Raw genomic sequence first — 72,089 nt, forward strand, 5'->3', positions numbered from 1 at the left:
ACAGACACTGTGGAGCAGGGCAGGTCTTGATGAGGAACCCACTGAGCAAGACGAATGCCAAGCAATCGACTTCACATAGTTAACAAACAGTTAAACTATGGGGCTCACTTCACAGCAAGTAGCAATCGTCACCTACCTAGATGACTTAAGGAGAGGACTAGGCAAACTCATAGAGGAGAGAGCTAGCAATGACTACAAGCCATGGTGGCTATGCGCTCTACTCCCACAGTTGGAGGCAGAAATTCTTCTAAATCCCAGTTCCTGGAAGCCACAGGAGAGGAGAGCGTTTTTTGTCCTGACCCCTTCTATTCCTCATGCAAAGTGTGGAACCTGGGAGGGGTGAACTGGCCCTCGAACCCTTTTGAGCCCTGCTTGTGGGTTTCCCCACAGGCATCTAGTTGGCCACTGTGGGAACAGGATGCTGGACTAGATGGGCCATTGACCTCACCCAGCAAGCTCTTCTTGTGCCCTTAACTTGTTCCCACACATTTTTAGAGTGAACAGAAGTGTTCAAGGGCCAGTTCAGCCCTCCCAGGTTCCACTCTTTCCATGAGGAATTGAAGGGGCCAGGCGTCTGTGTTTGGAGCCTAGCATCCCTTCTCCATTTTGGGTCCCTGGAATGAAAGGTGTAACCTCCATATGTATGTATCCAGAGAGCCTGATTCAGGGCTCTTGGACTTAAGGGTCCCAGATCCCCTGGGATTGGACGGAGTCTTATATCTGTTTTATATCCTAGGTTGTCCTTATGGATTGGATCAGCCCATCCCATTTGGAACCCAGGATGCAGCAAACAGCAGCAATCTGGGAACTGGTCCTGGTGAAAGCATTAGCCAGCTCTCGCTACAGCAACACTGTCCTGATCTCAGTTCCTTCTGCCCTTTGCTCCTCCAAATTCCCTGGGACTGCTATGGATATTTCCCAAAGCCATCAGAGTTCCCGTTCATGGGTCTCCTGGATTACATCTCTTTGGGCTCTGCGTAAGCAGTATTTTTAACCTTTGCTGCAAAAACAAGTTTATAATTCCTGGTGGAAAGATACACCAAACAGGAATGGCAAATTTAAATCCATCGCCGAGAAGTTGTTTTTCATCTTATGACAGAGCCTATCCTCATGCAGACTTTCCCCCTTGAGATAGTGAGATGGCACACCAATATAGAAAGGATCAGATATTGAATTGGAAAACTTTCTGCACCGTATAATTACAGCTGAGTCTCATCCCACTCACACACACTTCCCACCCGCCCCTCTTCCCAGGCAAGGCTAGTTCTTCCAGTTGTGAATAACATCTTGTTTTTCTCTTTGCATTTTAAACTCCTGTTTACCATTTTTGAGCCTATGGCTACAAAGACCACATTCAAGGGAGATTCAGCTTTATATTCTTTATGTTTTCTAGGTCTGCCTGATGATGCCAAGCCAGGCCACATCACGCACCTTTGGATTTCACCTTCTGTGCTTTTAATAAACGTCATCCTCCCCACTTCCCACATGCAATGCTCCAACAAGAAGAGAAAGCAGGAGATGCAGTCTCATGAACACCAGTCTTTCAAGGGTCATGCTGAAGCCAATGGGACAACCTAGTTCATTTATTACTGTCTCTGAGGAGTTTGGGGCAGCACACATGGTTCCTCAAGCCCTCTCTGCCATTTTTAGCCTGACAACAACCTTGTGTGCTAAGATTGGGCCATAGCTCAGTGGTAGAGCATTTGCTTAGCATGAAGAAGGTCTCAGGTTCAATACCAGGTATCTCTATATAAGGCTGGGAGAGACTCCTGGAAATCTGTAAGCCTGGAGTGCTGCTGCCAGTTAGTGCAGACAGTATTGAGCTAAATGGAGCAAAACTCTGACTCAGAGCTTCCTGTGGCAGCTGTCAGTTTAGGAAGATGATTTGATGGATTCCACTCTGCATGCAGACGTGGCTCAGTCTCAGTCTCTGACATCTCCAAGGGAAAGATCCCTGGCTGTAACCCCAGAGAGCCCCTCCCAGTCAGTGTAAGATAATAGTCTGATTTATAGCATCAGAGAGTTGGAAGGGATCACGACTCGGTACAGTGGTACCTCGGGTTACATATGCTTCAGGTTACAGACTCCACTAACCCAGAAATAGTACCTCGGGTTAAGAACTTTGCTTCAGGATAAGAACAGAAATCGCGTGGCGGCAGCAGGAGGCCCCATTAGCTAAAGTGGGGCTTCAGGTTAACCCGAGGTACCACTGTATAAGGTAGTATCATGTTTTTCACCCCACGTTCCTATGGCTTGAGTTGATTGGGCATTTTTATATCCCAGCCTTCCTACTCGCTAGGGTTCACAGGTCAGCTTGCCATATAAAACAATATGTTGATCATAAGAAACATTAAATGGATCCTCAGCATTCCAAGTATCATTCCATGCAAAAGGACTTGAGCAGGACTCTGTTGTAAGAAGAGGCATGCTGTATCCAACCCAAAGGAAACTGCCCCAGCACTCTGTAAGGAAAGTTTTAATAGCTACCATTGTTACCTAACACCACATCATCTTAATCAGGGCTACAGAACAGTGTGTGAGGCCTGTTGGAGGTGTCAATGCACAAGAACTGGGATAGGGCATATATTTTGGTTGTGTACTAAAATCAGAAAATTCAGGGAAGATCTAGTAATGGAAACTTAACTAACAACGAGCTGTATTTCACCACTGACCCTTTAACTCTACTGTCTGAATATGTCAAAGAAATTGCACTAACAAAAGACAGGGAATTAATTATTATTATTTGCCATCATGCCTCAAAGACTCGAGAGACCAAGCTTATTGGTAAGCAAGTTATATTTATTAAATATAACAAAATTATAGAGGATCTGCAAACCAACCAGATTAACCAAATCAAATTTTTAAATTGCAGTAAATTGTAATAAATGGAAGGGATTCAATCCCTCCCATCTCCTTGGCATGTTTACAGCCACATGTTGTAAAGAATTCTCCCTCTCTGCTGCGCACCTTGGGTGTGTGAACCCTACATGTGCCGTGGCCCCAACAGCCAGCATCACCTCAATCTTCCTGCCAAGCTTAAGGACACCCCAATGTAGAGCCCATGGAAGGTGACTAAAGAGTGCCCTCAACCAAATAACACCTCAGGTACTCTCACCCGCCCAGATTAATCTGCACCAGTTGGGCCAGATTAAGAAACCTCATCTCCAGTCACACAGTCCCCCACCCAACAGTGTGAAGCAGGCAAAAAAGAAAAAGAAAAAAAAAGAGGAGTCCCAAGGACCTATCATGGGCTTCCCTCCCAAATCCTTCGCAGCCCCCAAAAGGAGCAGCTAGCAAAGCCCACACTGTAGAGGGCAGGAGGGATGGAGCCGAAGTCAGAAATAGGCTGAGCATGGGGTGGATCCATCTTAACTAACTTGGTCTTGTACTCTTGGTTAATTGGACGAAATAGTTCACGAGCCTTCTCCCTATTCCAACTCTTCTCTTCTTTCAGGGGAGAAGGGTGTGGCAAATTCATCCCCCCTTCCATGTGAAATGGGGGAATGGCATTGCCAAAATGCCTAAGAGTGGGGATGGGCTACCTATCTGTAACTCATACATATGGTTAAAGTCAGAGCGGATAGAAAGCAAGTTATTGTCTTTATGAAGAAATGGAGCCCCTCAGTAATGTAGTGGAGCAATGACGTACAATGTGACCCCATTTGTGTTATTTGGAACTTTGCAATATTGATCTGTTATACTTGAATTTGGCACGAAAATTTGCTATGTTCAGTTCCGGTTTTACTTTTACCCTTTTACTTTCATTTTTGGCCTTTGTTGAAATATTTTGTTACGTTCCATTAAAAATAGTTTTGACCAAGCATTTGATGCTCAGTGGCGTATTGTTATGCAGAGAACATATCACATGCTGCTGTGTTTTTGAAACTGGTATCAATTTATTGTAACTTTAACTATTACTATGGCATTTGTATGTTGAGATTTAAAGATAGCCATCCTGGGAGATAGATACTTTTTTAAAATAGTTAAAATTACAACAAATCAATTTTGTGTGTGTGTGTGTGTGTATACGCACACGAAATAAAACATGGCTCAGTGTTTTGCTTCTCCACCTCTACAAAGTGCCGACTTGAAATCCAAATGTTCTCATTACTTAATGGGTTGAGTTTTATCTTGTTCTGAGCTCATCTGCATCCTGAGTGGAATATGTGGTAATCTTCGCTGTTGTTATCAAAGCATTAATTTGTGGCTGCACATCAACAATTGTTAGCACGTAAGGTGAGCAAACTGGAAGATCTAACTTGTTATCGTGGAAATAAATAAAAGAGTTGCACTACCTGAGAGAATTGCAACACCTGTTGTTCCAGACTTGGGGCTATCCAAAGCAAAGATTACAACATTCTTAATAGCTGCCAATTTGTTTCTGGGCACAGTTCAAAGGGGTTTTGAAAGGCATAAATGGCTTCAGTCCAGGATAGATGAAGAACAGTCTTCTCCTGAACCAGCCTGCCCACTTCCTAAATTCCACCAGAGATGCCCTTCTGTGTTCCCACCCAAGACTGAGGCATTTTTAGTTTGGATGAGAAGGAGGGGCCTTCTTGGCGTCTGTACCCAGATAGTGTGTATTAGCTTACCCTGTGAGCTCCATTTGCCCCACATCCAACCGGCTTTTCTACCTCTCCTGAAGATCTAATCATCCCAAGTAGGAAATCATCCCCTTCCTAGGAAAATAACATTTTTAGCAAGAGAAGATTTTCAACGGGGGAAGTAGTTAATCCCCACATGTCCTCCTGGGCTCCTTTGGAGGAAGGCTGGTATATAAATTTAATTGTTGTTAATAATAATAATAATTGTTGTTGACATCTGTCTGTGTAGGGAGACAATGGGGGAGTACATCTTCAAAGGTAGTCAACCATTGGAGAGTTACAGTGCCTGCTGTGGCTGTAGAGACTGATACGAGAGATACATGTTTTATTGCAAGTGGGGCAGATAAAGGCATCCAGTTTTGCTGCTACAGAGGCACCATGGCATTTCTTCTTCTTGTTGTTGTTACCCTAGCCCTTGATATCGGAGATGTGCATTTATAAGGCACACCATATTCCTGGGGTTGCAAACTGTTTTAACTGTTTTAAATTTTTAATTATTGTAGCCTGTCCTAAGATCTGCTGGTGAAGAGAGGGTAATAATAATAGCTTTTGGCATCCATTGTATCTTGAGAGATAATGGAGGAGTGTGCCTTTAGGGGTGAACTGATGGAGAGTTGCAGTGCCTGCTGTGGCTGTGTGCTGCTGCAGATGCACCATGGCATTTCTTCTCTCTGCGCTCCTCCCAGCGGCCATTCCTCCTCGGGTCACTGCTATGGGTACACAACCTGACTGCTTGTTTCCAGGCACTGAAGTCGTCTGCAAGGGGTTGACGTTGCCAACCTGCATGTCACGTTTGCAGACATCTTTGTAACACAGAGTCAGTCTGCATGAAGCCAGCACCTCATAGAGCTATTAAAAGTTTCTTGGGCAATATGATGATGATGATGGCGATATCCTGACCCTGCTTCCCCTGAAACTGTTAAAACATATTTAATGCATTTGCATTTGTAACATAATGTCTATTTTTAACCACATTCTTGGAACAGAGGGAGCACTAAGATGGGTAGATAATGGTAACGGTAAAGGTAAAGAACCCCTGGACGGTTAAGTCCAGTCAAAGGTGACCATGGGGTTGCAGTGCTCATCTCGCTTTCAGGTCGAGGGAGCCAACATTTGTCCACAGACAGCTTCTGGGTCATGTAGCCAGCAGGACTAAACCGCTTCTGGCACAACAGAACACCGTGACAGAAACCAGAGTGCACGGAAACGCTGTTTACCTTTCCACTGCAGCTGTACCTATTTATCTACTTGCACTGGTGTGCTTTCAAACTGCTAGGTTGGCAGAAGCTAGGACAGAGCAACAGGAGCTCACCTTGTCACAGGGATTTGAACTGCCGGCCTTCTGATCGGCAAGCCCAAGTGGTTTAGACCACAGCACCACCTGCGTCCCATCAGGTAGATAATAATCTGTGTTTGGAGAACCTTTCATCTGTGGGAAAGCCTGCATGGCACACAAGTAGGAAAAGGGCTCTTCCAATGTTGAGGGCAGTTTTGGCAGCGGAAGGAGGTGGACCAACCCTCTCTCTCTGTTCTCCTTCATATTTGAATATTTTGCAGACCCCAAGCTGAGATTGACAAGGAGGGGCATAATGCAGATACAGCCACTTTTGGGTCAGCACATGGCTAGAAATCCTGAGAACAATCATAACTGGCAAATTAATTCACAACATAAAGAAATTAGACATATTTTTTAAAAATACACCTATACTCTTTTCTTTTGCTTCTTTTTCTGCATAGTGCAAAACCAAACCAGTGTCTTCCCAGAGAGTTCATTAGTATGTGGAATGTATATAATAGGAAGCAAGTTCACTAGGGAAGCATTATCTTTTACTGGCGATCTGCAAACACTGTTGAAAAATGACCTTTTGCTATCAAAATATTAATGTCTTCATCTCAAGGAAGAATCTCAAATCTCAACCAGGGGAGAAAATTAGATGCCATTTTTCTTTGCACTCTGTGGGTATGGATGAAAGTTTTGTAATAGCTGCATAATTCTAGGTCTTACATGCACCTGGTGCCGTATTATATCAATTTGCATGTTATCTACAGTTATTATATTTCAGAAGGCATTTTTAGCATTCTTGCAACACGCTATCGAAATGGTACATGCTGAAGAGAGAGCATAACTCCCACTGGTTTTGAGTGAGTTAAATGTCTATCTTGGCGGAAAAAAAGCGCTTAGGTGACATTCCTCTGTGTGCACATTCTCACATGACATTGGGTTCCAGTAACACAGAGCAAAAGCATTTGTCTATCTGCATATTTATTAAATATATAGATCAACTTTCCATGCAAAAATGCCATGGGTAGCTAGCAATAATAAAATGAATAGAAATTAAACAATCATAACAACAACAAAAATGTTGCTATGTAAAATCAGAAAAGCTGAAAATGGATCAGTACACAATATCTGGAGGACACCAACATGGCTCTCCTTTCCATAGTGTAATAGTGTCCTTCAGCATCTTAGGTCATGCTTCCCACCAGACTTTGATAAACATCATTCGCCTATAGAAGAAACAGGTCAACAGATGATGCCATAGCTACAGCCTTTCACCTTGCAGCGAGTCATCTGGAGAGACCGGGGAATTATGTCAGAATGTTGTTTATAGATTATAGCTCGGCTTTTAATACCATCCTCCCGGACATCTTTATTAAAAAGCTGACAGATCTGGACCTTTCTTCTACCATCTGTGACCAGATTAAATACTTTTTGAGGGATCGGACACAGGCAGTGAGGATTGGGACTGTTACATCTACCTCCCTGAAGCTTAGCACTGGCACCCCACAGGGATGTGTGCTAAGTCCCTACCTGTACTCATTGTACACATATGACTGCATATCATCTGATCCATCCACAGTAATTATTCAGTTTGCATATGATACTACCATAATGGGCCTAATTGCAGGCGGAGATGAAACAGCGTACAGGGGGAGGTTCAAAAAGTATCTACATGGTGTAAGCGAATAACTTGCACCTAAATATTAGTAAGACAAAGGAGATGGTGTTGGACTTCTGGAGGAAGAAAGGGGAACCTGCCCCGTTGTGTATGGGGGGGGGGGCTGTGTGGAGAGAGTCTCCTCCTTTAAATTCCTGGGAGTTTACCTTAGTGAGGACCTCACTTGGAAAATCAACATAACTCAGGTGGTCAGAAAGGCCCAACAGAGATTCCATTTCCTCAGGGTCTTGTGAAAGAATAATGTTAAACAACAATTGATGAACTCCTTTTACTGGTCCACAATAGAAAGTGTCCTTTCATATTGTATTACTGTGTGGTGTGATGGCCGGACAGCCACGGACAGAAAGTCTCTACAGAGGGTGGTGAATACAGCACATGATATCGTGGGCTGTCCCTTGAGTCCGCTAGATGACAGTGCAAGGGATCGTTGCCTTAGGAGAGTGAGAAAAATTCTCAGGGATGACTCACACTCCGGCCATCAACTCTTTAATTTTCTACCCTCAGGCAGGAGATATAGAAGTATAATCAGCTGTACCAACAGGCTAAAAAATAGCTTCTATCCGTGGGCTGTTAGGCTGTTGAATGGAAAATAACATAGCAAAATTGACTAGTGATGTGGTGTGTTGTTCAATAAGAGATTGAGTGTTTGGGTGGGGGGGGGGAGAGGCTCGTTTAATTTCATTGTACAATGACAATAAAGGTATTATTATTATCCATAACATTAATCAATGGATACAGATTTTTGAACCAGTCCCAAATATATAGGGTTGCATCCAACATCATTCATACCCAGAATAGAGTCTATGGAATTGATTTCAATTATTTTACTCTGTATCAGTTGGATACAATTCTGGTTGGTATCCGTATGTCTTGGTAGACAATGGAAGAGTGCACCTTCAAGGCTGAAGTCAAAACAATGGAGAGCTACAGTTCCTGCTGTAGCTATAGAGACTGATATGGGAGAGACATGCTTTGTTGCAGCTGGGGTAGATGAAGACATCCAGTGCTCAACATGCAAACTTGGCAGACCTTCATCTTGGTATGGGTTGTTAGCAACACATACTCCCATATCAAGCAATAAAGTAAAGGTAAAGGACCCCTGGGCAGTTAAGTCCAGTCAAAGGCATCTCTGGGGTGTGGGGCTCATCTCGCTTCAGGCAAAGGCAGCTGGCTTTTGTCCACAGACAGCTTTCTTGGTCATGTGGCCAGCAGGACTAAACCACTTCTGGAGCAATGGAACACCATGTTGGAAGCCAGAGTGCGCAGAAATGTTGTTTACCTTCCTGCCACAGCGGTACCTATTTATCTACTTGCACTGGTATTTATCTACTTATCGCCTTGCCAGTATGCTTGTTTAGCTCAGTGTCGATGGAAAGGTTGCTGGTTTTGGTGGAACCCAGGCAGTGCTTTTTTTCTTAAAAGAAATATATGTTTAGGGTATTCTCACTTTCCTACTGATATTGAAATACTGCCCCTCAGTGAGGCCAAAGTTAGATTCACAGAATGTTTAGAGGAATACGTATCCCTGTGTCCCCCCAGGAAAAAAAAAAAGCACTGAACCCAGGTAGACAAAAATCATCTACCACCTCAAGCATGTGGTAACCAGTGCTGATGTGTGGAGCGCCGTTGATGTCTAGACCCAGGGGGTTGGTCTTCATCAGGCTGATTGTAAGGCCTAACTCTGTGAAACGGTTGATAAATCTCTATAGAACTTCCTTGGAGTGTGTTGTCAAGGCTGTGTCACCTGTGTCTATCAACTGATGTCTATGAGTGTACATATATAACAGAATTGCTTGACCAGGAACCAATGTGACCTTTGTGGAACTTTCTATACTATGACCTCCGTTAACCACATAATGTATCCATACTTATTTTGGATTTGTAGATGGGAGCAATGTCTAAGTGACAAAAAGATGCTAATGCCGTAATCCTAGCTTCTGAGTTCCTATGATTTGGTGTGTGTGTTTTTCAAACAGCAAAAGAAAATGCGTTTTAAATCTACAGCAGGGATTCAAAGATTTGGGAGTTAAAAGGAAGGCTAATTAGTTTCAAATCTTGCAATTAGCACCACCAGCGGAAACCCAACCATGTGGGAGCTGAGCAAACAACATTAATATTAACACTACAACAAAAATAACATTCTGCCATACTCAGATTTTAGGTCAATGTGACTTTCAATTGATAAATAATTAACTGATGTGGCAAAAGATTAGTGAGAAAGATATCAATTCCAAAAAGGTTTTACAAACCCCAAACAAATCCTACATTAAAAGAGTCAAACAACATCTCTTTGATGAGGACATGCTTAAATTTGTTGTAATTTCCACTATCCAGTCCTGTTTGTGGTGTAATGATTGTATCTGGCCAAAAAACCCCAACAACCCTCAAATCCTCCATATATTTTCTTTCCTTATGCTGAGCTTCAGCTATTGCCTTCATAATGCTGGCACATTAGATAAGGCCGCAGAGTAGCACCAGCGACCAGCTGCTTGGAAGTCATAAGCCACCAAACAGATGGAGGAACATTCTGGGTTGTATTCATGACATACATAGAATACAATATCTTTTGTGGAAATGACTCAGGGACATCCCAAAATATTCAGGCACTCTGAAATTTAGAGAAGCAAGAGTGCTTTTACTAGGTACATGCCAGCATCAGCCTGCATTAGAAATGCCCTTCTTCCCATCATGGTCAGAAAACAACAGGAGGAGAGGGTCATTGTCCCAGTGACCCACTTGTCACCTTCCTAGAGGCATCTGGTTGAATTTTTTTGACTTTGAAGTTATCCTGGGATGATAATGCCCTAAATTTGTTTCAATATAAAACTTGTTTCCACATGTTTAAGGGGTAATACAAAGGCCGACAACAGAACACATCAAAAATAACCTTGGGATATTTGGGCTGCTATCTAATAACCCTAAGATAAATATTTGTGAATCATGGCTGTAAATAAGTCCTACATCAACTCTTCAAAACATGCCAGTATCATCAGCTGGTCCAAGATATCCACTGCTGAGACTTGCTCATCTCATGATGCCTTCACTCTCGCCCAGGTGCGCTGCATATTCTCTGAGAGTCTGATGCTAGATCTGGAGGAGCAGGTAGCACAGATTAATCTTCTTTTCAATCTTTCCACCACTTTTGCTAACACCCAAACTTTCACAGGCACATCTGCGATCTCTTGCCTAAGTGTCCATGGAACTACGCCAGGTGGATTTTCAAAGCAGCGTGATGACTCAGGTACCCAGGATTACCATAACATGCCGAGCCAGATATATAAATCCTTTATTTTTTAATGCAAAGCCGGTGTGTGTTAAGAGGAGTGCAGAACTCTTGTTTTATTTGCATGAAGGACAAATTTGGGCATGAATGATCATTCACGTTGCGATCCTGTAAGCTTTGGCAACGACGACAACTAATACTATACTGCAGCCGCCACCTAAGATTTATCAAGTGTCACGAGTTATTGTATTTGAACTGGCCCTGTTACCTGGCACAGACTTGCTTGAAGCATCTACACAACATCCTCATTAGTCTACTGCATCCTAGTGTTTCCCAAGGCTGCTTCCAGACTGTCCCTATTTTGCAGGTGGGATTCAATTGCACCCTGTCAAATTCAGGTTGTGCAACTAAAGTGGTTTTGCTGCTGTTGTGCAATGCACCTGTTTCCAAACAGAAAAAAACCCAAAGCCCTGGGAATTGTACAGTAAGGGGAAATGCACTGGAAAGTGTGAGACAACAGTTGCTTGATGTGGCCTCATATAACCTCCCTGCCCGCACTACTTGGAATGAATGCTCGATAAACAGCTGACATTGTATAATCTCCGTGCAAACCTTGTGCAAGCAAATCGGGATAGATGCTCAATCACAGGTCATCTGGAAGCGGCCTGAGTAATTCTCCCATGATTTTGCAGGCTTTATCTGTAGCCATGTGTGTGTGAGAGAGAGAGAGAGAGGACAGCAATGGCAAAAATGGACCCACAGAGCTCTGTTACTGGCCCCTGTGCCTTCAAACTGTGATCATGCTCTCTGGAAGACACAGGATTTGCCCACTCTGGAAGAATGGCAGACGCAACTGATAGACTATATGGAACTGGCTGAAATGACTGGCAGAATTCGAGACCTGGGAGAAGAGACGGTGGAAGAGGATTGGAAAAAATTTAAAGACTATTTACAAAAATACTACAAATTGTATGAATGCTAGGAGAATGCATGATTGAAAGAAACATGGCAGCAGCAAAATTATTGTAAGATATATGAGAATATGTGACGTTTAAGGTAACATTGAAATTTGAAGTAAAATTTGGTTCAATATAAGCAGTTGAATTTATCACTAATATAATTCTAAAGTTGAAATTGAATATTTGAGATTTATAAAATAAGAATGGAAGTAAGGTAACAAATTGCTGCATATAACTACATGGTTGGGAACGCAGGGAAGGGGGATGTGAGGAAGTCCAAAGTTTATGAAAATATGATTCATGAATATTTTTTATTCTATTTGTATTTTCTTTTTCTATTCTTACTTTTTCTTATAATCTGATTCTGATGTTTCTTTGTTTCTTATCTGTTTGATGTTATTTTTGTTGTTTAAAAAATCTTAATAAATATTTACAAACTGTGATCATGCTCTCTCCCTATATGGCTCTTGGCTGGATGAAGAAGGCTTTGAATGCCGTACAACTGGAGGAATAATGCATTGTTCTGGGATTCATTCTGGGAGGTCAGCGCTTCTCATAAGTTCCTTGAACAACCAAACGAGCTTCCTTTTTTGCTTTTTCTACAAAGGGATATTTCATACGCTGTGCATTTTCTGCAAAGTACAAAATAGCACAAAACTCATGACCATTTATCATCACACATTACAATCTCACATGCACGGAGAACGCAACAACATAATAAAAGATGTACTTGTTCAAGCCAATGGCCCATCTTGTCCAAGATCTTCTTGTCATTCCACAAAGAGGATCTGAATGTAACAGCAGTTCCCAGCGACTGGCGTTCAGAGGCATACACTCTCCAACAGCAGAGGTAGAACATGTCCATTATGGCTAATAGCTCCTGAAAGCTTTATCCTCCATGAATTTGTCTAATCTTCTTTTAAAGCCATCCAAGTTGTTGGTGATCACTGCATCTTTTAGGAGAAAATTGCATAGTTCATGCATAATCATGCTGGCCACATGACCTGGAAGCTGTACGCCGGCTCCCTCGGCCAATAAAGCAAGATGAGCGCCGCAACCCCAGAGTCGGGCACGACTGGACCTAATGGGCAGGGGTCCCTTTACCTTTCCATAGTTCAATGGGTAACGGTGTGAAGAAGCACTTAATTTGTCCCAAATCTTCCCACACTCCATTGATTGGGTACCCCAGGATTCTAGTATTATGGGGGTGATGGGGGACTTCTACTCCCAGGTTTCATACTATTTCCCTCACAGAGGTAATTTCCATCTACATCCAAAGTCACCTTCATCTGCAATTATGCTTCTCTGGGACAGAAATTGTCCAAGATACTTGAACACCTAAGGCCAAACATTCAAAAGGGATCTCAAAGAAAGGGGAAAAGGGGTGGGAAGAACAAAATATGGGGTTGAATTTAGAAGCAGGTAGTTATTATTATTTATTAATTTTGTATTCTGCTCCTCACCTGTAGATCTCAGGGCGGTTCACCACATAAAAATACAATATAAGAAACACAAAATCCATAATGAAAATAAGAACAAAAACAAACCAATTACCTCCCATTCCACAACACATTTAAAAGGACAGTGGATGCCAATCAGCCCAAGGCCTGGTTGAAGAGGAATATTTTCTCCAGGCTCCTAAAAGTGTATAATGAAGGCAGCAGCCGAACCTCCCTGGGGAGAGCATTCTACAAACTTCTGGCCCCTCTCACCATTGGCATGTGGCCCCCAGAAAGTTACCCAGAAAGAAATTCATCCCTTGGGCTAAAGCAGATTCCCTCTGCTGCATTATACTTTTATGAAGAGTGTCAGACAGACAAACAAGGAAAGGAATTATCTGTACTCAGAAATAATGAATCAATGTGACCAGAATGGGAACTATTAGAATATACCAATATCAAATATATGCAAACATTTATTCAGAATGAACAGTGGAAAAATACGTATAAATCAAGCAAACCCAAGAAAACAGTGAGTTAAATTGAGGCTCTCCATTCAAGAGGTCAACATTTCAAAGAAGTTTTTTCCTTCTTCTCTTGAACGCTGCGTTAATGGGTACTCTTACAAGTCTTAATGAAGCCGCAGAGTGGCTTTAAGTGAAAGCAGTAGATGTGGAAAGTCTATTAGCCAAACACATTTGAACCTCATGATCTTCTTCAGTATTTTAAATGCAAGGAGTGGTAATCTGATTCCTCTAGAGTTCAATTCAAATTCAGACTTGTAACCATCCTCAAGGGTAATCTGAATTTTTTAAGGCAAGTATAAAGACCTTTGCAGTAGTTCTTGCCCCCATTGGACTAATTGTGAGTTGGATGTTGTTATTCTGACAACTGATTGTTTAATGCAAGCTTTTAGAGTATCCATCTGTTCCTAGCTAAATTTAAATATCTAGTCTCATATCCTCTCTACGACTACCACTACACCACTGCGCATAATCTTTAATATTGAGAATTTAACTGTAGCATTTCCTAAGGACAACAAGCTTGAATGAGCAAGTGATTTTTAACCTATATCTCAGTTGCTTAAATAGGATACGTACTTCCCCCAGTCAAAACCAATGGGACAAAAGTAGTGCAAAACTTCGAGAAGGCTCAAAATTATTATTTACCCAGAGATCAAATAGTTTACTTGCAAAATAATTTTATATGTTTGGGGGATTTCCCCCCTTTCTCATCCAGGTACAAAGTATCCAGTGCAAATAAATGTCTCGCTTAGAGTCACCAAGCTCTATTGGGCAATTGCTTTAATTAGCTAGTTTTTGGAAACTGCATATTAGCTACATGACAGATCAGAATGGCTGTGGTCTATTGAGTAATTATTTAATTAGGCTATGTTTTAAAAACTGTTTATCACTCATATAATAGACTGGAACTAGCTCCTTCTGGTCTTTTGTGTGAGTATTTAATGAGGCCAAATGTACTATCAATTGCACGCGCACACACAAACCCCAATAACAAAACCATTCTGCAACTTAGTGAAAAGAATTTATAGCCTCAGACTGCAGATGGTTTGGGTGTGTGTGTGTGTGTGTGTGTGTGTGTGTACACAAGGAACCCTCAAAGACTTTTCAGGCCATTGAGAGAATTTTGTCTATGGTGCTGTAGCCTGGGGAAAGGATAATTTCTGCAGTCGTTCTATTCACATGTTGGGAGACAATTGGAGAAGAAATGAAAATGCAAAACAGCTTAAAAATATGTCGCTGGTTCTTTTGTTCAGATTGTCTATTTAAGGGGAGGGCAAATGGCTGCCTTCCAGGAATGGTGTTTTCTTCACAAGTCTATGGGAAAGTGAAGGAAGGATCTGAGATGTTTTGGCAGCTCCCTGATGATTCAGGCTTAATTAAGCCCAGCGATGAAAAGATCAATGTTGAAATCGGCAGGTGTGGAATGTTTTCCCTCTCTCGTTAGATTCTCTCTGGAAGGTGATTCAGAAGACCACCCCCCTCCCCGCTACACAATATCCCTTTCCAGACACTATCAGGCATGTACAATTCATGTAGGGTAGCAGGTCCCTCCCCCCCCCCAAAAAAAAATCTGAATGTATTTTTACTGGCCACCCAGTATCCAGCTGTGCATGGGATTCCAGGAGTCTTGGCCCTCATCTTGGGTCTGTGCTCCTTTGGAGAACTGAACAGACAACAGAACTTTAAGAAATATGAATTTCCCCTGCATATTTAGATCTGAGTTAAATGGAGGGGTTCCAGATCTCACAGCATGGTTATCTAAAGTGGGGCTTGTTCCCAACAGCAGTGCAGCACAGGAGCCCAAGGCATCTATCCCAGCTTGTAAATATGTGTAAATAATCCATACATCCTACAGACACCACAGTCTCCTGTCTCCCTCATTCCAAAGGAAACACGAACCCTGGGTAAATGGCTGGAACTCCTGGAATCTTGCACCGATCGGAGATAGAGGTGGCATGCCACAATACTATGAAAAGCTGGTCACATCTTGTGGTAGGAGCATTGTGGGGTTTTTCTAGCATCTCACTAACCAAGAGTCCAATCGCCTATTAGGTTTTTGAATTCTGTGGACAGCAGATCTCTAGCAGAGAATACAGCACAAAGCAGCTGAGGAACCTTCACTAAATGAAAAATTGGAAGAAGAGAAGAAGAAGAGTTTGGATTTGATATCCCGCTTTATCAATACCCGAAGGAGTCGCAAAGCGGCTAACATTCTCCTTTCTCTTCCTCCCCCACAACAAACACTCTGTGAGGTGAGTAGGGCTGAGAGACTTCAAAGAAGTGTGACTGGCCCAAGGTCACCCAGCAGCTGCATGTGGAGGAGCGGAGACGCGAACCCGGTTCCCCAGATTACGAGTCTATCACTCTTAACCACTACACCACACTGGCTCTCTGCCTTAAAGGAAGCTGCCTTAAATCAGACCATTTGGATAAGTATTGTCCACACTGATTGGCAGCAGCTTTCTAGACAGGGGGCATTCCTAGCTCCACATTCAGATACCACACATTTCCAACCCTACAGGCAGATGCCAGATGCCAGAAGAATGGTATTTCTGAAGTACATTGGGCTTTAATAAGAATCAGGCACTCCCGAGAATTCATTTCCGCCCCCCCCCCTTCCTGGCCCTCTTGTCATGTATAGCATTTTCTCCTCCTTGGTACTTGTGAAACGTGTTCAGGCCTGCCAGGGTTGGTACCATATATATATATATGAGTCCGCAGCTTCAGCATCTGCCTTGTGTACATTTCTTTTTCTTTTTCGCTAGCTCTGTGAAAAGCTCCAGTGTGTCAGAAGTGTCATGCTTGTTATGTTTGGATTCCAGTCTCTGCACAAACGCAAGGTGCTTTTTGAAAACATTAACCTAAAAGCAACAACAACCACACACCCCAAAATAAAATAAAATGGTGGAAACAAATAGTTCTGTAATGAGTCACTTTGTCAAGGTTTAGGAGACTGCAAAAAGAAAAAAGCTTCTGGGAAAACACAAATTGATTAGTGCCAAGTTTTGAATCCATGTGCCAAGTGGGATGCAGTGACCATGCAGTTCAATGTCTCATGTTTTCTTGCAGTGAAAGTACAAACACCACCTGGGACGATCATTCTGAAGACAGCGTATGCTTGTGCAAAAATATGAAGTGAGGCGGGGAGGGGAATAGGACTGCTCGATTTTGAAACTTACAACATAGCTCTTTGCTTACAAAACATTATTTTACAAAATTCTCCACAGATTTGAATGAGGGTGGCCCAGCTGTGCCCCTATTTAGTCTAACTAACTGTTGTCTATGCTATAGTAACTGAGACATACCGGTATTATATGCAGAACTGCCTCAGAAGACGGTTTGGAAACTTCAGCTGGAGCAGAATTTGGTGGTGAGATTGCAGGCAGTTTGAGCATATTACACTGATCCTGGCCCAACTGCACTGGCTGCCAATTAACTTCCAGGCCCAATTCTATTATTATTATTATTATTATTATTATTATTATTATTATTATTATTGAATTATTACGGAAATAGAGAGATGAACAAAGCAAAATGGAAAAAAACACCGTTTACACCCATACCATACAGAAAGTAAATAAAATTATTACAAAACCAAATGAAAAACACAAATGACTTCCTGTCCACTCCTTAATTCAAATACACAAAACTTGTTGCCGATACAAACTGTTATCATGATTAAACTGCTTTTTATTTCATTTTAGGTCTCACATTATTCTTAAAACTACTACTGAAATTAATCAAATGCTGCAACAGAATTTAAACTGCTATAATTATTTTTAAAATACATTTTGAAAACTTCCCATTTTGATACAAATACCTGTTTTGGTTTGTTCTTTATTTTTTGGACAAACTATCTAATTCTGCATATTCAGTCAGTTTTTGAATCCATTCCTGCATAGATGGAAGTTTGTCAGATTTTCAATTTGCAGCAATTAACATTCTTGCTGCAACTGTAGCGTATAAAAATATATCTTTTGTTTCTTGAGGAAAGTCCAGATCTGTAATCCCCAGAACATAAGCTTCTAGGTTGTTTTTTTATTGAAAGAGATTTTTTAATAATTTTTGTAATTCTAAATGGATGTCATCCCAAAACACCTCAATTTTCTTACACTGCCACCACATGTGGTAAAAAGTGCCTGATTTTTCTCCACATCTCCAAGCATCGCCTGGGACACTTTTATACATCCTAGAAAGTTTCCAAGGTATTAAGTACCATCTATGTTGCATTTTTAAGAAGTTCTCTCTTAGGGTATAACAAGTTGTAAACTTCCAATTATTTTTCAACAAATTTTCCCATTGGGACATATTTATTATATACCCAAAGTCTTCCGACCACTTAATCATCAAGGAGGAGTCGGTACATTTTGGAAAGGGTTTCGCTTTTGGAATTTACTAACTCTGATTCAAATCTATAAATTTCTGTTGCAAAGCCCTTTTGTTTATTAGATTTAATTTTTTTCAAATAATTGATAATACTGGAACCAATCAGATACATGCTCTCTTAAATCCTCAAAACTTTTTACCTTTAATTGATTGTCTTCCTCTTTAAGAAGTACCATATTTTTCGCTCTATAAGACACACCAGACCATAAGACGCACCTAGTTTTTGGAGGAGGAAAACAAGAAAAAAAATATTCTGAATCTCAGAAGCCAGAACAGCAAGAGGGATCGCTGTGCAGTGAAAGCAGCAATCCCACTTGCTGTTCTGGCTTCTGGGATAGCTGCGCAGCCTGCATTCACTCCATAAGACGCACACACATTTCCCCTTACTTTTTAGGAGGGAAAAAGTGAGTCTTATAGAGCAAAAAATACAGTCCTTTATATGTAGGCCAGGCCCAATTCAAAGTACTCATTTTGATCTATAAAACCTTAAATGGTTCAGGACTGCAATACCTGAAAGACTGTCTCTCTCCATATGCACCTACCTAGATCTCCTCTGTGAGAGGTCCAAAGGGCAGCAACACAAGACTGGGCCATTTCTGTGGTGGCTCCCTGCTTGTGGAATGCCCTCCCCAGGGGGGCTTGCCTGGTGCCTTCATTGTAGATCTTTAGGCACCAGGTTAAAACATTCCTCTTCTCCTATGCCCTTGGCTGATTAAACCATCTATGGCCTTTTAAACTGTGTACAGGGGTTTATTGTTTGTTGTTATGATATGTATTTTTTGTGTTCTTATATTGTAAACCACCCTGGGATATTCAGATGAAAGGCAATATAGTAGTAGTAGTGGTAATATGTGTCCCACTGGTCTAGGAAGTATAAGAAAGAAAAATCCCTCTCAGTGCAGAGTTACAAGCTGCAGTGACATTAGTATTATTTTGTTTTGCATTTTAATATTTGTAGTCATAAGGAGTCATGACGAGACCACCCCCCAACCCCCCAACCCCAGAATATAGGTTTCATTATCAGTAAATAAATATTAATAATAACGTATTTCCCACTGTTTGTAGGGATAATTCCTTGGCTTTGTTTTTGCAATTTACACAGTTCTATATCTATCTATATATCTATATCTATGGGAGATTTTGTCAGTACACCAGGAGATGCAGTGGAAAGGAAAGGAAAGGAAAGGAAAGGAAAGGAAAGGAAAGGAAAGGAAAGGAAAGGAGAGGAGAGGAGAGGAGAGGAGAGTCCCATAGTGGAAGCAGAACTTCACTTGAGCAGTATTTGATACCAACCAATATATCTTTTTACAAATTGTTAGCTTTGATATCTATTGTGCATTTCTGTGCTCTGTCACGAACTACCTTGAGTGTAGCATGTACAAAAAAGCAACATAAAATAAAGTGATTGGGGCTTGCAAGTTGAGAATGTAGGGCAGCAAAAATAAATGGAGGAAGGAGGTGGTTTTGCTGGGTGTTTTTTTTAAAGATCTTGGTCTCCATCTTTGTTCAAACGGGTTCTCTTGAAGTCCCTTCTGATTGACTGCAACCTGTGTGTCTCCGCTTGTGTCCCTCCTGTAGACAGCAGGAGTCACCTCTGCGAACAGAAAGCAGGTGCGTTCCTTTTGAACTCAATCAATAATTATTTATTACGTCAAATATTTATTAGGCTCATTCCCCAGCAGCTTGCTTTCATGTGACAATTTTGCTTCTCAAAGACATGAAGGCTTGTCAGAAAGAAAAAAGAAAGAAACCCAGGGGGAGGACCCAGTTTTCTTTGCCATACTCTCTTAATAATCATGAATGGAGAAGGTATTGTGGCTATTTCATTTCAAGTTGGGAATGTGTGCGTGTGCCATTCTGTAAAGTGGAATATGAACATTCAGTCATGGAGATGGTGTTTGTTTTATTTTTTTCTGAGGGAGTGAAGTCAAGGAAGAAGAGGAAAGGCAGAAAAACATAATGTGAAAAGGAGAAGGGAATGAGACAATATAATTAGTGCAGGGGTAGCCAACATGGTGCCCCCTAGATGTTAGTGAACCACAATTCCCATCATCCTTCACTAGTAGCTGGGGCTGATGGGAGTTGGAGTCCCACAGCAGCTGAGGCTACTACATTGCCTTCTCTTGTCTTAGTGTTTGTGTGTAAAGATAAGCCAGCTAAGAATAAGCATATACAGTGGTACCTCGGAACTCGAACGTAATCCATTCTGGAAGGACATTCGACATCTGAAAAGTTCAGTTTCCAAGGCACAGCTTCCGATTGGTTCTTGCACTCATCAGAAGCCATGTCGGGCATTCATCTTCCAAAGAACGTTAAAAAACTAGAGCATTTACTTCTGGGTTTTCAACATTTGGGAGCCAAAACGTTCGGCAACTGGACGGTTTGAGAGCCGAAGTACCACTGTATATTCTAATTTAACGAATAAACGAACTATGAACATTTACTATTCTGTTTTAAAACAATTGCTCAAATTTTATACAGGGAACCATTAAACCAAAAGCTTCATAAATGCCACAAAAAACAAAACTCCTCACATGTCCAATGTTAAAGCAGAGACTTAGAAACTGAGCGGCCCAGAGTACATTCTTTCTGTTTTAGAAAAAGGCCTAGGTGAAGACTTTGTGCTGAAAAGAGGACAAGGATGGTGCCAGGCAATCTTCCCTGGGAAAGCTGTTGCATAACCAGAGGGCGAGGACCAATAAGGCACTCACTCTTTCTCTGTGGTCTTCCTCCACTCTCAAATTATAGACTGTAAATACTTCAAGATCAGAGACCACACATATTTGCTTCTGCTATATGGGATCCTTATAACAGAGGGTCCTGGTTGCGGACCCAAGAGCTCACCCGATAGGGTTAAAATGGCGGGGGGAGGAGCAGGAAGTCCTGGCCATTCCCCTGAGATCACACCAGGCAGTTTTAGCCAATAGCCAGTAGGTGGCGTGATCCCAGGGGCTTTAAAAACGGCAGCGTGACACAAGCACGGGCACTTGCTTCATACTGCTGAACACCCGTCCACCCTCCGGGTGTTCAGCAGTATGACGCAAGTCGCTTGGCCTTGCTTTGCTTTGGGTCACTTGTTTTGGAACAGGGGCTGGGTAGGAATTTTTTACATTTGGAAGATTGGCTTTAGCCATTTGGTTTCCGCCTACCCCTTAGCAAATCATCACAACTTGTAAGGTGGCGGTTAGGCATTGGCTCAGTTGGATTGTGGGGAGGGGAGGTGTGGCCATCACTTGCCCCTCCAGGAACTGGGTATTCCATTAAACGAATCTGGGGGCCCTGGATCTTGTCTGAAGTCCGCTTGAGGGGCTAGGGCCATGGACCACAGGAACCCCGGGGTGAGCTTAGGTTGGTCCTCATCAACCTTGCTTCCTCGTTTGGTTTACACCATTGGACAGTCACCCTGAGAAGTGGTCAGTTATAGTGGGGAGTCAATGCCTAAGCCAATTCCGCTCACATGATTGTATTTCAATAAAGTTGTGGCCAAAATTTGCCCAAAAACTTAAACTAATATAAGTGTCTGTCTGTATTTATTTTGGGGGTGGGTCTTGGGGCCTCAAGACGCAACCTATAAAGAAGGCTTAGGAGACCTGCTATAAAGCATTTGCATGTTAACGGTGCTCTATAAAATCATCATCTTCATAGTACTAACAATGTTTTAAATGCCCAAGGTTACATTTGTCAGAGATCAAACAGATGAAGGTTAGATAGTTTCTGTTGACACTTTTTGTTATTTTTGGATGGGAAGGCAAAGCTTAGGGTGCCCTTTGAGTTCTGTTTATAACATGCAGCAAATGTAAAAAAAAAAAGAAAAAAAGATTGTGTGCTGCTTTATATTTCAAGACTGAAAATTTACAAACGAGAACCCCCACCTGCTTGTCACCTGGAAAGGCCCGCCTTTTCAGCAACATCCTGACAGGAGGCACTTCATGAGTTCCTACTTTCCCACCACTGCCCTGTCAACGCACGTTGTACAGTATCTTGCAAAGCATGTTGCATGCAGGCCTTGTGCCAAGGCGGCCCTCAGCAACAATACACTCACCACTGGCATGATTCGATTACCAGGGACCTGCTACGTATCATTACTCAGATTCTGCCTACACGCCAGAGGCTGCTCAAATGGGATGGAGGCCATCTGGAAGTCTGGATAGCGTTTTGTGAGATGGGCTAAAAGAAACTCATAGCGTCCATCTGCTTTCTATATATACACACAGGCAGCAATGAGTTCTCTGATGGCACTGTCTTTGCATCAGGGTTCTCCCTCCCGCTGTGTACAACTAGGACATCTAAAGGCAGCTGGAGATTTCTGAAACAGGCCCGGCTCTCACCTGGGAAAGAACTGGAGTGCTAACATCAAGGTCAATGGAGCCATGCCTGTAGATTCTGGATCAGAGTCAGGTATCTATCAGTTTCCTTCTCAATGGCCAGGCCCATGCAGAATTTAGATATAAATATTGCAAGTGAGTGGGACTCACTCTCTTTCTTGCATAGGCTCTCGCTCATTTAAGAGTCCTTGAGTGGCAAACCCAAGGCCATAGTACAGAATGTGTCCTTCAATGGTGGGGCAGCTGTTTACTGTTCTATTAAATACACAGTACTTGATGTAGTGTTCACTGTTTAAATAGGACTTCTTTTCTCACTGCTGGCTCGCATGCCTACTTGTGTTTACTCTCAGATTAGGCAGCCTATAAAGAGAAAATGCCCTCTCCTAGCCACTTAGTTCAGCTAGCGGCTGAAGGGGAGAAGAGCCATTTTTTTGTGTTGTTTGGTAACTGAAGAGAAAACAAGGAGACTTGTACCACTTCACTATGTCTAGATTCCTTCATTTTGATCATACCTCTTCCATCTCCTCCAGCATTTCTCTGATGAATATAGGGATATCCTGTTTATTATTAATAATAATATTTCTACCCTGTCCATCTGACTGGGTTGCCCCAGCAACTCTGGGCAGCTTCCAACATATATATAAACATTTTTTAAAAAACTTCCCCATACCGGACTTCCTTCAGATGTCTTCAAAAGGCTGTATAGTTACTTATCTCCTTGGCTTGGGGGCTGCAGAACTCCACAAACTCCAACATTTATCTGATGAAAATAGGGACGTTCTAAGGAAAAGCAGGACATTCTGGGATCAATTCAGAAAGTGGGATGAATTCTGTAAATCCAGAACTGTCCAAGGAAAATAGGGACACTTGGAGGGTCTGCTCTTCTGCTTTTTTGAGCCCAACTCCAGGTTTGTCATTTTGGTGCCCCCATGTGCACCCCTCCTTCTTGGTGCACTTATCTGAGAGTAGCGGCAGGTAACAGAAGCCAAACAGCCCTGGGCTTTGCCATGCCATTTTTATTTCCCACAATGCCCTGCAAAAGAGGGCAGCTCCAGAGCATTGTGGGAAATTTAAAATGGTGGATCAGTGCCCAGCACTAATAGGAAGGCCCTAGGTAGGAATCTGTGGTGGGTCCTGCCAGACCTGCCTCAAACAGCCAGAATTATTATTTTTTCAGTAGAAAAGGGTTAACTAAAGACACTGCTGTTGTCGCCTTTCCCTTTTCTCCAGAAGAGTATGCACTTTTGTTAAAATAATTTCTAATCAATGCCTTCATTCCCCAGAAATTAATGGAAGAGTTTATTTGAAAGCTTTAGAACAGGTCTCCTTTTCCCTATTCTTATCTGCAGAACAGTGCTTGAGGTTGCGTTTCTTCTGCTTGTGGTTCTTTGGATCTAGCCTGTTGAACAATTAGATATATATTTGGCATATCCATAACTATTGCCAAAAAATTAACTCAAAAATCAAAGTATAAAAGAGAACAAACTTTCATTTTTAACTATGTTGCAAAAAAATATTTCATATATTGATGATAAAAATGTTCAAATACCCCATGTTAAACATACTACCATTTGATATTCTTAGTAATATAACAGCTTTAAGTGAAAATGTCATAAGTCCTTGGGGATACCCTGATATTTATAAGTAAAGCAAATTTATTTTAAAATGTTACTACCCACCAACACCAATAATAACAAGAATATTTTCCCCCTAGGAATGAAAATGAAATGACCTAGATTTATACTTTGCATGATTGTTTGGTGTGTGTGTGTTTCGTTTTCATTGCATTGTATTGTTTTTCTTTATTCTTATATGTTAGATCTTTCTCTTTATTTAAACAACAGTAAACAAATCTTTCCTATCTCTTCTATCTTTCCAAAACCACGTGCAGGAGATTTTGAGCCCTCACATTCAAGGGGACTGACCAATTTCATCAGCTAAAATTGGAACAAAGTGGGTTTTACTGGGAGTGACAAATTCTTAGGCGATAGCAGGGATAAATTTGGGGGGAAAGGCTGAGAAGAAGTTCAGTGCTTATGCCACAATTGGCCATAAATACTTATGTAGCATGCTCAATACATGCACAGATTCATGCCTGCCTTACACACAGACACCAGTGCACCAGGCTTTCACCCTGTGTGTTGAGAAATGTTCGTTTTACGTGCAGTGAGGGAAGCGCTTCAGAATTTGCAACGTGTTATTGCATACCAGAAGAAGTGCGCAAGTATAAGATTTAGATTAACCGTTGGACAGATAACCCAGTGCCATTTTGCTCAGCACATGCCATGGGCTCCTTATCTCTGAGAGGAATCCCCAGGAACCTTTCCACATAGATTTTGGATGACTCAGGGAGACAAATCACCCTTCCTCTATGAGGCATCCCAGACGAAAAGATTAGCGAAAACATGTCGGGGTGAAATGGGAAAGATTTGATGTGTTTACAGAAGGAGACATTTTTATTGTGGCCCAAGAGATGGCATGTTACATCCTGCCATAAGAATCTGTGCAAACCCGAAACCTTTTTGGGCAATTTATTTTATTTATGTAAATATTTATAAATTGGGCTTCAATAGAGAATATAACAAGATGGTGAGATATCTATATCTATATCTATATCTAATTATATATATAATTGTGCAACGTTGCAATGCCACATCGTTTTTCACCTCTCAGCTTTCTGTCCCCATTCCGGCTGGCATTGTGATTGGATTTGTTTATTTGTAACTCGTCATGCAACCATCACAAAATGTAAGTTTGACGGTGACAAATTAACACAAGGCAGCAATGATAGGAGTGAACTCAGGCTAAGATAAACTACAACATAAATGTAAGATGCCAAACTTCCCTGGCAGATCACAGCATTAAAGGAAGAATTCTTCCTCCTTTAAACTGCTGTTAAAAGGAAATATTAACATGAAATAAAATGAGATGGAGTAAAAAATGAATTTGGGTGCGTCTGAATATGATTATATAAAATGTAACTGAATAAAAACATAAAACAATCTTAAAATTCTGAATATCCCTGATAAGACGCAGCATTTTCTTCTCTCATCAGTTAGCGCAGGGAGAAAATGTGCAGTTTTCAGTTACCCTTTTCAGAAACAGCTTTTTAAAGAACCTGCTGGTTCAAATGTGTGTCTCTGAGTGTATGTGCATGAGAAAATAAGGGTGTACAGTTCAATTCTTGCAATAATTTCAGCAAACAAATTTTAATTCACCCCAACTGGCATTCACAAGTGTATATATATTTTAAAATCCGCATATCTGTAGATTGGTTCTTAATGACTGGGCAACCATAGTGACAATTTATGTTTTTTTGTTGGTTATTGAAAATCCCTCCCAGAGATGTCTTCCTGGCAACAACCTTATTTGGGGTTCAGGCTGTGTTAAAATAATTTTGCTTCCCCTATTATAATGAGTAGTAATGATTTTTTTAAAAAAATACCGCTGCTTATCAATTTTACTGCTATTGATTTTGATGATAATTTACCTGTAATGTATTGAACTGACATGTAATACATTTCCTTTTAGTGCGCATTAACTGTTTATTCTTTTAATGTTAACAATTTTGGAGAAACGTAATCAACTTTTTTTATAGGAAGCAAATGTTCTAAATATGCTATATTGGAGTATGCAAAACCCGTCTGAATAATTTTGTTTCTAGTTACTATTCTCTCTTCTGCATCTGAACATGTCTGTGGAGAATCCCTGTCCTGCTATGAAATTCCTCAGGATTCAATTGCACTTCCACATTTGAATCCCAGATGTTAACAGATGTTATCCCAGACATGCAAAAAATCCCAGATGGAACGAGCCTCCACATTTTGCTCCCAGGCACGTGGCCTCATGGGAACTGTAGTCCAGTTGTTTCGCTTTAAAACTCGGCGAGTGCCAAAGAGGAGCTGCCATAATGAAATGCACAGAGGTTGCTGGTTGCGGAGAGACAAGATCTGCCACAAACATTTAAGCAAAGCAAGCACATTTAGGAGCACTCTTGCTGCATAGAACGTCACTAGATGATACGATTGTTTGTGCTTTTCTGTTCAGGATGATCTGCAAATAGCAATCAGCTTAAAGATATGAGACACGGTCTACCCAGGACCAGCCTCACTGCAGGATCCATTGAAATGAAACAGAGTTGCAAGGGATTCAAAAACACATCCAACACCATACAGAAACCTAATAAACCGGAACAATGCAGTGCGCCTGGCCTTCCCCTGGATAAAATTTCCTTGCTAGCAGATAAGGCATTGGGTAAAAATTACTGTGGGCTGCTGTGGCTTGCAGTAGGCATATTACAGGATGTTTGTTCACATATTTCTCTCCATACAGCAAATATCTGTTCTGTAGGTTATTGCACAATCTCAGCATTCCAGCCTGACTCTTCTGCAGAGATTGAGCTAAAACACACTTTTCTTTTCCTGCGTTCTCTCCCTCCCCCCACTTCCCGCCTGCCCCCAGCATCTGCCTTCGTTCTTTTCTCCGGCTCTTGGTTTTCCTTGACATTCATAAGGGATTTGAGCATTTCTCAAGGGTTACCTTGCACATCATTATTTCATTACTGTTATATATAATGCATTTAATGTATATTGCAAGCGCACTAGAGCTGATCCAGGGCATCCTTGCGATTGGGGAGCCTCGATTATTAAAATAGTATGATGAACTCGTGTTTCCTTCGGAGCTGTAGGTCAAAGTAAATAGTGTGCCTTGTTATTTGACTACTTGAGTGGCCTTTGAGCCATTCTAATAAATGCAGTTGTGCTTTGAGTTAAGAGTTGTGCTGCTTGTTTGAGAGACAATTTTGCTGGATCAAGAACAGTGCTTTTGGGGTCAGTCAAATTGCCATTCCAGATGTTCTTTTTTTTTATTGCGCATTCATGGTAATTTGTCCTCACGATGATATCATGGCAGTTACACATGAGCCTCTTTTTAATATTGTTTCCACCTGCAGACGTTTCAGGATTGACACACTACTTTGTTTCCAACCATAGCTTTCTCCTGAAATTCTGTAACTTTTGCAGACCCTCCAAGTGTCCCTATTTTGCAGGGACAGTTCTGGATTTACAGAAGCCGTCCCAGTTTCTGATTTGATCCCAGAATGTCCTGCTTTTCCTTAGGATTTCCCTGTTTTCAACGGAGAAATGTTGGAGGGTATGGAGTTATGCAACCCCTGAACCAAGCAGAAAAGTGACTATATCCTTTAAAAGACATCTGAAGGCAGCCCTGTATAGCTTAATTGTGTTGTTATATATGTTGGAAGCTACCAAAGTGGCTGGGGCAACCCAGTCAGATGTCTGGGGTAAAATGTTGTTGTTGTTGTTGTTCTTATTGAATAGGATGTCCCTATTTTCATCAGAGAAATGTTGGAGGGTACGCTCTTCACACCACAAACGTTACCGTGTGTGTGATGTGTGTGCTGGCATCTGGGTGTTGTCTGAACATAACAACAACAGTTGTGGTTCTTGTGTGCATGATGCTTTATAAGATCAAAAGGTTGTCCTGAGGAGCTTACAATCTAAAATTCAGCATGATGAGGGGAGGGCAATGAAGGAAAGGTTGGAAGATGGGAGTAAACAAGGGAAGAATTTCGGGTACAATTATTTAAGCAAGCCAAGTAGTCCCAACAACATCCGAGGGAACCATGTTGGGTGCCTCTGGCAATACCCCTTAATTGTAGACCAGACATCTCAAGCAATAGCAGCAGATTTACCACAGGCACCCCTTTAAGTGTGTGTGTGTGTGTGTGTGTGTGTGTGTGTGTGTGTGTGTGTTCCTGCTCCAAAACTAGGAGACAGATACTAATAAGGAACAGGAAAACAGCCCTGGGGAAGAAAAATCACTTCTTTTGAGGGTGCATCATAAATTTCAGGAACAGACTCCTTTAGATAACAGGAGCACAGATAGGCGACATCAGGAATCAGCAGCAATGAAATACGAAGATGGTTTTATCACTTATTTGCCTGAATCCAAGGTGTCTTGTCCTCATCAGGAAGCTGCTTCCAGGTGACCAGAGTTATTTCAGGGCAAAGGAACCCAGGTATATGATGCTGCCTCTTTACTACCAAGAGAGAGGGTCATGATCCCTACTCAGAGCAGAGCTGCTGAACTCAATGACCATGGCCAATTTAATCCCATTGGTTTCAATGTATCTACTCTGAACAGGACATAGTTGTTGTTGTTTTTATTTATAATGTATTGAATCAATTCCAACCCACCTTACTCAGGCAATATTGCCCATTTTGTTCCCCCATATTGCCTTTCAGGCATGAACTCAGGTGGCAGGAAAGAGCTGGCTGAAGGCTTAAAGCACTGTGAACTGTGAGGATCAGATCTGCTGACTGAGTGTGTGCAACCCCTGTGGAAAGATCCAAATAAATATCCTTAGGACTGCAGCAGTACCCATTTTCTCTGATGCCAAAGCTGTTATAGTGAACAACCTGGGCTTGTTCAGAGAGCCAGTGTGGTGTAGTGGTTAAGAGCGGTAGACTCGTAATCTGGTGAACCGGGTTCGCGTCTCCGCTCCTCCACATGCAGCTGCTGGGTGATCCTGGGCTAGTCACACTTCTCTGAAGTCTCTCAGCCCCACTCACCTCACAGAGTGTTTGTTGTGGGGGAGGAAGGGAAGGGAGAATGTTAGCCGTTTTGAGACTCCTTAGGGTAGTGATAAAGCGGGATATCAAATCCAAACTACTACTACTGCTACTACTACTAATCCTTCTCTTCTTCTTCTTCTTCTTCTTCTTCTTCTTCTTCTTCAGTCCTCAGGTACATAAGAGTCTGCTTCATACCAAGTTGGACCATTGGTCTGTGTTGATCACACTAAGTGCCACCAGTTCTCCATTGTTTAAATAAGGGCCTTCCTCAACCTTACCTAGGGACAATGCTGGGGGTTGAACCAGGAATGTTCTGAAGGAAAAGCAGATGCTCTTCCACTGAGCTGCAGACTGCCACTCTGTTCCATGCAGCAGAAGTTGTTTCACGCAGCTCCTTGAGCGCTGAATACTCCGTTCAACAGAAGAAGAAGAAACTGGCAACATACAATCTACAGAAGCACTTTGTTCTTCTTGCAAAATGCTGAACCCCTCGGATTTCAGCAACTCTTGGATGATCACAGTCCCTCCAGATTTGGTTATTTTTTTACTGCTTGTGGCAAAAATTAAAATGCAACGGTAATATAATGCGGGAGCTGCCCGGGAAACAATAATGAGAATTGAGTTCTGAGATGATTAAGCATTTTATTTTCCCAAGGTGCGCTGTGCTGGTATATAATTTTATGTAATGACAATTTAATAGAACAAAATGAGCCAAATTCATCACGGAAATCCATAGAGTTTCCTGCGGGATGAATTTAGCTTTATATATGTTCACAGATTACAGTGGTAAGAGCAGAAACACAGGTAACAGAGCAGTCGTTTCCCAATTAAGCCTCCCACCTTCATGACAGTTGGGGAAAGTGGCGCATGAAAAATAGTTACATTAGCGGGAGGCCAGAATCCGTAACATGGGACTCGGCTGAAACACGGGCCTCTTGGCATTACAGCATCATCCTGCCCTTCACGTCTCTTATCCTAGACAAATGGATGCTTTGTGAGGGGTTTTTTATTTTGCCTTTAGCCCAATTCTCTACAGGGAAACACTTCAAGCTCAGAGCTACATCACCATGTGTGTGTGTGGGGGGGAGCTCCTTCAGAGAATGGGACATAAAAGGAGAAGTCGGATAGATAATAAAGTTGAAGGTGACATTACAGCTTATTTGTTTATTTATTAATTTTCTCTGCTCTATACCCGTAGATCTCAGGGCAGCCCACAACATAAAATTATAATATAAAAAATAGAAAATACATAATAAAAATGTACAAAAACAAACCAGTACCCCCCGGTTCCACGGCACACTTAAAAGGGCATCAGGTGTCAATCAGCCAGAGGCCTAGTTGAAGAGGAACACCATTGCCTGGCGCCTAAAAGCGTAAAATGAAGGCGCCAGGTGAACTTCCCTGGGGAGAGCATGCCACAAATGGGGGGGGGGGGTTCACATGGTTTATCTAAACAAAAAATGGTTTGTCCCAATTCTACAGATTGAAGTGGTTAAGTGGGCATATATGAATAAGGCCATCTCACAGGGAAGCTGGTCCCAGGTTGTTAAGGGATCTATCGATCTCCCTTTCAGTGTATCTGGGGTTCCCTTCTAGAAGTTGCTGGACTACAATATCTACAATACCTGACCATCGGCCATGCTGGCTGGGGCTAATGGGAACTGTAATCCAAGGACATCAATATAGGTCTATATTGACCCATTGAGCCAGTGTGGTATAAGGATCAGAATGTTGGACTGAGACCTGGGAGACGGGATTCAAATCCCCTCTCAGCCATGATGCTCACTGGATGACGTTGGGCCAGCCACTGTCTCTTTCCCCAATGTACCTCACAGGGTTTGTTTGTTTTTTATGAGAATAAAATGGGGAGTGGGGTGAAAACCACATATGCCACCTCATTGGAGGAAAAAAGGGGATGACAAACAAACAAACATATTTGCAAATAAACAAACAAAAAGCTTATCATTGTTTTAATAATTATTTTATCTGCATTGTGTGTTTTATTCTATTCTGGTTTGGGTTTCTTTTTTACAATGGCTGCACAAATGAATAATATTTGCATTGTCTTGGCAAAAGGGAATAAACAATCACCTCGTCCCTGCTGCTAATCTCTCCCCGTGCTCCCCACCATCACCAACCATCCCCTTCAGGCATAACATCACCTCTAACCTTGTTTTCTATTCTGTGTATTTTATAAAGCTTTTCCCTCCCCAGGTTGCCCGAAGCCTCGTGGCTTGTGCAGAAGCTCACCAGATTTATATCTTCCAGGCTGCCTGTCACAAGTAAAGGACTCTTGTGGTGTTGTTTGCAGCAGAAAAGGCCTTGTTTAGTTGCCATAACAATTGTGCTGTAACCTCTATAGCTTCTATTCTAATTTCGCCCTTACCTACCTCCTTGACAGTCCCCTGCAGCCGTGTCATTTGCTTTCAGGCTGCACACGGCTCTGACCTTTTTACCAGAATGGGTAGCATTTTCTCTCCGACTGCACGTCTCCTCAGCAGTCTCCCGGGGTGCTTGACCCCCTGACCTTTTGTTGACACCTGTGGGGCAGGTTGTGTCAATAGTCTGACACACATATATATTTTTCCTTTCTCCCAGAGAAAGAAAAAGTTTCAAGGGATACGGTTTATTTGCTTTATGCTTTGAGGTATGAATGGTTACTGAAGGAGAAAATTGCATTTTCCCAGGTAGAGTTTAAAGATGCTGGGGGTGCCTTTAACCCACACAGCCCTAAAAGGTTTGGGATTTTTGTTCTGTGACAGATCATTTACCACTGCCATTAACATCCATGATAGAAAGCCACCGATGACATCACTCAGGTTCTTAACTTCAATTTCCTCTGGCGACGATGGAAATATTGTGGACCACTTTCTTCCCGGCCTGTTTTATTAAGAAAACAAATAGCCAAAAGAAAATGATATTTTCAAACGTCTTATTTTTTAAGAACCAGAAAAATAAACAAGGTTTCGTAAATTTACGAACCACATTGAAAACCACACTTATCTGTGCTGCAAGCTTAAAAGAACCAATAGCCAACCCATCTCCCTAGAGAATATAGGGAACTGTAGTTATGAAAAGAAGGCTTAGGTTCTTATCTCAATAGGATGTACATCAAACTAGAATTGTCAGGACTCTTTGTGGGGAAACTGAGGCTGCTGTTCTAATCCCACTTAACTGGGAATTAGCCTCATTGCATTCAATAGGACATACTTTTTGAGTACACATGTTTAGAATTGCTCTGCAAGGCACTCATGAAACTGGTATTCTGTGCTATCCCCTTGCCCACAGAAGATTTGCAAAGCAGAAATGTTGTGGTTAATTTACTTTTGAATGCCTCTATCCAGATATTAAACACTGTGTATGCCAGGATCATCATAGACTAGTTTGCATTAGCTTCTGTAAAGGAAAGTATCAAGAGAAAGAGAGAAGGAGAGGGAGATGCAAGGGTGGTATAATGAAGTAGGGGAGAGGAAAAGGAAATAAAAAACAAAGACTAGTAATGAAGGAAACACAGGAATAGAGCCAACACAACCTTTCTGGAACAATTATGGGAAAGGTCACGCATCCTTAATGAGTAATGTGTTTTACACTGACTACTTGGATCCAAGATGGGTTTGTCAAGAACAAATCATAGCAGACAAAAGTTAACTCCTTTTCTTTGGTAGATCACGGGAATGAGATGGTCATAGTATATCTTGATTTCAGTAAAGCTTTTGACAATGTTTCTCATTATATCCTTGTTGACAACATGGCAATATGTAGACTGGATAATACTATTGTTAAATGGGTCCACAGCTGGTTAAACAAATGCACCTAGTGAGTTCTCATCCATGGGTAACATGTCACAGGATTTTTTCTTTGGACTGCATCTGCTTGCCATTTTTTTATCAGATGTTCAAGGGATGCTAATTCAAATGTGTAGATGATGCAAAGTTGGGAAAGATAGCTAATACCATAAGCAACAGAATCAAGATTCAAAACAATCTCAGCAGGCTGGAGTACTGAGCCAAAAACCCACAAGAACAAAATAATCTGGGATAAATGTAAAGTCCTTCATTAAGGAACAAAAAAAACCAATGAATATGAAAAGGAGTCCTAGTTGAGCACAAGCTGAACTTGAACCTGCCAGAAATGGGGCAAAGACCTGCAGAATCTCCTTTCTAACCCTTTCACCACTGTAACTTCCCTGGACAGGGGTGTGGTGGGACAAGGTGACAACAAAGTCATGTGTGTCAATGCCTAGCCATTCAAAGCCAGGAGTTTGATGTAGCAGTTAAATGCAATTTGGGGAAGCATAAAGAGGAACACAGTGTACAGATCATGAGAAGTAACTCTGGCCTGGCTGCATGTGAAATGTTGTCTCCATTACAGTGGTACCTCAGGTTACATACGGTTCAGGTTACAGACTCCGCTAACCCAGAAATATTACCTCAGGTTAAGAACTTTGCTTCAGGATGAGAACAGAAATCGGGCTCCAGCGGCGCGGCAGCAGCAGGAGGCCCCATTAGCTAAAGTGGTGCTTCAGGTTAAGAATAGTTTCAGGTTAAGAACGGACCTCCGGAACGAATTAAGTACTTAACCCGAGGTACCACTGTACTGTCTTCTTTGATGGACAGAGCTCACCCACCCCACAGACCTGATATTCCAATGCTGGCTTGAAACTGAGACTATTTGCATGTGAAACATGCATTGTCCCCCCCCCCCATGGCGAAAAACACACAGTCTGAACTCACCTGTAGATGCAGATACATAAGTCTTTACAGCTTGAGCTAAACAGCTAAACCCCCATTACTAGCTGTAAAAAGTTTAATTATACTCTGCAGACAAAATATAGCAAAGGACTGTTCCTTTTTTTGCTTCTCCTTTGGGGCTGCACACTTCCATTGCTCAAAGAAAGACTGTTAGCAAGTTGCTGAAGCCCCAGACAGTTGTCTTTAAGATAAGGCTTCATTTGTGAAGACCTGAGATGGCTCAGTCTGGTTATTGGCCAATATTCTATAGCTGAAACAGGAGCCCCTTGATGTTACAACATGAGCCTGTCCTCTCTGAACTAAAAGACCCTTCTCTCCCAGCCTAGGCACATGGTTCATTCATGAGTTTCTCTTAGGACAGATTCAGTAAAGGGAAACAAGTCTGTCTCAGAGCTACATTGCAGTGGGGATTCCGTTGGGACACAACACATCGCTGGTGCAGAACAACTTCGCACAGCAGTGGCATTGTAGCCATACCTACAGAAAACAAGCTTGCATGCTGTCGGCAAAGCTTTGTTGTGTAGGCAGTTTTGCAAAACAACATCTCCTGCTGTTGACCAGCAAAGCAAAGTGACCTTCCACACCTTCCCCCCCCCCCAAAAAAGGGAGATAAATTGTTGAAATAATTTGATATTTCAAAAAGGGGGTAGCATCAAAGTAATCATGGGGAAATCAACATTTTCTTAGACTTCCTTACATTCCTCTACACACTCCCCCCCCCCCATTTCTGATCTCTTGTTAATACTTATCCTTTCCTAAGCCAAGGGGTATCCTATAGATCCGAATAATGTGAGGAAATCAGATTCTATCATGTGTTGCAGATGACATGCATGCATGAACGTTTCAGCATACATGTAAGCAGTTTTATTCTATTTTATGGTTTAGTACTTTTTAAAAAACGCAGGGACGTGGGTGGCGCTGTGGGTTAAACCACAGAGCCTAGGGCTTGCCAATCAGAAGGTTGGAGGTTCGAATCCCCGCAATGGGGTAATCTCCCGTTGCTCAGTCCCTTCTCCTGCCAACCTAGCAGTTCGAAAGCACGTCAAAGTGCAAGTGCAGGTACCACTCTGGTGGCAAGGTAAATGGCGTTTCCATGCGCTGCTCTGGTTTACCAGAAGCGGCTTAGTCATGCTGGCCACATGACCCGGAAGCTGTACGCCGGCTCCCTCGGCCAATAAAGCGAGATGAGCGCCGCAACCCCAGAGTTGGCCACGACTGGACCTAATGGTCAGGGGTCCCTTTACCTTTACCTTACTTTTTTTAAAAAAACATTATTACTTACGGAGGGCACTCTAATTTTCTAAGTGTTTAGGGCCTCTAAAGGTCTTAAACCAGTCGCCGTAGTCTACGGTGATCAGTGTGGCATAAGAAGAGAAGCTTCGCCCCAAAAAACTTTGTCTGGGTGTTCCCCTAAAAAAAAGCTAAACGACCTTGGCTGGGTATTCCAGCACTTCGTTTTTCTAGAAGAAGAAAAAGCCCTGTTCAACTTAATGCCAGCACTCCCCATCTTGCAGCATTTAATTACAAACAGACTGTGTGTGGGGGACTTACATTTGATCACAGTTGGTCCTTTCTTCAAAGAAAGCATATATAGGACCACACATCATGGGGGGAATCGAACAGGATCTTTTTCTGCTCAGTTCACAATAGGTGTACTTCACTTGGCGCATCTACAGATAGGGATCGAGGATAAATTCAGTTCCGTTTGAATTTTAATGTGAATGTAGATAATTCACATCTTACCCAACAATCCAGGAACCAAAACACAGGTATCTTTCAAAAGGTGCAGAGCTTTGCAGTGCAGTTCCCCAATTTATAAAAAGGTACAAAAAAAATTCCCTATATCAGGGGAAAGTGTGCAAAAACACACACATTTTAGTAGGGGGGAAAATAACATTAAAAAGAAAGTTGCTTGCAGAAAATTAGGAAAACTGCACAATAAAATGCTGAGGACTTTTTGCACAGACTTCAATAATTAAGTAAATTATAAACCAATGAGTAAATGTGATAAACTGAAGCTGAGGTTGCGGGGGAAAGGTGAAGAAACTGAAATTCACAAATTCATTCATCCCTATCCCCAGGAAGACCATGTTCTGACAAAAAGGTAGAAGATGAACTGGGAAGGGAATGCTTTTCTTTCTTTCTTTCTTTCTTTCTTTCTTTCTTTCTTTCTTTCTTTCTTTCCTTCTTTCCTTCTTTCCTTCTTTCCTTCTTTCCTTCTTTCCTTCTTTCCTTCTTTCTTTCTTGCCAGATGCTGTTGCAACAGATTCTGCTTCTCAACCCCAGAAGATGCACTTTGGAGATAAAGCAACAAAAGAGATTTCATTTAAAGGCAGACAAGTCATAACAGAGTCACACGTGCCACGCAAAGAGAGCTGCAGCTGCTGTCTTTCTTAGTCTAAATAAAAATAAACCCCCTTCTCTTCTTTCCTCATTTCCAGGGAGCAAGAGATCTAACAGATTGTTATTCTTCAGTACATACGAGACAGTTTCACTAGTGGATGAGCGGGGCCACGGTAGCATGCATTTGTTAGAAATGTTAGACAGGGGAAGGGACTTTTCAAAGAGACTCATTTTTCATAGGATAGATAAAGAGATAACTGTGAGTTACATGCAACAGGTTGCACTGGCCTGGCCTGATGCACCTCTTGACACTATGCTGGAAGCAAGCATGGCTGAGACATCTATCGCACAGTAGGTTAGCTGCATGTATCCATTGTCCCGAGGTTGAACTTGCCACATCTGGTGTCTGGGCTGGATTCCAAGGTAGAAAAACATAGGAAGAGCCTTCTGCATCAGACACATCTGGTCCAGCATCCTTTTCTCACGGTGGCCAACCAGGCAGGTGCCTATGGGAAGCTCGCAAGAAAAAACTGATAGCTTGATCCTCCATGAATTTGTCTTACCTTCTTTCAAAGCCATTCACACTAGTGGCCATCACTTCTTTTAGTGACAGATGGGGGAGCATTGCCCTTGCCAATGCCAGGCTTCAGGGAATCTGAACCACCCGCCCCCCACGGCAGGCTGCCAGTAATAGACAAGAAGCTCTTACCAAGTCTTTTATTCAATATTCACAGAGAGAGGCTTAGAAATGCTGCCTCTCCGAGTAATGGTGTTGCTGCGAATAAAGCCCCACCCCCTCCGTCTCTCCTATTACAGTGGTACCTCTGGTTACAGACGCTTCAGGTTACAGACGCTTCAGGTTACAGACTCCGCTAACCCAGAAATAGTACCTCGGGTTAATAACTTTGCTTCAGGATGAGAAGAGAAATCGCATGGCGGTGGCGCAGCGGCAGCAGGAGGCCCCCATTAGCTAAAGTGGTACTTCAGGTTAAGAACAGTTTCAGGGTTTCTCCTACTTTCAATGCCTGCCGAGTTCTGGTGGGGTCTGGAATGCTTTCTAAAGACGCTGAGACTGTCAGCTGTCTCTCCTCTGGTGCTTCTTTTTCTTCCTGCTCTTCTCCTAATATTTCTCAGCTTCTCCCCTCTGCAACCACTGAGCTGTGACCTTCTGTAAACCACTGTTGTGAATCTATACTGTCTTCCTCTTCTCTGGAAGGTTCAGGCTGGGGGGGGGGATGGTATCCACCATTCCTCCTCCTCCTCTGCCCAGTCCCTGACAGGCAATGGCACCAGTTCACCCCATTCCCCCAGAAGCCCCATCTTGTCACCACCTCCCAGGCCTGAAGCATCCATTTTTGAGCAGGATACAATCCAGATGTGGGCCCTGGATCACTACTTTGAGAACCAGCATTTTAAACCAACCAACCAATTCCAACTCAGCAAACCAACCAGAACCTATAATGTCAGGAGTCCAGGTTCCCAGCTTAATAACACAGTAAGCATAGGTAATTAAAAAGGAGGATTTGTTGCAAAAACAAACAGATACACTCCAGACGGCTCTAACAAAGCCTCTGGCATCATTACTCAAGATGACCCTTCTGAAGACTCTTTCTGGTGTTGACAGAAGATATTGAATTTACGACCCTTACGTCTCTTGTTTTGCTTCCTATATAACAGCCCTCCCATTTGCTGACTCTTCAGACTTAGTGGATCTGCTCCAAACTCTTCCTTTTCTGAGAGGCTGTCTCTGAGACTGTTCGTGCCTTTTTGTGCTTCCTGCAAGCTTTGGCTATGTTCTAGCCTGCTCTCAGCTACTGCCTTATCAGCCTGCCCGTCAAGGTCAGGAAGAGCTGACGTCTGCAGCTGCTGGCTCTCCCCTGCCTTACTAAATCTAAGGCTCTCTGTTCCTGGTTGCTTTCTGCAGTTGGCTGCAAATCTTCACTTGGAGCTGGCTCATTCCTGACATATAAGAAAGGTCCCAATTAATGCCACAGAAGCGACAAGAGAAGGTCTTGAGAAGAGAAGAGAAGTCCCTTATAGGACTTTACCAGATCTATGGGCTCATCAGCTCAGAAACAGACAGTGGGTTACTAAGGCGATTCATATATGATTTGGCCTTTTCTATTTTATGAATGAATGAATGAATGAATGAATGAATGAATGAATGAATGAATACCTAAAGGCACTTAAGTTGATTTACATGTTTTCAAAGCAATCTGAATTTCTAAGGTATAAAACTAAGGAAAACCAATTAAAGAATTTAAAATGATTTTCAAAAATAAGTCTGTGCAGTGCAGGTGAAGCCAACACAGTGATCCTGCCAATGTGTCCACATGGTTCCAACTTTCCTGCCATCTTGTCCTTTTCCCTTTTCCTTCTGGCAAGTGGTAGCGATACCACTGCTGGGAAGCAGTGGCATCACAACGGGGGGGGGGGGCAGGGGCGGTGCGCCCCGGGTGCCATGTTTGCGGGCGTGACAAGAAATCACCCCGCGGTGGCTTGTGGCGGCACGAACAGCCATCACGCTGCCGCAGCCGCATGTGGATCCTCCGTTCGCAGCTGCAGCCACAAGCAGAGGATCCCGGTGCCAGCGGCAAACCGCTATTTACAGTGCATGTGCGGTGTCACACGCATGGACTGTACATAGCGACACCGCACATGCGCTGTACTTAATGGTTTTCTGGCAGCGGTGCTCCAGTGCTGTACGGACGGTGCCCAGATCCCTCCCTCACTGCTACAGCCTTTCCCACAGGCTGAGCCTCTTCTGGTGAAATGACTGGATCCCCCGCACATCTCTCATTCATTTCAATGGTACTTCTGAAAGGGTTCTAGTGGATTGTGCCCATGTTTCATATTTAGTTTAACACGGTTCCTTTGTCAGCATTGAAACGATTTACATGGGCTGATTTCCATTCTGAAAGCCAGTTTGGGTATAGATATGTGTAGGAAAAAATGGCCAGGGAAAAATCAGATACGAAAGCATTTCCAAAAATTCAATTCTAGATAAAGTACCGTAATAGCATCCAGCTAATTTGATTGGATTGACTTACTCAGATTTGTTCAGTAGGGTATTTCTTTCTTCATTTTATTTCAAATAATGCATTTGTTCCAAATATCCATGCACATTCATTTAAAAGGTCGGTGCCTAGATGATTTGGCTATAGCCAGTAATGAACTGATCTGACGACTCTAATTATCTGTGGTCACGTCTCAGAGAGACAACCTTAGGGATACATTCTTAATTGGATTGAACTTGTTTGCAATACCCCTTCGTCTTCAAGAAGAATAATGACAAGACTGATTGATCATGGGCACTCAGATATCTTGAGTATGAACCTCCCCCATATGAATGCAACTCTGGTATATGGAAGGTTCTGTGTTGAAGTCAAAACAACCCTGTTTCTCCCCTTCCTTCTCAATATGCACAAAGAGGAATGAGCTCAGTTAGTGTGCACACCCATATCTACATTTAACACCTCCACTTGGTCAAGTTACAGGAGCTCTGGCGTTTGGATAACTGCAGGCAGCAGATGCAGATATGGGAGATGTGCATTCCACATATTAGTGTTCTTCATCCTTGGGTCCACAGATGTCCAAAGGTCTATACATTACATTAGCCCTGATCATTGGCTAATCTGTCTGGAGATTATGGGAGCAGTAGTCCAACAACATCTTGAGAGCTAAGGTTGAAGAATATGGTCATAGACTACCCTGGGGAAAAGGGGAGAGGAAAGCTGGACAACATGGTGGTACCTTCCTTTGCAGTTGCCTCATATTAATTTATTGTCCCCCTTATTTCTGAAGCATCTTCAGTTCTTCAGTTTATTGTCTAGACCAAATGCCATGACAAACTTGTAGCATTAGTATTAATAAAATAATATAGAGCATCCATCCATAATATAAGCCAACACCCATGATGTAAGAAGAGGGAAATTATACCAGAGACGCCCAGAAGCTTAAAGCTATCATGATTTTAGATCAGACCTCTGAATCACCACGACAACTTATAGCGATTTTCTCTAACTCTTTTTTCCTGATTTATTATTATTTATTGTTGTTGTTGTTGTTGTTTTGCAGCCAGTGTATAGAGGGCCACACTGTGTGTCAAAGGTAAAGGACCCCTGATAGTTAAGTCCAGTTGCAGACGACTCTGGGGTTGCAGCACTCATCTTGTTTTACAGGCCAAGGCGGCCGGCATTTGTCTGCAAGACAGTTTTTCTGGGTCATGTGGCCAGCATGACTGAGCCGCTTTTGGCGAAACCATAGCAGCTCACGGAAATGCTGTTTACCTTCCCGCTGGAGTGGTACCTATTTATCTACTTGCATTTTGGGTGTGTTTTTGAACTGCTAGGTTGGCGGGAGCTAGGACCGAGCAATGGGAGCTCACCCCATCACGGGGATTTGAACCGCCAACCTTCTGATCGGCAAACCCAAGAGGCTCAGTGGTTTAGACCACAGTGCCACCCGCATCCCGACTGTGTGTTATGGAACTATTATTGTCGCTCGAAAGAAACTGAACCATTTCTACTGAGATATACCTGATTCCTTGTGTGAACAAAAATTTCAGAAAGTGATCTTTTGGGTCTTTATTATTTATTAAGTAATCAATTGATTGTAAGATTTCATAGCTACATTCCCACTTCTTAGATGGGTAATGGTGAACACCATCTTGGCACTGGCAAAAGCTGAAGAATGCTCGACTCTTAATACATACCAAGATATAATGGCATAATGTGCTGTAATGTTTCAGTAATTGGTCTGATCTAGTGACAATAATTCACGCATAGAAATAGAATTTGGCACATACTCATTTCACGCTGGATTAAGCCCAGTGTTTGAAAAAGAGTGTGGCATGTGCCACTGTCCCTGAGGCTGAATCTCTTCATCCAAAATTTAGGGTTGTGTGCACAGTTCGAAAGAGTAGATTAGGAATCACCATGCCAAACAGATGTCAGCTTCTGTCACCTTGGAAAGCACCAATCATCTCTTAGGGCCTGGTGAGAAATTGCAGCCAAGGAACTCCCCACCAGCAGGGGAGAGAGGCTGGATTCATAGAATCATAGAATTGTTGAGTTTGAAGGGGCCTGAGCATCACCTAGTCCAATGCAGGAATCTCATGATAGGTGGACATCCAAACTCTGCTTAAAAACCTGAAACGAAGGAGGGTAATTTGTACAATAAACAGAGGTGATCTCCTGGAATTAAAAACAATTTAGACGCTTTTACACATTTCAGTGACCAATACACAGAATAAAATAAGGTAACATTTCTGAACCCAGCTGAATGATTCAGATGGTAGGATGCTTAGTCTTACAGCACTTCAAAGAAACTGCTTCGTTTTGGACTAGGGATGGTGAAGAACTGTATTCAGTTGATATTTATTGGTGAACCCACTTAGTTTGAGCTTTCTGAAACAATACACAAACCAAAACACAGCCAAACATCAACATTTGCACTTCTATGAATTTTGTAATGCATTTCTCTGATCAAGTTATGTGTACAGAAATGCATCTTCTGGGGTAAAATGTACATATAAATACGTAAGTTGGTGAAAATAGCTGAGAAAATGCAATATACAAGGGGCTACCTTGCCTTGAAAAAAGTGCACCATGGGTAAAATTGCATAGAAGGCAATGAATGTAAAGAGAAAATTGTACTAAAATGCTGCTGAATTTTTCATGAGTACTTGGTGTTTTAAAAATGTGAACTTAAGAGTGGAAAAATGAGAAACTGAAACTGACCAACTTGCCTTTCCTACTTTGAACAATGTCCAAATTTCTTTGAAGTGAGCCCACTTGGGTTCAAGATTTGTCCAAAGCAGATGCTCACCCTTCTTGCAAATCCCACTGTTGAATGATGTTGTTACAGTGCCCCATTCCCTGATTAGTTGTTGTTTTTAAAATATTTTTTTATTAGTTTTCACATTTTTATACATACTATCTTTTACATATATCCAATTACAAGGTTCCCTGAACCTTCCAACTTCCTCCTCTCCCTCCCATGGGCTCTTAAATTAAAAATTATTATTATTTGCATATTATAATTTTACCAACTATTATGTATCCCTATTTTATCATAGTCAATATTTTTAACTGCTTACAGTGGTTTTTCAAGTAAGCTATGAATTTACTCCAGTCTCTAGCAAATACTTGATATTCTTGGTTTCTGATCTTCCCCATCAGTTTCGCCATTTCTGCATAGTCCATCAATTCTGTCTCCCATTCTTCCTTTGTTGGTAATGCTTCTTCTTTCCATGTTTGGGCTAGTAGCATTCTTGCCACCGCTGTTGCATACATAAAAAGTCTTTTATCTTCTGTTGGTACTTCTTCCCCTAGTAAACCTAAAAGAAAGTCTTCTGGTTTTTTAACAAATGTATTTTAAAACATTTTCTTTAGTTCATTATAAATCACTTCCCAGAAGCTTTTTACCTTACAACATGACCACCACATATGGAAAAAGTACCTTCTTTCTCTTTACATTTCCAACACATATTTGATTTAGTTTTATACATTTTTGCAATCTTACTTGGTGTTAGATACCAACAGCACATCATTTCCATGTGATTTTATTTCAACGCACAGCATGCTGTAAATTTTGTTTCTTCTCTCCACAACTTTTCCCAAGATAAAAACTGGATATTATACCCCAAATCACTAACCATCACTGCCTTAACTGGTTATTAGTTGTTTCTGTCACACCGAAGAAATGCATTTGCACCACTGTGTTGTGGCCATCTCAGGAGATTCATCAGGAAGACTTGCTGAGTGTTCATTTACTCTATGAAGAGGAGCATAATGAATTACAATGAAAGACACGGTATTCATTTGAGCTTGCTGAACGCAGTCAGCAAAAAACACACAAAACACCACATTTTGATTAAGCTGAAAATCTGTTTGTACTTTCACTTGTGTTTTTTAATTAGGATTCAAATTATTTCTTGTAGACAACTCAGTTATTAGGAGAGTTGGTAGCGTGCCACGGCAGCAGGCAAATGAACTCAGTCCTAAATTATATATATATATATATATATATAGAGAGAGAGAGAGAGAGAGAGAGAGAGAGAGAGGCCAATTTAAAAATATCATTGAAGCCAACAACATTTTCAGGAGATTAAAATCTTAGCAGCCCCATATGTTATACCTTTCACTATGCTCCATTTTTCAATCCTTCCGAACATTCCTAAACAATATCCTTTGGGATGACATTTTGCCAATTTACTCACAGCCTGGATGCAGATTATGTCTGAGCGTTTGATTGAGCCCTCTGTCACTCTCAAGCAGTATGAATATGGAGCAATGGCATTTCCTGAGACAGTCATTTATTTTAGCTGGATTATCATTAATCAGATACAAATTTGGCATTACTTTAATACTGCTATTTTCTCTTATAGGCGCCATGCTCAGTGGTGGTTGGTTGTTTTTTTTTTTTGGGGGGGGGGGAATAATAATTGATGCAAGCTGGAAGGAGCACTGTGAATAAATTAGTGAGGGAATGTAGAGGGCTTTCGTTTTGTACGTTTTGTCAGGGTGGGAATGGGTGACTGGACCCAGATCCAGACCTTCTGGCTCAAGGTTCCTGAGGTCAGTAGCTTGTGCTGGACCAAGCAGAAGTAGCTGCTGTGCTGCCAAGTTGGAACAGAAGATATGAGGATCCCTCATATCTATGCCAGGTCTGATCAATTCAGAGGCCTCTGACTGACTGCCAGTGACAGAGTCTGATATTGCATACTCGTTTCCTTCTGTTCCTGAGAGGGATTTGAGGCTAAACACCAGGGCTTTTTTTCAGCTGGAACTTGACGAAACTCAGTTCTGGCACCTGTCAGGTGGACACCATTGCCATTTTAGGCCAAGGAGGCAGGTGTTCATGGCGAGTTCTGGCACCTCTTTTTCTAGAAAAAATGGTCATTCACATGGCTTGTTCTCAGTCTGAGACACAGTGGTTCCTGGTCCAAGGTGGACACCCAGTAGGGAAGCGTTTGCAAAACCTTCAGCTCTGGGGCCAAATCTGGCCCTGTATACCTTTTTAGCTGGCTCATGGGACTCTTCCCAGGCTACACTACGTCCTCAGTTGCTCCTCTCTCTTGTGACACCCCTCTCCCTGTTCAGACTTACTTTGAACCATCCTCATATGTTTTTGTCTAGCTTGAACTCTAACAATGCATCTTGCTTTCCTGGTTGGAAGACATAAACTGGTGTGTAGAAAGTGGTCTACTGTACAAAAGTGCTCTGCCCACCTTTGCCTCTCACCCACACGCTGGCATGTGGCCTCTGGAAGGCTGCCCAGGATGGAATGTGACACTTAACTGAGCATGGTTCACCTAAAATAGGGTGTTGGGTGGCACTGTGGGTTAAACTACAGAGCCTAGGACTTGCCGATCAGAAGGTTAGCGGTTCGAATCCCTGCGATGGGGTGAGCTCCTGTTGCTCAGTCCCTGCTCCTGCCAACCTCGCAGTTTGAAAGCACATCAAGTGCAAGTAGATAAATAGGTACCACTCCAGCGGGAAGGTAAATGGCATTTCCATGTGCTGCTCTGGTTCACCAGAAGAGGCTTAGTCATGCTGGCCACATGACCCGGAAGCTCTACGCCGGCTCCCTTGGCCAATAAAGCGAGATGAGCGCCGCAACCCCAGAGTCAGTTATGACTGGACCTAATGGTCAGGGGTCCCGTTACCTTTACCTTTAACAAAGGGTGGCATTGAACTAAATTTTACACAGAGAAAACCCATTGAAATCAATGGGACTTAAGTGATTTGCAACTTGTCCCATCAGTTCTAGTGGGAGCTAACCTCAATGGACTTTGTCTGGCTCCAAGCCAACACATTTTAAGCATGCTATGCTTTGTTTTACTCTCCACAAAGTCCTAAGAGACATTTCTCAGGTCTCAAGCAATGGTGGTGGGTGCGTAGCATTACAGTTGCATTCAGCATGGAACTCAAAGCAATGTATGTAGCATTACAAGACAGTCCACAAACCAAGCACAGACCAGATCAAGGGCCTGCTTAGCTTCAGGAAGGTTGCTGCATCTGGTGCCTTCAAACTATGCTCCTGGACATGGATTGATAACCAGTAGTGGAAGATCTGCACTGCTCACCTGACCTCCCTCTGACTAAGTTGCTTCTGCATACTGGGATGGAGAAGGATAGGGGCAAGGAGACAGCAAGGTCAGCCTGGTAGAAACACGCCAGTGGAGCCAATCCGGTGCTGCTGCAGTGACCTCACTGCCACTTTGCCCCTCCCACTTTCCATCCTGGTAGGTAGCAGCGACCAGAGGAAGGTCAGTTGAGTGGAACAGCCCCACCATAGAATGCACTGCTGGCAACCACAATGTGATGTCCATGCAGTGTTGGTGTTGGGAATGGCTACCATACACACACCCTTGTTATTTGATGCATTCTGAAATTTGAGAGAAGGAGAGAGAAAGCTTCTCTATTTTTTTACAATTTGCTTGCCACATAGAGGGAGTTATATTGAGAACTTCAAATAGTGTCTGCCCATGGCAGTCCTGCAGACACTATTTGAAATTCTCAATATAACTCCCTCTATGTGGCAAGCAAATTGTACAAAACTAGAGAAGCACATGGGTGGCACTGGTTGTTAAACCACAGAGCCTTGGACTTGCCTATTAGAAGGTTGGCGGTTCGAATCCCCTCGACGGAGTGAGCTCCCGTTGCTCGGTCCCTGCTCCTGCCAACCCAACAGTTTGAAAGCACGTCAAAGTGCAAGTAGATAAATAGGTACCGCTCTGGTGGGAAGGTAAACAGTGTTTCCGTGCGCTGCTCTGGTTCGCCAGAAGCAGCTTAGTCATGCTGGCCACATGACACGGAAGCTGTACGCCGGCTCCCTCGGCCAATAAAGCGAGATGAGCGCCACAACCCCAGAGTTGGTCACAACTGGACCTAATGGTCAGGGGTCCCTTTACCTTTACCTTTTATGGCAGTCATGAGCACCTCCAAGAAGGAAACCAACATTCCATTTCCAGCCATGGTGATCCTTGATTTCTCAGCAGAATCCTTTCCCCATAAGATATCAGAAAGAAAACTCATTTATCAAAAAGACACAACAGATTCTCAGAGCTAGCCCTTCTGTTTGGCAGACTGAGGCAGAGGATTAAGGCAGAAGGCAGCAAGTGTCACTGAATGAGCTGAAAAGGCCAGTTGTTTAATTTATTGTTGTTTACAGTTCGGAGGGAAACTTGCTGGATTTCCCACCTGTAGTGCCATCATTGAGTTGGCCCTACAAATCAACCCCCTGAGGCTGGAACTAGATCCTTTTGACTATGCATGGCTGCCACAATAAGTAAATAATTCCCCCATATCTCCTGTGTCTCCCTCCCCAGTAGCAATGAATAAAACAAAGAAAATGAGGTGACATCACCATGCTCCAAATTTCTGTAGACCCACAATTGCCAGTGTAGTGAGGGTGGGATGTTAGAGCATCATGCTACGTGTTTTTTTAAAAAAGAAATATTATTATGTGTCTGTGAGGAAACAGAACGTAAGAACAGACCAAAGGTATATCTCCAGGTGAGTATCCTGATTATTTATTTATTTATGACAACACATTTATTCAAAAATTACAATACAGCTTTGTCCACTGCCCTAATATCACAGAATGATCACTCCAATCTCCAGTCCCTCGTGTTGGCTCGCCAAGAACCCTCAACAGGAACCCAACTACCAATATGGCTTACTAAGTAAAGGTAAAGGGACCCCTGGCCATTAGGTCCAGTTGTGGCCGACTCTGGGGTTGCAGCGCTTATCTCACTTTATTGGCCAAGGGGAGCCGGCCTATAGCTTCCGGGTCATGTGGCCAGCATGACTAAGCCACTTCTGGCGAACCAGAGCAGCGCATGGAAATGCTGTTTACCTTCCCGCTGGAGCGATACCTCTTTATCTACTTGCACTTTGACATGCTTTCGAACTGCTAGGTTGGCAGGAGCAGGAACCGAGCAATGGGAGCTCACCCCTTCACGGGGATTCGAACCGCCGACCTTCTGATTGGCAAGTCCTAGGCTCTGTGGTCTAACCCACAGCGCCACCCACGTCCCAATATGGCTTACTAGACATTCTCAATTAATATATTAAGTAGGTGACACTTCTGCAATGATGATAGCATTAAAATATCCTGTTCTCTTTCAATAAAAGGGGGGGGGAGGAGACCAAATTGTGTCTGACCTAACCAGTTGCTCCTGGCAAACCAGTAAGCTTGAAGGCATCAGTCTTCTCCTACATTTGCTGAGATAACGCCTAGTTCTTCCCTATGACTTTAACCCACGCAAAGCAAATTCAGGTATTTCCTGATGTATTTTATGGGTGAATTTTAAAATAATATCTATCATAGCAGTCATCTATGTTTCATTCATATTGCATGCTGTCGTAGCTGAGACAGCGTTCTGAACGGCAAAGGGTCTTTTACAGCTTTCTGAATTCTGAAAATCCATGTGGACCTCTCCTTGGAGAAATGAGCCAGCACTGTGGGCTATGGATAAATCAATAGATACATGGAGAAATTGGATACTTTTTATGTTAACATTCCATCTTCTTTTGCAAGCTGCTGCTGCTGCCTGTAATTTTTATTTATTATCTGTGTCAGTTTTTCTTATCCTATCTGACATTCATGGACACGAACTTGGTTGCATTACAACATAGCCAAACATGTGTCAGAACAGGCCTTCAGATAGTCTGCTAAACATTTGAGGAATGCAATCTTTTAAAATTTGTTTTTGGGAAATAGTTTGGACAATAATATTTCCACTAAAAAAACAAAAATAAACCCTACTAAGTCTGCCTATTAGTACAGCCTCTCATGCAGCCTCTGAGAAGTACCAGTAAGAAATTCCAAGCACACTTAAGTGTATGAAAAATGGATCGTTCTCCATGATCAGGCAACCAATGCATGCAGCAAACTGATCTTCAGATTGATTTCCATATAGGAAACTGCTAAGTGGTTCCTACGACAAAAGGACATTGTTCAGTTGTTATGTTATTGTGTTTTGTTCTGGTTTTCCTTGATCCACCTGTAATCTTGAATATTTTTACTCAGTAAACACAATGTTAGGAGCTGCTGAGATCTATGAACATTCTGTCACAAGTGACAAGTCCCTGGACTCAGCCTGCCTTACAAAACCATAACAGGTAGCCCCAAAGATTCCAAAACAGGGTTTACATGGACAGACACAAGCAACCCTCATGCCACTCAAGAAAGCTCCACTGGACTCAAAGATGCAATAGGTGCCACAAAGAAGGCCTTTTTAATGCCTTGACCATCATTCACCTAGATACTTCAAATCTGCAGGGCATGATGAGTCCTAAGGACCCAATAGTCCAAAAGTAGCTTTTAATCTCAGACCTTCTGTCTATAGTCTTTGAGAATTATTGGAGAAAAGGTGAGATCCCTGTGGGCTGGAGGCAGGCAAATGTAGTTCCCATCTTCAAAAGGGGTGGTGGTGGAGAAAACCCAGTTAACTACCAATTGGTGAGCTTGACGTTGATTCCAGGAAAGTTCGTAGGACAGAGAATTAAACAGACTCAAGATTCAGGTAGGTAGCCGTGTTGGGTTGGTCTGATGCAGTTGAAATAAAAATAATAAAATAAAAAATTGCCCAGTAACACCTTATAGACCAACTAAGTTTGTTCTGGTATAAGCTTTCGTGTGCATGCACACGAAATAATTGTGTTGGTGACCTATCATTCCATAGCAAAACTACAGCTACAACAGAAATGCATTCACTGGTTACTGGAAAATTCCCCAGATCATTCAGAAACCCATTGGATTTCCTAAGTCCTTCTTTTGTTTGTTTGTTTGTTTGTTTGTTTGTTTGTTTGGATGACATAAATACAGGGCAATTTTAACCCCATCACCACCATCTGAACCATCTTCCTCCAACCTTGAAGCAAAGGTTAGAGTGTGTGCCCTGGCCTATGTATTGGAATGGTGACAAACTGAGACAGCCTCGTGATTATCATGTAAACCATGGTGTTCTATGCTGGCTCTCTGAGGGCAATCTCAGAGGCCACCAGAACCAAGGCCCTTGGGTGGTCAAACAACACCTTGGATCTGAAGAAATTCAACATTTTCCCTGAGATTATTGTATTTAGGACAATCTATCCCTTTGGGAGAACTTTTTGGCTTGGAGAGAAAATCATGTGAAACCTCCTCGCCTAAAACCTGGGAAATTCTCATTTCAGAACTATTAAATTGCTACAGTTTTATCTTAATGTACACAGAGACCAAAACAACAACAACTCTTCACTATGCAATTAGAACTTGAACTGAACCAATTACGTGTTGTAATGGCATACAACAATTATGCATAATGACAGAATTATAATTTGCGATGATATCACAAAAGCTCTTATGCAACTTTCTGAGTGAATGTTGACCATGGAATGAATATGTGTGCGTGTGCTATTTCAGTGTTTCAGCTAAAATAGGGAGTGTGGAAGAGTAAAACCTCATCTTACTATTCTGTGTTATATAAAAACATTTTAAAAATGTGCAAAACAGGAAGTAACCATACTCTACAGCAATAAATGAAAATATGCACATCTCAGCATTGGAAGCAACACGCATGGATTTTGATGCTCAATAATATTGGAACTAGGATCGTAATAACATTTTTCAAACTGCTAGAGGACCAATATTCTGGTCTGGTTAGTGATCCCTCTGTGATGTGCACAAGCGTCCGCATATTACCCCTTTCTCAAAGATCTGTACTCGCTGCCAGTTCACTGCCTGGTTGAGTTCAAAGTGTTACTATTGCTATATGAAGCCCTTAATGGCTTTGGATCACTTTGATCTGTGCACTTGCACTTCTACAAGTGCCACACAATCTCCATTTTGTATTTTCAAGGAGTTATTCTTTTTAGTGTTGCAGTTGTACAAATACTTTGAGACTCCCTTACTGTTAATATTAAGCAAGCACCATCACTGTACTCCTTTAGACACTAGCTGAAAACCTTTCTGCTTTGGTAGGTCTGTTGAGATGCATGACTCAGCTGCATCTATTCTTAAATTTGTTTCAGACATATTGCTGTGTTTCATTGTTTTAAATGTTCTAAATCATTTAAAAATGTATTAAATATGTCTTTATTTTATTCCTAACTGTATTTTTTAACCACAGAAGTATTTGCTGCCCTTTACTACATAGGGGAAAAGGACAGGGTATCAATAGATAAAATAACAGTAGGCTTAATGTATTTCTTCCTGTGTTACACAAGAACACATATCACAATCTCGGATGCCATTCATGATACCACCCTAAAACCATGGCACTCTCTTCTGGCAATGGTGCAACAGTGCTTGCCCCATCAATTCAAGCACATGTGGAGGGCATAACATGTGTCAGAGATTCTTCCTAAAACTATATTAAGTACAAGAGAGACAAAATAAAGCTTCATTTAAGGGAGAAGCAGAGAATGAGAGATACCTGCCTTGGATGTAACACATGTGAGAAGATTCCAAGGATTGTGGTGGATCATCGCATGCTGAACATGAGTCAGCAGTGTGTGGGTGGTGCAGTTTTAGGCCCCATCAATGGAACCTTTGTTTCCAGATCCCATGATGTAAGAGTTTCACTTCATTCCGCATTAGTGTGTAGTCAGAAGACTCCAGTGCTGTATCCAGTTATGGGTACCACCCTTTAAGATGAGTATAGGCAAACTGTAACAGTTTCAGAGGAGGACAATGAAGATTCTCAGCAGTATGGAAAACAAACCATATCAAAACAAAGAAAAGAAAAGAAAAATGGGCATGAGAAGAGAATACTGAGGGAGAACGTGTTATGGTAAGACCCTTCAAATATCTGAAGGGATGGCACATGGAGGAGGACAAAGACTTGCACTCTGCAGCCCCAAAGGTTAGGGATGGGAGAGAAATTTCATTCATGTTGCATTTAGAGGAGAGCCTACCTCATTCATGCTCTCTGAAACCATATGTGAACCAAAACACAGCCATCCTGTAACATTCACAGCTTTATTAGTTTTTCAATGCACTTCTCCAGCCAATGAATGCATACAAAAATGCATAGATCAGGGTTAATTCTGCATCAAAATACACAAGTGGTGAAAACATACAAAAATGCATAATATTTGGTGGAACTGGTTGGTAAAAATGTGAATATTGTGGAAGACTCCATGTAGACATATGTATTGTAGGAGACATTCTCACTAAAATGCTGGCGGGGAATTGCCAACTGATGTGGAAATGTGGAGAACTGAATTTAAGACTGAGAAACAAGACGTAGAAAGAAAACAAAATTGGCAGATTCACTCATTCCTAACCAGAGGGCAAGAAAATATAATTACAGATTTGTCCGGAACATTTGGAGAAACCTTTTGATGACAAGAGCCACCCAACAATGGTGTTAAATACTTGGTGTGGCATGGGGAGGGAGATGCTGTATCTCAGTGGAGGTCTTCGAGAAGCTAGCAGCCATCTATTGAAGATATCACAGTTCTGAATTTCCTTTATACAATGGGGCTGGATTTGATGGCCTATGGCACCTTAGAACAGGTTAATTCTAAGATGAATGGGAAAGTTCATCTTTATCCGAAACCTGCAGAATGCACAATGATTGGGTCTGATCCCTCACACTGGAATGTGCATCACGATCTGGAAGTTCAGTTCTGCAAAGCAATTGGAGGTGAAGATGAAAGTGTAGCTATTGATTTCCTGCTGCATTTCTTTCTTTTGCTACACTAGATAGTGCTCATCGAAAGTGACTTTCCAAGAATTACTTTTATAACACTTCACTTATTTGGTGAATCCTACCAAATGATTTCTTTTGAAGTTCATCACCCACTCAATATTTCTCAAAGCCAAGGAAACTATTTTTCAGGATTCTTGTTTCTTGGAATACCCTGTTATAAAGGACAGTGTGAAAAATACACATTTCTAAATGGAGGGTCAATGTCTTTCATAAGCCATCTCCCGGTGTTCAGCCTGAGCACAAGAGCACAGAATGTGTGAGGGGGGTTCTGTGATATGTACACAACTCTGCCCCCAAATGTAGACATGTTAGGGGGTGGGGTCCAGATGTCAGCAGACTATAGTTCACCCCAATCTTTCACCCAATTTACAGGTACTTGGTGGGAAGGCTACTGAATCATTTCCCTGACTCATTAGACCCCCCCCCCCAAAAAAAATGTGCTGCTATATTTTTCCTTTAGAGTTTTTTAAAAAATTGTTTAATGTGATATTCAATTTTTTTAATTTCATCATTTGGTTGTGTGAGTGTATGTGTAGACGATAGATAGATGATAGCTACATAGATAGATAGATGATAGATAGATAGATGATAGATGGATAGATAATTTACTTTTCTGTAAATATTCACTTAGGCCACATTTACACCATACATTTAAAGTGCTTTCCCAGTCAGAGCTGTGATTTCCAGAGTGGTTTACCAATCAATCTCTCTCAAAGGGGACGCTGGAAATTGTACCTCCGTGAGAGGAATAGGGGTTTCCTAACAACTCTCAGTACGCTTAACAAACTGAAGCTCCCAGGTTTCTTCGGGGAAAGCCATAACTGTTTAAAGTGGTATCATAGTGAATGTGGCCTTAGAGACTGTTCCAGTATCAAGTGGTACATAAATATATGAAACAATAACAACACTCTTAGACGCCTCCTTGTGACTGGAAACTTTAATAATCCAGGGTTCCTGATTTTGGGCAGGAGGGGTTGTTTCTAAGTGAATTCAACCAAATGCAGTGAGAAGCTCCAATCAAATCTTCCAGCTAAATATGCAAAGGTTAGGAGTGGAGGGTGCAGGGCTAGCATCAGTGGGAATATTGGGTAGGCAATGCCCAGTGCATGCGCCTCTGACCCCAGCACACTTTTTGCCCTTGCATGTTTAGGCTGAATTTCCAAAAAAGAGTTTTAGAGATGGAATGTCAAGAGGTACTGTTCCATTTCTGATTGTGGCCTTCCTGTGTCCTAGGATCATCAGAAACAACAGATGCCAAGTCTGGCTTCTGGAGTCCCAAATATACAGAGTGCTCTGCACTTCAGGTATTGAGCTGCGACTCCTTGAGGTTTTCCCATTCACTTTTATTGAGAGGAGGCTTTGGTACATTATTTCCCTGAGGCTCTTCAGCCAATACACATAGATAAGCCTCTATTCTTTGCTACACAATACGGGCTTTGCTAATCCTCTCTTTTACTACCCTGACGGCCCAGCTGTGCTCATGCTTTAGGAAAGTTGAATTGATCTCTTGCACTCCTCTCTCCCCATAAATATCAAAGTGGAGTTCTCTCAGGCATTCTCTCCTCCTTACTAGTTGCTGTCCCCTCAACTGCCCGTGTTTCTCACTCCTTCATATTGTGGTGGGAAGATGGGATAAGCATGCTGTGAGGAGGGTATGGTCAGGGAAGCAAGGGGTACTTGCTTGTTGTTGTTGTTTAGTCATTTAGTCATGTCCGACTCTTTGTGACCCCATGGACCAGAGCACGCCAGGCACTCCTGTCTTCCACTGCCTCCTGCAGTTTGGTCAAACTCATGCTGGTAGCTTCGAGAACACTGTCCAACCATCTCGTCCTCTGTCGCCAACCATCTTTCCCAACATCAGGGTCTTTTCCAGGGTGTCTTCTCTTCTCATCAGGTGGCCAAAGTACTGGAGCCTCAGCTTCACAATCTGTCCTTCCAGTGAGCACTCAGGGCTGATTTCCTTAAGAATGGATGCATTTGATCTTCTTGCAGTCCATGGGACTCTCAAGAGTCTTCCCCTCTCCTTGTTACTAGTCTCTGATTCTTTCTCCCCTAGTGGAGGCTCCCCAAAGCCCACTGGACCACGTCCTGGGATTGTCATCTCACCATTCTGTGCCCCGCTGGCTCATCCTACTCCTGGCACACGGGATAGTTTCACTGTCTTCAGTCCCATGCCATCAATGCAAGAGTTGCCATCTGAGTGATGAGTCCAGCAGAAGAGCTGGACTAGTCTGGTCTGTAGTTGTCTCAGCAGAATAACTAAATCACACAGCCCTTAAGAGAATATATGCAGCATGGCTCCTAGGCCAAGTTCAATGATGTAGCATCTCCATATTTTAGTTTAGAAGATTATTCACAAAACAAATTTCCTCTAATGTCAGTCCCTAGATGTAAGATGTAGCCACATCCAGTTGGACCAACCAGAGTCCCAAGAGCTAATCCAAGACTGAATGAGGCAACAAAGGCAAACATTACATATCACCTTCCAACTTTAATTGTTATGAAACTCACCATCCAAAGTTTTATTTGGATATTTGTTTCCACTACTGGACACAACTTCTGTTCCAGCCCTGTGTAAATCCCATCAGATTCTTCCTAGCAATAATGAGCGAAGGACTGCATTCTGTGCTTCCTAACTTACAATTCCCCATCATCCCCAGGATGTGTAAATTTGCCACTTCTCATCCATCTCAAAAAGGCAAAAGAAGTTTCCTTGCATCAGTGAGGTTTTGACAATCTCCTGTGGCAAAGCATTCAACATTAACAAAATATGTCAAATGAAACACTTCAGGACTGAAATAGCGCATCTCTGATGCTAAGTAAGCTCACCCATAAATAAGGTTGTTTCAACTCTTGGCTTGCAAAATACATGATCTCCCCTCCCAACAGGTTGCTGCTTTTGATGGTAGAAAATTGATTGCACATTTTCAAGGGGCTGGGAATTGTGAAAAGTGTCCAACTTGAGTGTCCATCATCATTAATCTGTTTTGTCAAGAAAACTATAGCAACTGTTGTAAGATGAACTGCTCAGTTCTTGCACAACTGCTTTGTGAGCTGGACCTGAAATGTATTCCATTCTGACTCTTGACCTGATAATCCACAAAGGACCCTTCATCACATTATATGTTTATTTTACAGAAGTGATCACCATGCAGGAAGAAGAGTGTGGGCTGGATTTCCTAACACTGGTAAGTTAGCTGTAGTTCAAGTGATATAGTCCCACAGTATAGGAAAAAGATCTCATGTTTAGTAAGTTAAAAAATGGTTTACTTACAAACTCTCCCAAGTTCAGGTTCTTGTGTTTCAGAAAGTTTCATAGGCAATAAAACTTGGCTTAGTTAAAAAGTGGTGTCAGTTTCTAGATTATTGGTAAAGGAACTCAAGAGTGTCTGTGAGAGCAATGCAGCCTGAGCTGGAACAACCACCTCCAAACATTGAGCTTCTCAGGTAGACTGGGAGAGGAACCATTTCCTCCTAAGGTAAGGGAAGTGGACATAGCTAAGCCTGGCAGGACAGCTTACTCTATGGTATTAACCTCTTCATGAATTAAATAGACTCAAGCATGTTGGTTATGTGAGGCTATTTATCCCACAAATACTAGATGGATCTACATTCTGATTGCTTCCTACGTGTCAAGGCGCTACAGTGGAAACAATCTCTTTTCCTTCTGCTGCAGCAAAAGTGCTACCCTTGTCTAGTCACAGGGCTGGCCATGGCTCATACCTACAAAAAGAAGGTGGGAGGCTATCTAGATGACTTCCAGTGAATGGCCAGAGAGTACCAGCTCTTGCGGCGTTATTGAAGACAAGCAGGTGTGGACAGCCTTAGTGCTCTGGCAAAGAATGACAAGGTTTTCCTGGGAGTTGCTCTCTGCCTTTTAAAGAAAATGGATATAAGTTTTATTAATTTGCAGCATGGGTGATGATCTTCTAGCAGCTAAGCCCTTTTCCAAGGTCCACTGTACTTCCACCTGCTCTGTCAGCCGAAACTTCTGCTAGAAACCCCTGAGGGGAAAGAGCAAATCTTCTCTGTAGGGTTTAATTGTTGGTTATAGGTTACGGGAAGGACAGTTGTAATCTTTTGAAGCTAGCAGTTAAGTATCATAGAAGGGAGCTGCCTTTGACTCAAAAGGGCACACTGCAATTACAAGGAGCCAAGTGCTCACGTTAGTATCTTAGAGGAAAACGGATCGTCCATGGCTCAGAACACGATTAGTTCTTCTCAAGATCCATTCGAATACTGAGTTCCCCCCTCTTTCCTGCCTTCTCATCTTGTCATTTTGAGATTTGGACAGCTTCATTTTCTTAAAGTGTGGAGCGAATTTATATTCTTCCCGTTTGATATTCAAAGCAGATGAATAATTAAATTAACCCTGTTGCTTTTTGATCAGAGTCAATGTCAAACCACTCATTTCGCATGGCTTTGGGGAGCCACCCGGTAGCAACGCTAAGCTCAGAGTTAAGCCAACTGTTTCTTTGCCTCCTTTTCTTTCGACGTGGAGAGGTCCAACTCCCATCTGCTGGGAGAAGGCCAGTGGTGAATATGAAACAAAACCAGAATCCAAAATGAGTCTCACAGCTTCAGAGTACAGATTAAATTCCATCCAAGGATCTTGGGCTTCAGAACTAAATCCTGTAATCCTCTTTTGATAGAGCTAAGTGCCATTATCCTCAAATTGCAGATGGGACCAATATGAAGCTTCACAGAACCAACGGGGATGCTCTTGTCCTCAAAGTGAACCACCAGCCCAGAAACAAAAACCCAGAGCATTGTGGGTGAATGTGGATGACCATTTATCAAGTGGCAACTTCTCACCATGTACCCATATCGCAGGCCAGCACAACTTGTGACCTGCCAAGCTGAACACAACCCGCCAGCTGTGTATTGTGGCATGCCAACTGCTTTCCAAGCTCTCCTGTTTCCACTGCCAGATAGGCTGCGAAACCAAAGAGATTTATCAATGGATTTCAGTGTGTGGCTGGTGGACTGCATTCAGCTTCTTAATGTGCTTTGATGGTTCACATCTGCAATTTAAGGATAATGATGCTGTTCCAAGGCATTATGTTGTCGGTATTCACCTTTTCACACCCCTCGCCAGGACTTGGTGGCAAAGCTTCAGACTGGGCACAGACTGGGACATAGCTATGGGCAAGAAAACTCAAATCCAGACTCAATTCATCTCCCCACTGTTGAAAGCTGCCCATGCTGGATTCTGAAATGCAGTGGACAGAATACATCTATTTGTTGATCAGGCAAACTCAGCAGTAGCAGGACAGGAACCCTAGTATTTATTTTAGACCTGGCCATTTGAGAACCTTCCTGTTGCTTGTCTATTATGGTAGCTGATGTTGCCCTCATGCATTCCAAGAGGACTCTGGAGCCTCAGCACACACAGTCCTAGGTGAGCTCAGCTGACCAAGTCCAAGCCTAGTTTCATGCAGATCTACAAGGAGGACACATGCAATATGCTATGCATGAGGCTGTTGCTGAAGAATAATAGAATCTTAAAGTTAGAAAGGACCCTGAGGATCATCGATTCCACCCCCTGCAATGCAGGAATATGCAACTGTCCCGTATCAAACCTGAAACCTTGGCGTTATCAGCACCATGCTGTAACTAACTGAGCTATCCAGGCCTGGAAATGACATTTAGTACAAAATACAGCAATGTACATGGAAATCCAAACAACATTTGGAGCAGGCTGAAGGGGGTGGGTGGGTTGGATTGGGCAGGGGTGTCCAACTTCCCAGTGCAGCTAGTCTCCACTGGCCTCCACTGGTCACTGACTGGGGCTTGGATTGTAACATCTAACTGGGACCAGGCTTATGGATCAATTAAAGTCCCTCTTTAAATAGCTGCTTTGGCTTCTGACGCATTTCTATACTTGATTCAGGATGCTAGCGTTAACCCTGAAAACCATAAGGTTCCCACTTCTCCAAGGTCAAGATCAGGGAAGTGTTGAGTTTCCAGATGTTGCTGCTATCACAACTCCCATCATCCCTGTCACTTGGCCAGGCTGGTTAGGGGTTATTGGAGTTGGAGTCCAACAACATCTGGTGGGCAACTGGTTCCCCATTCCTGCCTTCAGTGAACTGCCTTGCTTTGAGATCACTAACTCCGGCCTTTCTTCACATCCTTCCAGCTTGTGAACCAGGCTTGGACTCTCTTGGTGTTGCCACCCTGACTTCAGAATTTTCTGCCTCAGGATGCTTGTATGGCCCTAAAACACACACACACACACACACACACACACACACACATGCTTTAAAATGCTGAGTTTCCTATTTTTGTAATCTGGACTTTTATCGCTCTGCTGCTACTGTTTGTAACCCCTTTCCTGTTTAAATACTCATTCTCTCATTCTTCCTTTTACATTTAGTGCAGTTTTGATTTAAACTTGTCAGCTACTCTGAAGGGTGTGATAAATATCTCTAAAATAAATATACTCCAGAGAAGAAGTCAGGGATGACATAATCCATCTACTTCCAGTCACATGGTTTTCTACCCAAAATTTCCTTCTGTTTCCACATTACTCAGCATATCCTTAAGTATGGATTTTTAATACATATTTAAATGCACATTTTCTCTCAAAATGCGCTTGAAAACTGCATTGCAATATTTGGAGAAGCATGAAATCTGGTGGATAGCTAAACTGTATTCTGCACATTAATCCAAGAGGATTTATTTATTTATTGTATTTATATATCACCCTTCATCATAAGATTTCAGGGCGGTTCACAGAATAAAAAATACAGGATAGAATCAAGTGAATAATTAAATCGAAACAGTAAAACAACAACCCCTCCTTCCCACAGACACATTTAAAAGGCTGTAGAATATTAATCAGCCAAAGGATGGGTTGAAGAGGAATGTTTTCACCTGGTACCTAAAATTATATACTGAGAGAGCCAGTGTGGTGGTGTGGTTTAAGAGCGATGGACTTGTAATCTGGTGAACCGGGTTCGCGTCTCCGCTCCTCCACATGCAGCTGGGTGACCTTGGGCTAGTCAAACTTCTCTGAAGTCTCTCAGCCTCACTCAGCTCACAGAGTGTTTGTGGTGGGGGAGGAAGGGAAAGGAGAATGTTAGCCGCTTTGAGACTCCTTCGGGTAGTGATAAAATGGGATATCAAATCCAAACTCTTCTTCTTCTTCTTCTATAATGAAGGTGCCGGATGAACTTCCCTGGAGAGAGCATTCCACCTTAGCCACCATTCCCGTGTCGCCACCCTCTGGAGCTCATGTGGAGGAGGCGCACATAGAGGGGCTTACAGCATACTTAAAACATCCCTATAAAATACAACGTAATGGAATTGAAAGCAATAGATAAACTACAATAAAAGACATTTGGAACCAGCATTGAAATGTCACTTGTTGTGATAACAGCGCAGTGGTCAGCACCATCTGCACCTTAGTTCTCAAAGGCCTGCTGTGATTGGGAAGGTTTTTGCCTGCTGGTGGAAAGGTCACAAGGAGGGAGCCAATCTAACCTCTCTTGGGAGGGAATTTGGCAATATGGGAGCAGCCACAGAAAAGGTTCTCTCACGTCACACCACCAGCTGCGCCTCTGATGTTGATGGGAACAAGAGTTAGGTGCTCACCTGAGGATCTCAGCACTTGGGCAGGTTCATAAGAATCTGCCAAGATCAGGTTTGCAAAGATCTAGCAACAGCTGCTGTCGGTGCTTCCATGTACAACTCGTTCTACTCAGTGACAGCAACTAATAGGAATGCACACGGATCCTCCCAATATTCAATTAAACAGCGACTGGTAGCCAACTTGTTTTGGAAAGCAAAACTCAGGCATAGCTTTTATCCAAACAACCACTTGCTGTAAGCCATGATCTATGTTCTATAAATGCATATTCAAAAAGCCCAGCCATGGCACTGTGATGTGGAGGCAAGTAGCAGAACCTAATGAATAAAATTGTGACTATTATGCTGATAGCATCTCTATTTCTAATTAAGTACTAATTACCCTCAAAGCTTTTGACTTTTGTTATTCATTTCAATGTACAATGCTTTATGCCCTTTAATGTTATTTTATTATCAATCTTATTAATCTCCTCGAAGAAATCCGTATTGACTCTCATACATCACTGACCATCTTTATTTAGAATGCATTTTTTGGGTGAGGCTTTTAAAAATGTATATTCCTCGCCTCACAAAAATGAAATAATTTGAAATCAGTCATTGCTTGTAGCTCTGGTTCATCCCATTGAGGAGAATTTATAATCGTTTTAATCCTCTGGAAGAAAATAAAGATAATGAAAGGAAAAATTAAATTCCCTTTAATAAGAGAAAGACCACAAAGAGAATGGGGAGAGGGCAGGATAGCAGGTGAAATTCATTTCTTAATAAGCACAAAGTGCTGCACTGTGGAATAGCCCAAATTATACTGATGCACCAAGGAATACATTTTCTATTATCTTTTTTTAAAGTGTGCTCGGTGATAGTGGCAGTATATAGAGGTCCCATGTCTAAACACACTGGCCCCAAACCAAGGATACCTGTGTGGATTCCATATGGCAAACACTATGTGGAGGGAAACCATTTTAAACTATGTTAAACTAGGTAACTGTCTCCCACCAGAGGCAGTGATGGCTACCAATTTGCATGGCTTTAAAAGAAGGTTGGACAAAGTCAAGGAGAAGAAGGCTATCAATCTTCTTTCTTTCTTCTTTGGCGATCACTCATAGCTGAGTAAGATGGTCTTCCATAAACACGGTTTTAACAATGAGTCCGTAAGTGACTGTGGAGGCCAATTCTGGATCCACACATCCTTCCACAGTGGAGACATTGGTTTCCGGGCAGGAGTCGATCACTGTGAGGGTTTGCCAAGCGTGCCTTCCTATTAGCACGTTTCCCCCTTTCGTCCTGAGTTTGAGTGTCTTCAAAGCCCATGATACCTTTGGTAAAGGCTGTTCTCCAATTGGAGCGCTCGCAGGCAAATGTTTCCCAATTGTTGGTGTTTATACTACATTTTTAAAGATTTGTCTTGAGACAGTCTTTAAACTTCTTTTGTTGACCAGCAGCATTACGCTTTCCATTTTTAGGTTCAGAATAGAGTACAGTGGTACCTCAGGTTACATACGCTTCTGGTTACATACGCTTCAGGTTACAGACTCCGCTAACCCAGAAATAGTGCTTCAGGTTAAGAACTTTGCTTCAGGATGAGAACAGAAATCGGGCTCCGGCGGCGCGGCGGCAGCTGGAGGCCCCATTAGCTAAAGTGGTGCTTCCGGTTAAGAACAATTTCAGGTTAAGTACAGACCTCCAGAACGAATTAAGTACTTAACCTGAGGTACCACTGTAGTTGCTTTGGAAGACGATAATCAATGGCGTAACATTGGAAAATGTTGATCACTTCTCCTACCTGGGCAGTTATCTTTCCACAAGGAATATCAACAGCAACAAGCCAGCATGGGGAACACAAAGGCAGTTGCTTCAGACACAAAACTCCTAGGGGTGCAAATTTTCAACACCCGGTGCTGTCTCAATGCAGCTGCATGCTTCCATTGCTGGGCTCCATTGAAAATGGTTTCTCCATGCGAACCAGGAAGTGACCTCTCCAGACAATGGAATGACAGTTGGGATTCAGGTCATATTGAATCCTAACCCTGTCTTCGGCAGAGACTCTCCTCCCTGGAAGAGAGGGGAGTGGTTGTGGGCGGGAGCCCGAGCTCCGCCCCTGGCCGGGGGCCTTAGCCCCCGCCCCTCCTCACCTGGCTGGCGCCCACGCCCACCGGAGGCAGCCAACCAGGTGTCTCCGGGGGGCGTGTTTAGCAGCTTAATGCTGCGGCTCCAGCTCCGCCTCCTCCTCAGTCGTCGTCGTCCTTCAGCGAGTCACCCACCCTCCACTCCCATTTAGCTCAGGGTCTAGGTTTTTTGGCCTTGCTATGGACCTTAGGTTGGTCGCCCCGGTTGTCTGGGGGGCCTGGTAGGAATTTTTCCATTTGGCATTAGGCTTTTTGGTTTTTTCGCCTACCTCGTAGCAATCGTCACAACTTTTGTGGTATTGGTGGGTAGGTTAGGCATTGGATTCATGTGTGTCAAGGGCTAGGTGTGGCCATCGCCTATGCTATCTACCGTGGGTTATTCCGTTAAAGGAATCTGGCGGTCGTGTATTCCGTCCGATGCCTGCTTGGCGGGAGGCCATGGCACGACCCTCGGTGACATCAGGGGTGAGCCTATAGTTGGATTAGCATCAACAGGCTCCACCTACTGTTGAATAAACCCACCTCCTATAGTCATCCAATGCCTAAGCCAATACCTTTTCACTGCTGTAATCAATAAAGTTGTGGCCTTTTCTTGCCCATTAACCTTATATCACGTGTCCTTGTGTGTTTATTTCACATAGCGGGGGTCGGGCCCTCAATCCACAACATTAGGTCCCTCTCTCCCAGTTTGGTGTTATCTGCAAATTTTGTGAGCATCCCCTCACCTTACATAACAAGACGTATTTACAGTGTCACACAAATGGATGTAAACTAGCAAACCCAGGTTGATGTCATTTCCGTAGTGCAAGGGGCAGGGGGACTTCCTTTTATTGTATCTATATTGGAAGAAGGTATTAAATTAAAAATCAGCTAACCATCTACAAGAGAAAGCTCCTTATTTGCCTTAGGTCTGATCCTGCCTGCATGGTGCTGGGTGCCCTAAGTTCAAATCAGCATGAACAGTATGTGATGGTACTCTGCACCTGCCCTCAAGGGCCTTAGCACACTTGCCAAATCCACTACCCATCTCGTTCCTTAGCTAACCTAATTAAATCGTTTATTTGATTCAAAACACAGCAAAGCCTGAAAAACCTGCCTCTGCCCTGAGCGCTAAACCAATGCTTGAAACAAGTGCTGGTTTACACAAAGCTTCCTAATTTGCAGCATAATATCTTCCTGTTAGTGCAGTCTGCAATGCGCTGCTTGAGTGGTCGCTCTGAAGGTCTCACACAGGCGATGACAGGGAATGTGAGAGCCCCTCAATTCAACCTTGTTATTTGGGGTTGGCATGCAGTGCAAACACCACCCTCCACCTGGTACTTGCAGTTTGTATTTTGCGTGGTAGTGCCAGGTAGGCAGATAATATCAGATATCTCAATTAACAATTTTTTTTTTAAAAAAAGAAAAGAAACAAAACAAAACCCTACTACAAAATAAATCATTCAGCTTCATAAGATTAATAGCAGGCACAAATAAGACAGGCAGCAGAAATGAAAATAAAATATCACTGTTTACTTTAGGCCTCCCTAAAAACCTGGGCAAATGGTGGGCGGGGCTGTGTGAGTAAGAAGGCAACTAAGCTGTCAGCAGGTCCCATGGAACAAACTAAGCAGGGCCCAAGCAGAAATGGGTGAATTTCTCAACTTTAGTTTCTCTCTGTTTGTCATTGTTTCAGTCTTAAGAGCAGTTCCCACATTTCCATGTCAGTGTGTGGGTTTTTTTAAGTCCTCGTGAAAATTCAAAAGCATTTCACTGCAAATTTCAATTGAGGTTTTGTGTGCAATTTCATATGCCTTACATACTCAACCTTGCAAAGTAATTTTCCTAACGTAAAGCATCATTTTAAGTTATTTTCATGAATAAATGCACACATGCACACTTTATCTGAGAAACCTACTTTGACCCAGCTTCTACTCTCTAGGTACTCAGTAAAGGAGCAATACTGACCCATACCTTGCATTGGACAATCAGGACAGAACAGAGATTCTGTTGATGTCCTTGCAATTTCCCCCATTGTAGTAATAATAATATGATTTTACATTGTTGCTGATTTATTATCTTGTTGTAAGCCACTTTGTGGATCTTATGTGTGGGAGTGGAGAATTTCCCTCCTCCCTTGAATGAATTGAAATGTAAGCCGAGCAAGGAAGCATCAGACATGCTTTCTTAAACCATGCAATGATAAAAGTGACTAGATAACTATTCATTTTAGGGCAGGTTGTCAACAGCAGGTCAGCAGTGAACGCTGGGGACAATGCTGCCCTTGACTTCTGGAGAGAAGAAAGCAAGGCGAGGCTTACCTGGTGATTCCCAAACAATAGCAAGAATGACAACAAAATTATACATTAAGTCAATGTTTGGGGAGTCGTCATAATTAGGCATTAGCTCCATCCACTCCACCAGTTTTTCCTCACCCACTAAGTAATTTCGCCTGAGTAATTCCTTCCACTGATCTCTACCACAAGCCCCGGAGACAGAGCAATGCATTATCTATCCATCTTGGCTAATTATACATTCCCTTTGGTGGAAGCTTCTGAATGCCCTATAGCTCACATATTTAACTCGAAGCTGCTATGCAGCATGACATCTCTAAAGGGTCAGCTCAGACAACTAGCTCAAATGATGGCATCCACCATTACTGTACAGCTGCTGTGAGAAAAGAGCTTCATCCATACTGACCTCCAGCTCCCTTGGCCTGTCAGTCCACTTCCCCCAGCATGTTGGTCAAGGTTCAGCATTGAATGTGGTTTGCAATGGCACACCAACTTGCACACCAATCTGACAACTTCCAGTCCTGTGTCACATGGAATCGCCCATGGTAAGCAGGAGATCAGAGGCAGGACAAAGAGCTTTCCATTGTACCCTGAAAGAGTTTAATCTGTGAGGCATTGTTCCTCTTTATCTAGTCTTGAAACGTATCAAGATGCCAGATGGATGGATTGGGTTCAGAACAACTGTCTGTTTAGTATTGTCCAAGACTGGTGATTATTGTCAGACTTTGGATATAGGAGCTTAGAATAAAACTATTAATCATGAATCATCCCAGTTCCACAAGTGGTAAATTTCTCATATGGATACAGAGCCCACAAGAATGACGATAGGGGTGACAAGGGAGACACCGGAACACTGCACATTCCAAATAAATGTCCAGGTCTTATATGAAGGGAGGAATTGCCCCAATGTGGAGAATATTCTGTGCTTGCATTCTGACCTCCAGGGAAGCAGGCACATCTCCCTTCTTCACAGAAGAAGCAAAAGTCATTTATTTCTTCTGTCACCACTTCAGAGTTGCAGCAGTCAGTGGCGCAGGGTGGTGGCGCTTGCCTGACCTCCCTTTGCCAGAGTCTTGGCAGCTTGCTGGGAGGGAGAGTGGTTGTGAGGGGCAAGATAGCTGTGAGGTCAGTGTGGTTCAATTGCAGGTGAAGGAGTGCCAGACCGGTTCCTGTTTGCATTGTGTTGCCCTCGCCACCACTTTGCCCTTCTCCATCCCAGTAAATTGCACCCCCCCGTCAGCCAACCATTCTGTGCAACCCAGGCACAATGCCAATGAGGTATTTGCTCACCCCACATTGTACTTTGGGGTTGAGAGGAACTTTCTCCATACTTTTGTCAATCAGTCAATCAGTTACTGGCATAGAAAAAGTGCATAGTATACCTGGATCAGAACACAACACAGTTAATGAAACATAGTGGGAGATACTTTAGGATAAAACTGTCCATACTTGTAGTAGATGATCCATCACATACATTCCCCTAAGGGAGACTGGCACAGATGTTTATTTGTTAGAACTTATACCTGAGCTTTCCAGACAAAGAGGTTGGATCCAGCTAAATTCTACTGAGAGTAGGGTAAAGGTAAAGGTAAAGGACTCCTGACAGTTAAGTCCACTCATGAACAACTCTGGGGTTGCGGTGCTCATCTCGCTTTACTGGCCGAGGGAGCCGACGTTTGTCTGCACACAGTTATTCCAGGTCATGTGGCCAGCATGACTAAGCTGCTTCTGGAGAAACCAGAGCAGTGCATGGAAACGCCGTTTACCTTCTCGTCGGAGCAGTATCTATTTATCTACTTGCACTTTGATGTGCTTTTGAACTGCTAGGTTGGCAGGAGCTGGGACCAAACAATGGGAACTCACCCCGTTGCAGGGATTCAAACTGCTGACCTTCCAATTGGCAAGCCCAAGGCTCAGTAGTTTACACCACAGTGCCACCTGCGTCCCTGAGAGTAGGGTAGACCCATTTAAATTAATGGACGTTAAATTTGTAATGCCCATTAATTTCAATGGGTCTACTCTCAGTATGACTGACTTTGGACACAACCCAAGGCATCTAAGTATAGATTCTGAAAATACTGTCTACTTGTAGTCATTTGGAACATTCTAGTATATTTTCTTTAGTCTCCATTTGCGTAAGTCAGTGTAACTCCATTTAATAAATCTGCAACATATTACATCAACAAAAAAATTGGCCCACCATGCCCAAAGTACAGCTGGAAGTGGATAAGGCTGTTGAAAAATCCATTAATTAAAAAGGAAGCACAACTCTTTGCTACTTTTTAATGAATTTTTAAATATAAATTCTGACGATTCTGAATGTTAGCATAAAATGTAATCTGTTCTAACTCACATAGTTCAGTGAAGCTGGAATTCATTTGATTAATTCACTTCAGCTTCCCTTAATTCATTTAGTTTGTTTGTTTATCAAAGTGGAAGCCAACTCAATGTATCAAATGAAGGTGAATAGAACCACCTTGAATGGCTATGTGAAAGAAGCAAATTAAATGAAATCCAGGAAAGCAGGCTTAACAGATTGCTAAGTACTGATCAGCAAATCATCAATGCGCTAAGTAGAAAGGAAGTTACAACCACGCTGCAAAGTTTATTGCACAATTCTCCATCAAAATTTGCAATAAAGAAAGCAAGGAAACTGTACCAAAGACTGACTTTAAAACAGTAATATGGAATGCCAAACTTTTTTACTTTTTTCTTTTAATGCAAGGCATGAAAAGCTTTGCAAACCACCTGCAAACTTATCTCCAGAATTTGAAAACGATGCTTGTGAGATCTGGGATTCATCATATATGCGATTCAGTTGGTGCATTCATTCCTCCATTGTCCAAAAGCTATTGCATAGCGCGAACATTTTCTTTTTTAATTCAAGTTGCAAATTGTGCTCCCTTTAAATGACATCTGCTCATTAGCAACACAATCGTGCTACTTTCAGGCAAGAGTTTTGGATGACTCAGGGATCTAATCATGGTGTACTCTCGGTATGCTTGTCTTGCCTCTCACAGATATCTGTCATTCCATAAGCACATGAGGTCTATATTACATGGATCAAGAGTCCTCCACGAGGACCTGGGCAGAGAAGAGCAAAAGCATCTCTGCAAAATAATCAATAAGGATGTTCTTCCTTAAGTTTGCAGGACTCATGCCTGGGGATGCACTCAAGGCTAGGCAATGCTTGGCTCAAATGGAAGGTGAGAACCAGGAGCCCGTGAAGACTTCCCTGGCTGTGCAGGGGGCTCGCAGGATGCGTGCCACAAATGTTTCTGGGTAGGCAATCAATTTGGGGGAAATTATATTGGGGCTTGTGGTTGCTCCATTGCATATTACTTTGGGGAAAACATTGGTTTAATCTATCTAGACATGATTTGGGGTGTAATGAATTGAGATGACTGAAAGAGAACTGAATCCGATTAAAAAAGGATCTGTAGGGAGACTAACTTGGGTAAATGGAAACCATTTGGGCTGGGGTGCAAATTCATTGAAGGATTTACCCAGAGAGATTTTGTTGGGAAATCCGATGGCTTGACTTCTGTGACATGTGGTCTCCACCTCTGCATCTGTACATGCACATTAGCATATGCAAAAGTTTATGCAAATTTGTCTGTCTTGTGTACTAAATCTTTTAAGTACCTAGCAACACCCCAAGCCAAATAAGATTTCCCAGGCTTAACCTTGCATTGAAGGGCTGATGCTGGGGAAACTGTTTGTTGCTAGAGGGCCAACAGCCATATTCCACAGGAGCCTCTCTTGCCAGAAGAGTAGATAGGATTTTGGTTTCCATCCTTGGATATCAGCCTCTCTGCAAATGTATGCATTGTCTCTATCTATTTGCATGAAGGCTGATTTGTGAAAATGTTGTAGCATAAACATAAAAGGCATGTGCAAGTCTAAAACTTTATATTGGTTTTATATCAGGATAAGCCAAATGGTCACCCAAAGGACCCTGGGAACCGGAGTTAGGGAAGAGTGCTGAAGATTCTCTGGTGGAGATCCACCATGCTTTTCACAAAGCTATGTACCTGGGTACTTTGTGGTAGAAGGTGTTCAAGGGAATTACCATTAAACTAGGTCAGTGCTGTATGGTAAGAATGGGGAAATGTTCTCAGCTTGATGGCTACCTTCTCTTATAAACAACATTCTGAGGGCTGCCTACCAGATGCAGGTGGGTCCAGAGGCAAAACTGGATATAATCAGAGAATAAAGTGGGCAGACGCAGAGGCATAAGAGGAGTAATGAGTGTGAATCTAACCTTTGTCTAGTTGACTGCATTCCAGGTACAGTGGTACCTCGGGTTACATATGCTTCAGGTTACATACGCTTCAGGTTACACACTCCGCTAACCTAGAAATAGTGCTTCAGGTTAAGAACTTTGCTTCAGGATAAGAACAGAAATCGGGCTCCAGTGGTGCAGCAGCAGCAGGAGGCCCATTAACTAAAGTGGTGCTTCAGGTTAAGAACAGTTTCAGGTTAAGTACGGACCTCCGGAACGAATTAAGTACTTAACCTGAGGTACCACTGTAAATGAAAGTCGGTTATTTCTTCACATACATGCACACACACACACACACACACACACAAACTCATCTCTCCATCAAATACTGTAAATACTTGCAGCCTATTTAAGGATTTCATTGACTGCCTTTTTCTGCATGCAGCTGGAGGTTATTGCACACCCTTGGGACTGCAGCTGCCTCGACTTTCTCTGTGCAATGCAGCAAGAAGGGAGCTATTCGGCTCAAATCTATCTATACACACCTCAGCACATGTGCTTATGTAATGTGTAATATGGCTACCTTCCTGCCGATATACGTAGGAAGGGAGAGAAAGAGATCAGTAGCCTACTTGACTAATATGCTGCATTTGATGCTATTATAGAACACTGTGATTATACAAGGCGAACTATGTATTTTTAAAGGGTTGAACTGGAAGATTACAGTTTTATGAGGCAATTGCTTTTGGAGCTGGTAATATGTAATATTTAAATGCATGAAGTGAGAACGAAAGAAAGTGTCAGAGATTCCCTTCTTCTTCATCTGCAAAGGATGTCATCTATTCTCTGCTGATTTGCAGTTCTCTACAAATGAAAAAGAAATAGCTCTTTCTTAGCAATAATTTAAAAGTCTCCAGAGGATATATCAAGAGAGACCTAGATTGACTCTGACAAGTCTAAATCCTGTCCCTGACATTTCATTCTGCCTTTCACCTCCGTTAGATAAAATATCCATATTTTAATGTAGCAACATTTAATTTTTCTTTTCGAGTGCATTCCTATGGTCCTTGGGATGAGAGGAGGCGGCAAGGCAATAGAAAACCTTGGAGATCTCCCTATCCATGGGCAGCCAGTGGATGTCTCGTCCAGGCTGCTGGGGAAAGATCTAGGGATATAAATTCTTCTGATACAGCCCTAGGGATGTGGGAGAAAGTTAGTTCAGTTCACATTCTAATCAGAACTTACCTATGTCATACTTCTCAAACCAATCACAAACTGAAACACAGCTGTCCTTTGAAATTCTGAATTTTTCAGTGCAGTTCTCCAACCAAATCATGCTTATGAAAAAGTATCAGAAGAATGTATGCGTAAAATGGCATGACATTAGGGGAAATCACTTGCTAAAAGTATTATACTGGGCAAATCTGAATACGAAAATGTATACATTAGGAGCAATGCACACTAAAACCATAGAATCATAGAAGTGCAGAGTTGGACAGGACCAGTGTTTCCCAACCTTGGGTCTCCAGCTGTTTTTGAACTACAATTCCCATCATCTCTGACCCTAGGGCTAGCTAGGGATGGTGGGAGCAGTAGTCCAAAATCAGCTGGAGACTCAAGGTTGGGTAACACTGATCTAGTCCAACTCTCTGCAATCTTTAGCCCAATGTGGGGCAAGAACTCACAACCCCAAGGTTAAGAGTCTTATGCTCTACTGACTGAGCTATCCTGCAGGTAATGCTGATGAGTTTTCAGGATACATATATTTTAATGCATCTCTAGTCTGGTGTGGTGTTTCCAGTGTGGAGGGTCATCTTGAAGGACCAAACAGAGAGAGGGTTCAATTGTGCTGTATATTGCAGCCCCTCCCTACAGATATATTACTGCAGAGTTGAGGTGCACTCAGCTCAGAGCCTGAATACGGATGTCCATGCCAACCTTCACCACCTTTCCCCAACCACACTCCCTACCAGGCTAGCATGTTTTGAGCTGGATTGTGATAATATTTCTTGCTTTCCTGGCTGGAGGATAGAGGCAGGTACATGAAGGTGTCTTGAAACTATCCCAAGGTAAATTTACATTTGTTGCTCAGCCCACATTTGCCCCTGACTCAGCTCTCCATTGGCATGTGCCCCCCCCCCCCCGAAGGTTTCCCAGAAGTGAATGCAGTGCTCGGGCTGAAATAGATTCCCCAAGCCTGTAGTAGTGCAATGATCAGGGACGGGTTACAACTTACTATTCATGTATGCAATGACAGCCACCAGGATGCTGGTAGCCCAGAGCTGGAAAGACAACAAGGTCCGTTCCAGAGTGGATTGGCAGAATAAATTGCTGGACTATGCAGAAATGGCAAGAATGACCAGGGAAATCAGAAATCAGGAAGACCAAAATTTTAATAAAGAATGAGAGAAATTTATATTATCTTTGGAGGGCCACTGTAAACATTTGAACTTCTGTAATGTAACAAAGATTTTGGATTTAATGGATAACTGGGAAATTGGAGTGACGTATGATATGCAATAGAAAAGGTTAAACAAAGAACCCATGGAGGGGAGGAGCGAAGTCTAAAGATTCGGAAGAATCTTGTTTATCTTAGGGGTTTTTTAATCTATGATTGTGAATGTTAATATTAATTTGTAAAATCTAATAAAAAATTAAAAAACAACAACTTACGTTTCCAAATGTTCAATATGAAATTTACTGCAAATACAGGTATCTGTTTCAGAACAGTGAATTGGTATATTCCTCTGATGCATTTTAGCATTTGTGGGCAGTCGTCATTGCCCCCCCCCCCGATTTTCAAGATTGAGTGGAATTAATACCCCCTCTCCCAAACCAAGGTTCATTAGATGAAGCTAAAGTGATCAAATCCTCTAGGTGATCAAATATAATGTTGCAAGACAAGAGGCTTACAACGCAGTGCTAATAAGATTAAGTGAAAGGAATCAAAGCCAATTTATGTTTGGCAGTTTGGGGAATAACATTTGTGTCAAGATGCACAGTAATCATCTAAACATGGGAATAATCTACCTCGTAATTAAACAACAACAAACCTTTGTCAATAGTGCACAATTCTTGAAAGTCGGCAGAGGCGGCGTTAATGTAAACAAAGACTAAAAAGGGTTCTTGAATTCCAGAGGCCAGAAATGTTATTTGGTGCTCATTCATGCTAACAAAACGTAACAGGCATCTGCATAGCAGAATGTGGATGTTTATCGATCAGATGAGACTAGGCGACTTTCAGTGAGCTGGGTGATATGCCACTATATGGAATTAATCATCTGTGTGCCAGATAGAGAGCCATCACCCCAATTACTATTTTTTATGCCTTAAGCCAGGAGTTGCCAGTGTGGTCCCCGTGGGTGCAGTGGTGCCCTTGAGGTCTTCTCCTGGCAACCACTGTCTACAAGTCCCCCTCTTCATATATATATACATACATATATACACTTGAAGCTTCCAGTTGGGCATATGTGGGGTACAAAAGAATTCAGTGGGTTATTTTATTCATCTGTTGGCTTAGGCATGCTCAAAACTCTTTTCTAATCTGTCAGAATGCCAAGGCAGCTAGCCCAAGGTTAGCACCACACACACACAGTTCACGCCACACACACACAGTTAGCGCCACACACGAAAGGGGAGAGGAACGGGTTGTGTGAATGGCTCTCTTTTGAGACTTTAAGTGTAATGTGCAAAAGAGGAATTTGCACTTACCTCCCACGAAGAGCTATGTGAAGAATCTGGAGTCTGAGCATCCCACTTCTCCAAAAATGCCTTAGCCTCTCACCCATATATTACATCTGATGACTCTTCTTAAGCTGAATTCATACCACCAGCCCTGGATTGCAGTTTGTCAAGTGCTTGGTCATGCCCTTGATTCCACAGTCCCAAAAGGGCAGCACCTATGGTTTATTGTAGATGTGTTGCATGTGCTCCTCCCGGGGTTGGAAAGGGGTTACTTTAACCTCCAGTTTGCTAGTAAAACTGAATTACTGTGTTGTTATGAAATGATGCGTGTCTAAAAAGTGTGTCACCAACATGAAAAGTTTGGAAAGCTCTGCA

This window comes from Podarcis muralis, chromosome 12 (assembly GCF_964188315.1).
Source record: "Podarcis muralis chromosome 12, rPodMur119.hap1.1, whole genome shotgun sequence".
Taxonomy (NCBI): Eukaryota; Metazoa; Chordata; class Lepidosauria; order Squamata; family Lacertidae; genus Podarcis; species Podarcis muralis.